Source organism: Miscanthus floridulus, chromosome 2 (genome assembly GCF_019320115.1).
Source record: "Miscanthus floridulus cultivar M001 chromosome 2, ASM1932011v1, whole genome shotgun sequence".
Classification (NCBI taxonomy): Eukaryota; Viridiplantae; Streptophyta; class Magnoliopsida; order Poales; family Poaceae; genus Miscanthus; species Miscanthus floridulus.
Genome location: NC_089581.1, coordinates 165,312,434 through 165,384,522, shown reverse-complemented (window position 1 = coordinate 165,384,522; position 72,089 = coordinate 165,312,434). Strand labels below are relative to the sequence as shown.

General features: G+C 47.3%; 2 protein-coding genes across 2 annotated transcripts; both read left to right on the top strand.

Moving 5' to 3' along the window:
- Window positions 1–24,139: 24,139 nt before the first annotated feature.
- LOC136540467 (cytochrome b561 and DOMON domain-containing protein At5g47530-like) lies at window positions 24,140–24,987 on the top strand. Its single transcript, XM_066532474.1, has one exon. The coding sequence runs from the start codon at window positions 24,244–24,246 to the stop codon at window positions 24,907–24,909; it is 666 nt and encodes a 221-aa protein (XP_066388571.1). The 5' UTR covers window positions 24,140–24,243; the 3' UTR covers window positions 24,910–24,987.
- A 28,564-nt stretch (window positions 24,988–53,551) lies between these two features.
- On the top strand, window positions 53,552–55,869 carry LOC136540466 (cytochrome b561 and DOMON domain-containing protein At4g12980-like). The gene is made up of 2 exons (XM_066532473.1): window positions 53,552–54,362; window positions 55,051–55,869. The coding sequence occupies exons 1-2, from the start codon at window positions 53,757–53,759 to the stop codon at window positions 55,606–55,608; spliced, it is 1,164 nt and encodes a 387-aa protein (XP_066388570.1). The 5' UTR covers window positions 53,552–53,756; the 3' UTR covers window positions 55,609–55,869.
- Window positions 55,870–72,089: the final 16,220 nt, after the last annotated feature.

Genomic DNA, 72,089 nt, shown 5'->3' with positions numbered 1-72,089 from the left:
CGTGGGGTCTTCTATTTAAGCCCCACGACCAGCTCAAGCTCACTCTCTTGGCCATTTGCATTGACATAGCAACCTTGTGAGCTTAGCCAAAGCCCTCTCGCTTGTCTCCATTATTGATTCATCATCTTTGTGAGATTAGGAGAGAATCCAAGTGCATTGCTTGAGTGATTGCATCTAGAGGCACTTGGTATTCGTGTTTCGCTGTGGGATTCACTTGTTTCTCTTTGTGGTTGCTGCCACCTAGATGGCTTGGAGCAGCGAGGATCATCGAGCAGAGGTTGGTGATTGTCTCCGGCTCCAATCACGGTGATTGTGAGGGGTCTTGTGCCTTCCCCGACGGAGCGTCGAAAGGTAACTCTAGTCGATTGCTCGTGTCATTGAGTTACCTCACTTGTGGGTAGGTTCTTGTGGTGTCCAATTGTGTGGACGAGGTTCATGCAACACCTTTTAGCCGCCGAACCACCAAGTGTTGGTCGACACAACGGGGACTAGCATGCCGGCAAGCACGTGAACCTCGAGAGAAAAATTGGTTGTCTCTTGGTTTCTGGTATTCTCCCGGTGATTGATTTAGTGTTCATCTTGTGATTGGTTCACTCCTCTACATGGTGGTATAATCACCCTACTCACTCATTTATATTCTTACAAACTAGTTGTAGCAAGCTCTTTAGTATAGCTAGAATTGAGAGCTTGCTTTGTAGTTTAAGCTAATCTAGTGTAGCAAGTGTGAGAGCTCTTAGTGAGTAGTGAGTTTGCAAATTATGTGCCTAGTGATCATAGTAACTAGAATTGTTGGATAGGTGGCTTGCAACCTTTATAGAGCTAGAGCAAGTTTGCATTTCGCTATTTGTTATACTAATCAAATTGCTCTAGTTGATCTGTAGATTTATAAATAGGCTATTCACCCCCCCCCTCAAGCCATATTAGGACCTTTCACCTGGTCGATGCCACGCAGCGCCCTTGGCCTCGCGTTGGCCGTCCTAGCTGGTTGTGGCCTGGCCCCGCTCTCACTTGTGCGCGCGCCACCCTCTGGCCATCGAGCCGCGCGCGGGCACTCACCCCACCCCTCGTTTCACCTACTGCGTCGAGCCTCTAGGCAGGTGCCAATGCCAATGTGTTTGGGCCAATGACCTCGGTCGTAGGGGCAATGGTGATGTCTCTGTGCCGTGCTTGCCCCCGCTAGCCGATGCTGGTGTCTGCTCGGGTCTGGCCATGCCATTTTGAGTGCTTCGCGCCAAGCCTCTACGTCTCGTCGTCTGTATGCATGTGCTCATACTACTGCCATCGATCATGGTCACCTCGTCTTAATCCACTCTGGTTCACTCGCATGACCTCCCTATAGCCACACCGTGCGTAGAGCCATCATTCCTTCTCTTCTTAATCACCAGCCTAGGCTTCGCAACGCAATTCTCTGCATCAGTGGGTGGCATAGGTAGTCAGCTAGGCGCCATGTTCTCCTCGAGCCCTACCAATCACTACCAATCAGCAATTTGGTGTTTTGCTCGCCGCTGGTCAAGTGCACCGCTGAGCCAATAGGTTGGGAGGTAAAGCCTGTAGGATGGGTAGCAGTTCAACGGCTCATACCCTCAAACTCGTCTTGACTTACTCTGTCCGATGCTCGTGGTATTATACCTAGGGAACTCATCGGTGATGGGGTGACGTGTTGTGTCTAGCTCAGGGCATCGCCGCTGTGTCTAGGCACACGTGGCCAGACCTCCTTGGCCCTCCCTTGCTTCAACCATCACTATAGCGTGCACCATGGTGAGCTACTGATGCTTCCCCGCCATCTCTACCTTTCGGTGAGGACGTAGGCTCGCTGGAACGCTCGCGCCGCCATATGGATCCACCGTCTTTGAGTCTAGGGTGGGGTAGTACACCATTGGACCTTTCGTAGCCTCCCACCATTGCGCGTTGGTCTGTGGGTCGATGTCGGCCTGATGGACACATATTTTTGGCCCTCGGTAGGCCGGCATGGCCGTGCTGTGCCAGCTGGAGCCACGCCATCGTGCATAGGACATCGGGGACCGACTCAGTGAGAAGGTAGGGTTTTTGGAGGTGCTCGATGTAAAACGTATCTCTAGTGCAATAGTGCTCGGAATCGCCGTGTAGTAATCTAATAAACCGGGGACTCTTTTGCAAAATGCGCGGACGTGCTCGCATAGCGGGCTAGTTGGGCCAGCCTGCTGACGTGTGATCATGCCCCCACGCGGGCTGCAGTGGGCTACTGGGCCAAATTGTGACCGCTGGTTCTCCCTTTTTTCTAAAACATTTTTTTATTTAGTTTCTAAGGCAAACTCGTAAAATATATATAAATTTATGTAGTTGACCAAAAATTGTGAAACGAATTTTGTTAGGTTTCTAAAATCCTGATCCATCTGCCAGTATGTCTTATTCACATAGTTTCATAGTATTTTTAGAAGTTATCTAATTAAATTATGATGCGTAATATTGTTAAAATATAAATTTGTAGGAATTTTTATGATTAATCAGTGCAAGTGTTAATTCTAGAAATTTCACAGTAAATTCCTAATATTATGAGGTGCTCGCTGTAATTTGTGTAGCTCCATAATAATTAGTTTGCTAAGATAACTAAGGTGCCCTTGTTCGAATATAAATTAAATCAATCAAATGAAAATAAAGAAACACCCTAAGATTTTAGAATTAAAACGCTCGTCAGGAAACCCTGAGATTTTAGAATGACATGGACACATAGCCTAGTACGTTAGTTATTAGGGCTAGCTCGTTAGCCTGAGAGGCGTCAACGTACTTTAAGAGTTGCGGTTGTCGTTGGTTAATTACGTCTCTATGTTGCATCCATGTAAATAATAAGAATGACGATGGATCACGAAGTCATCTGGAGTAGCAGAAAAGATGGTGCCTTGATGATCATGTCACCACAACGGAATGCTAACTTCAGATTATATCTTTCCTAGGCAAGCTCCGGTGCGTAACCCCTATTATTATGCACTTTATTTTATGCTTGTGCATTAAGTTTTAAGGAGTTGAATGAAACCCACTTGCATATATATATATCCTTATCCTATGAGTCTTACTAGTATGGCAGAATCATGTAGCTGCTATGCTATAGGACTCTAGTAGATGTCGAGTGATTACCTATCACTCATGAGAGATAGAAAAGATATTACTGTTGTTATTATCATACTACTATCACATGTAATATATATATGGATGATAATTGGAGACCGGGCGGGACTGTACATTGGATTTGGACTTGGTTAGGCAACTGAGCGAGGCTTTGATTGCATTTGTCCCGCCTGAGTTGGTTGAGAACCGTCCATTGCTGTGGATGGTAGTCATGTCACAGACTTATTATCCTAAGCACATACTTGCTTATGGGAGCAGGAAGACTTATTACTCTCTTGTCATGGGTTCTGGCTCTTTTCGGACCGACTTTTAGAAGCAGGTACTAGGTGGAGGTCTAAGCACCATACTGAGACCGGGTCTCAGGTGTTGGGAGCTTGGAGTCCAAGTTTGGAGGGGGACCTGGACCCTTTGATAGGAGTGGAACGGGTTGGTCTTGTTTGTGCCTGGGGCACAAGCGAGGCGTGTGTTTCAGGGTACCCAGCTGGGGTACATTGATTCACGAATCGCCATTTCTGTGAGACGGCACCAACTTTGTTATGGTCTAGCACCGTAGTAAGAACTAAAACATGGAAGGTGACAAAATAATTCTGATTGCTATCACATGCTAGAAAGTAGCATAGGTGCTTACATAGAATGTGTAGCTAATCAACTAAAAATAACTGCTAAAACTTGAATATAAGGATGCACTATTAGTAATGCGTCCTGCAAATGCAATAAACCAGCAAGCCAAATAAGCCTTACATATCCTTAGAGTCTTTTATTTTCCTCCTGTCGGGTAAGTCTTGCTAAGTACAATCGAGTACTCAGGGTTTCATTCCCCCTGTTACAGGTGATAGGTGGATGTTAGGGCTGACTCTTGTATGTGGAAACCTTCTGGTGGGCTTAGAAAGGATTCCTTTCACGCTATGAATCATAGTGTTTATTTATAACCCTCACTAAAGGTTTTATAAGAAAAGGATGTAAAATCTGCTAGCATATCTTGTATATAAATGTCCACTATGTTAATGCTTCACCATGTCATTAAATTAATGTTTGTTTATGCTGAAACTCTGATTATATGTTTATTTTCCGATGCAAGATAAAACTTGTGAACCTGAAGGGTGTAAACTCATTTACATGTAAACAATTTTAATTCTGATGTTGCATTCAATTTGTTTAAGAACTCTGATGTTGTAATAAAGTGATGTAAGAAATGGTTAAGAATGTTGTAAGCTTTATTCTCTCATTTATGATCCTGACAAAAAATGTGGATTTTTGAGCTCTCCCTGTGGGTGGGTTCGACGGAATGACATGATTTAGTGCACTCTCTTGGGTACTTAGTGTCTAATGAAGGACAAGTACCCTTGGGAGGGCATTAGATTAGGCCGTTCTACCACAGTATTGATTCTTGCTTCTCTGAGGAGGAGATATGGGTGACAATCAAGGAGCTGCCCCCTAACCGCGCTCTCAGACAGGATGGGTTCATTGGCCTTTTCTACAAGGTTGCATGGGACACTATCAAGGCTGATGTTGTCAACACCTTCAATGCCCTATGGTCACTGGATGCCAGAAGCTTCCACCTTCTCAATGACGCCCTGATGATTTTGCTACGCAAAAAGCAATCACCAACGACGCTGAAGGATTATAGGTTGATTAGCCTGATGCACAGTTTTAGTAAGCTATTCACCAAGTGTTTGGCAAGGAGACTGGCTCCCAAGCTCAAGCTGATCATGGCACCTAACCAGAGTGCTTTCATCAAAGATCAATCCATCCATGACAACTTTCGATCAGTATAGTTGGCCTATCGATGGCTACATTATAAGAAGTTTGCTGTCGTTCTCCTAAAGATTGATATTGCAAAGGCCTTCGATTCGGTCGCCTGGCCTCCTAGAGGTATTGCAGTTCATTTGTTTCCCAAGATGGTGGACCGACTCAATCTCGATCTTGCTCTCTACCACGAGCAAGAAGGTGCTGCTCAATGGGTGACTGGGGAGAAGGATCATCCATGCTCGAGGGCTAAGGCAAGGCAATCCTATCTTGCCTATGTTATTTGTAATAGCCATGGAAGCACTGAACTCCCTCATTAGGGAGGCTAACTGCCATAATGATCTAACACCTCTTCCTGGTCGTGCAATTGCACACTGCGCCTCTCTCTATGCTGATGATCGGGTTGTCCTCCTTGTCCCCCACAGAGAGGATCTCGACTGCCTCCTCTAGATCCTATAACTTTTCATGGGTGTGTCCGGTCTAGTAACCAATGTCGAGAAGTGTGTCGCCACTCCAATTTGATGCTCTGATGAGATGGTCATGACTGTGCAACATGTGTTCCCATGTGTGGTCACCACATTCCCGTGCAAGTACCTTGGAATTCTAATGTCGCTTTCGAGGCTCGGAAGGTCAGATGAGTAGCTGCTCATTAACGCGATCGCGGCTAGGATCCCTACATAGAAATCGGGACTGCTGACAAACGTTGGCCATGTCCTACTCACTAAGGTCACGCTATCGGCCATACCGGTCCATCTAAGCATTGCCTGCTGCCTCTCCCAATGGGCGATTGGGCAGATTGATAAGCGTCATCGGGCATTCATCTAGGCTGGTGCCAAAACAACTAATGGAGGTAAATGCAAGGTCGCCTAAAGAATGGTGTGTAGGCCCATGTGTCTTGGTGGCCTTGGCATTCTGGACCTGCGCTACTTTGGATTCACCTTGAGGTTGCGATGGGAATGGCTTGGTAGGACTCACCCTGCGCGCTGTTAGGGCTCCTTGCCATGCAGAGTTGAGAAACCGGTCATGGCCATGATCACTGTTAGTATGTTTATTAAGGAGGGTGATGGCTCCTCCACCAAGTTATGGATGGATACATGGGCTTTGGTTGGTCCACTTTGTCGTTACGCCCCGGAGTTGTTTGCAGCGCTATCGAGAGCTGGGGAATCCATAACCCTCAAGGTCGGTCTCAACCAAAACCATTAGGGGAGGGAGAGTTATGGACCGTGCCACCTAAGAGGGAGGTGAATTAGGTAACCTAAAAGTCTAACTCTAAACTATGGCCACTTTTTCTATCCTTAGCAAAAACCTATGCAAAAGATAAACTATCTAAATGTGCAACTACGGTTTTGCTAGTGTGTTGCTATCTCTACCGCAAAAGGACTTATGCAACCTAAATTCCAAACCTATCAACTAGCCTATCACTAAGCCAGGACAGTAAAGCATAAACCAAGATTGCAATGTAAATGCGGAAGCTAAAGAGTAAGGTAGAGATATACAAACTTCCGTCGATGACTCCGGTATTTTTACCGAGGTATCGAGAAGCATGCAAGCTTTCCCCTAGTCCTTGTTGGAGCCCCTCATAAGGAATCCCTTGCAAGGGCTAAGCTCTCGGTCGAGTAACTCCGTGGATAGCCCTAGGCCTTCCCCATGCGCAAGTGGATCTCTAGTGTGCCTTCCGGCAAGCCTCTCCTATACCGCTCCCTGCCGTCTTCGCTATCAAGCTTCTGGTCAAACCACCATAGGCCTTGTTCACTTCCGTACATGGTGGTAGCCACACCACAAATGTGGTAGGTGTGATCTCGCAAGACTACAAGCCCCTCCAATGTACAACAATGGTGTGTGCAAGCACCGAGTGGTAAGAGGTATGCAAACCTCACTAAACACTAGGCCTAAACCTAGAGCAAGCGCATAAGCGGTGGTCTAACTAACCTAAGCACTTCACAAAGCATCTACACTAATCACCGAATGTATCACTAAGCACTATGCAAGTGGAGATCACTAAAGTGGTGTATCAACACCCTTGGTATATTTTCCTCCACTCTCCACTCCTCAAATGGCTGATTGGGGGGGTCTATTTATAAGTCCTATGGAGAAAGTAGCCATTGGGGATGAAACCTAGCTTTCTGCCATTGACCAGACGGGCAGGTCATCCTAATCGGACGCATCCGGTCATCCCAACAAGCCAACCATTAGCACTCACTGTTGATCGAACTCTCTGGCGAGTCCGGTCACTTACCATCTGATGCATCTGGTCAACGTTTCACCATTCTAGAACCTCTATGGACTCGATCAGATGCCACTGCCTGGCACATCCAGTCGTCCATAGCTGCTGCGTTTGGTCCTTACTGAGTTGTTGCCGCAATGATGAACAATAAAGTCTGTGTGTCTGATCACTATCTTGCTCAGAGTCCGGTCGCTACTGCTGATGCCTGCTATTACCGAGCAACTAATTGGACATGTCCAGTCCTCATAGGGCCACGTCCGGTCACCTCTGCCGAGCTCGTTTCTTCGTGATCTTACGTCTGACTTGGTTCCCATCTTCATGCTTGGACTTTGCTTGATATCTTGGGTCTTCTCTTGTGCTTCTAGGATCTTGCTAATGGTGTTGATCGTGGGATCATCATGTCGCCTTCGTCCAAGTCACGTCTTGCACCATATTGAACTACAAAACAATTACTTGCAAATTCATTAGTCCAATTTGGTTGTGTTGGTCATCAAACACCAAAATCCAAAGTAAATGGGCCTAGGGTCCATTTTCCTTACAATCTCCCCCTTTTGGTGATTGATGACAACACAACCAAAGCAAGCAAATAATAAAAATTTTGGAATTTAAAAACTATTTACTTGCTAGGATATAATGCAAAGGGCAAGGTTATATGATGCTAAAAGATACCACATGCAAACATCTTTGAAAACTTATCTTGGCCTTGCAAATGTCCCCCATGTGGCATTATGGATTTAAGCCTCCCCCTAACCCCAGAATCCACTATCCTCCTTTTCTTAGACCATTACCACTTGTAAATTATTATGATCAGGCTTGCTTTTGATCCTACAAATTCTCTCCCTTTTGAATCAAACACCAAAAAGGAAGACATTAGTAGCACAAGGGAGGGTCAAACTTTATGATCCTTTGTATGTGGAGTGGAATAGGTCACAAAATTTGACTCTCACATTACATAGACTAAGCTCCCCCTAAATATATGCATACATATGATGGAGAATGTAGTTTATGCATAATTGACAAATTAATGCTTAAGGGAGTTTAATCTATATAATGCATGGACCAAGCATATAAATACCAAAGTGAAATCAACATGATGATATCAGTTTAGAAATACCACATGTGGAAACCAATTTGATTTATACCACTTGCAATAGGTGGTGGATATTTGAAGTATGATGCTTAACTCCGGGGACTCCATTTTCCTTGCAATGAGACTACTACACACATGATAAGCTTAAAAAGGTGTTAGTCTCAAAGCATCCAACTTGTAGAGTAACCTCCCCTAAATTTGTGCACATAAGTATGGAATACTTATAGGAGACATGCACATTGATTTTAGAATCAAAAATACCACTTGAAAGATGACATCACATGAATGTGACAATCATTTTCGAAAGTGATATTTAGGAGAAATTATCTACAATTTGTACTTTGGCACATATTAGATGAACAATTGTAAAACAAGCTATGTGCCATGCTCCTAAACAATTTAAACCATGTAGGTTTGCTCCAAGGGTTAAGAGTGAAACCAAGCAAGCCTACCATAAGATATACCTAGTGTATGCAAGACAAAACATGCAAATGCAAACCTAGGCATGAAAAGGAACTAGATGCTAATTGAAATTGCAATAAATTAAATCTAGTTACATAACATGGGAAGAGGAATTTGGGTCCATAGTATTCACTAACCCACTTGGCAATTACCTTATCCATAATGATGCACCCCATGAAATGCACCCATACTTTGCCAAGTCTCCAAATTCCCTGAAGTCTATCGGACTTCTCACTTCCCTTTCGGGATCCAAACCTTCTTGGTGCTCTTCATGTTGGAAATGATCTCCTTTGGCACCCAAATGCGTTGGGCCCCATTGTTGGCTTACTTGTTCACCTTGATGGCCACCACCTTATCATTTTTCTTCTTCTTCAAGAGATAAGGTGTGGAGGCCTTTTTGTCCACCTTGTTGGTGTAGGTGTTGGAGAGCTTGCTTGTTTCCTTTTTGTTTTTCTCTTTCTTCTTAGCTTCTCCCCCATTCTTCATCTTGCACTCATAGGACTTGTGGCCTTTCTTATGGCACACATAGCAAACCATGGTTTATCCTTCATCAAGCTTCTTCACTCCCTTAACGGTGTTATCTTGATGATGTTGGGCTTGCTCCATTTTGCCTTTTACTTGAGTCAAGTCCTTGGTAAGGCAAGCCACTTCTTTCTTGAGTTGCTCATTCTCCATTGTGACATCTTGTGTGCATGTATCTACAACAACTTTCTCAATACAAACTTGGTTGCACAAGGGTGAGTCCAAACATAAATCATTGTAAGAAGTAGAAGCATCCTTTTTAGGCATGTCAAAGATAGAGCTTTTCTTTTTGGGTGCCTTGGTGAGGGTTGTACTGACGGCTTCATGATTAGCAACTTTATTAGTTAGCTCATCACAATGTTTGCACATGGTTTCCATTTTAGCAAGCAAACTTTTATATGCATCTTGTGAACTAGCTAACTTTTCTTTTAATTTTTCATTTTTCTTTATAAGTTGCTCATCATTGATTGTGCATGCATTTGTTGTTGCACTAGCCTCAAGTTACTCAATTTTAGTAGATAGTTCAATATTGAGATTAGCAAAAGTCTCATATTGTTTAAGCAAGGTTTTATATGCTTCTTGTGAACTATCTAGCTTTTCTTGCAATATTTTTAGCTTCTTTTGTTGGCTAGTGCAAGCCTTAGCATATTTAAGATTTTCTTGCACAAGTTCATTAAGAGAAGGCATTTCGTGATCACTATCACTCTCACTAGAGGATGAGCTTTCGTCACCTCATGCCATAAGGCACACACTAGAAGAGCTTGATGATAAGTGCTTGTGGCCTCACCTCTTGTGATGGTCTTCTTATTCACTTGAAGAATCATTCCATGACCTTATTGATGTGAGGGCTTTGTCCTTGCATGCCTTCTTCTTTGTCTTGGGTGTGGGCTTATTTGGACAAACTTCCACAAAGTGCCCCAACTCGCCGCATCCATAGCATCATTTCTTTCTTTGCTCATTTCTTTAATTGGTGAAGATGAAATCTTAAATTTAGATGGGTACACTTTGATATTGAGCCTTTGGATTATCTTCTCCACCTTGTTGATAAGTTTGATTGATTCTTCATCAAGGTCAGAGGTGGAAGAGGAAGATTGATCATCATCACTTGAATCATCATCATCATTCTTCTTCTTCTTCTTCATCTTCACTTGAGAAGCTTGAGCTTGAGCTTGTCTCGACTTGCTTGCCCTTCATCTTCTTTTTCTCACTACATGCAAGAGTTTTGCCTTTGCTTGATGACAAGGCTTCTTCTTGAACCATCTTCTAGGATATTTGAAATGCCACTATCTTGCCAATGACTGCTGCTAGGGTCATGGTGCTCAAGTCCTCCATGTTGTGAAGGATGGTGATGATGCTTGCATATTTCTTTTGTGGTAGCACAGGAGATGATCTTCCTCATGATGTCTACATCATCTAGCTTTGTTAATCCTATTGAATGGAGCTAATTGATAATTAGATTCAAATGAGAATACATATCATGAACAAGCTCATCATCATTCATTTTAAAGGAATCATAATTTTGTTTAGCTAGACAATGTTTTTGCTCTCGGACATTAGTTGTGCCGTCATGGAGCTCTTGGAGTTTTAACCAAATTTCATGTGTTGTATTTAAAGTGAACACTTGGTTAAACACATCCATGCTAAAAGATTCAAACAAGTAATTTTTAGCTCTAGCATTGGAATGAATTTCTTTTTCTTCACTCTTTGTGGGTTTATCGGGATTCTTAATGGGTTTCATCCCATCACGAGTGACTCTCCAAACACCCAAATCTACCGCCTCAAGGTGACAAGTCATTCTAGCTTTATAGTAGGGGAAGTTAATGCCATCAAGGTGCGGAGGCCTAGAGGTATCCATCCCAACCACTTTAAATAACATCGGCTCAACGACGGTGAAGCCAAAGGTCCAAATTGAGCCAACCGGCTCTGATACCACTTGTTATGGACCGTGACACCTAAGAGGGGGGGGGGTTGAATTAGGCAACTTAAAATTCTAACTCTAAACTATAGCCTCTTTTTCTATCCTTAGCAAAAACCTATGCAAAAGATAAACTATCTAAATGTGCAACTACGGTTTTGCTAGTGTGTTGCTGTCTCTACCGTAAAAGGAGTTATACAACCTAGGTTTCAAACCTATCAACTAGCTTATCACTAAGCTAGGACAGTAAAGCACAAAGCAAGATTGCAATGTAAATATGGAAGCTAAAGAGTAAGGTAGAGATATACAAACTCCCATCGATGACTCTGGTATTTTTACCGAGGTATCGAAAAGCGCGCAAGCTTTCTCCTAGTCCTCGTTGGATCCCCTCGCAAGAAATCCCTCGTAAGGGCCAAGCTCTCAGTCGGGTAACTTCATGGGTAGCCCCGAGCCTTCCCCATGTGCAAGTGGGTCTCTGGTGTGCCTTCTGGCAAGCCTCTCCCGGACCGCTCCCCGTCGTCTTCACTATCAAGCTTCCAGCCGAAACACCACAGGCCTTGTTCCCTTCGGTACACGGTGGCAGTCACACCACTAACGCAGGTAGGTGTGATCTCGCAAAACTACAATCCCCTCCGATGTACAAAAATGGTGTACGCAAGTACTGAGTTGTAAGAGGTGTGCAAACCTCGCTAAACACTAGGCCTAAACCTAGAGCAAGCGCATAAGCGGTGGTTTAACTAACCTAAGCACTTTACAAAGCACCTACGCTAATCACCTGAATGTATCACTAAGCACTATGCAAGTGGAGATCACTAAAGTGGTATATCAACACCCTTGGTATGTTTCCTCAGCTCTCCACTCCTTAAATGGCCGTTTGGGGGTCTATTTATAAGTCCCATGGAGAAAGTGGCCATTGGGGACGAAACCCAGCTTTCTACCATTGACCGGGCGTGCAGGTCCTCCTGATCGGACGTGTCCGATCGTTCCGACCGTTGAAGCCTACTGTTGGTGCTCACTATTGATCAGACTCTCTGGCGAGTCCGATCGCTTACCATCTGACGCGTTCGGTCGGCGTTTCACCGTTCTAGAACCTCTCTGGACTCGATCAGACGCCACTACCTAGCGCGTCCGGTCGTCCACAGTTGCTGCGTCCGATCCTCACAAAGTTGTTGCCGCGATGATGAATAGTAAATTCCTTGCAGTCCGGTCAGTACCTCGCTCAGAGTTCGGTCGCTGCTTCTGACGCCTGCTGTTGCCGAGCAACTGATCGGGCGCGTCCGGTCCTCATAGGGCCGCATCCGGTCACCTCTGTCGAGCTCATTTCTTTGCTATCTTGATTTTGGTTTGGTTCCCATCTTCGTGATTAGACTTTGCTTAATATCTTGGGTCTTCTCCTGTGCTTCTAGGATCTTGCTTATGTTGTTGATCGTGGGATCATCATGTCGCCTTCGTCCAAGTCACGTCTTGCACCCTATTGAACTACAAAATAATTACTTACAAATTCATTAGTCTAATTTAGTTGTGTTGGTCATCAAACACCAAAATCCAATGTAAATGGACCTAGGGTCCATTTTCCTTACAGGGAGATTGTCGGGGCGCTAACGGCGCCGGTTCTTTGCCAATACCCACAACTGGATTTAGGTTGTCCGAGTGCGGCACTCGGCAAAGAACACACGGCAAAAATTTGATCGGCAAAGCCCTCTTTACCGAGTGTCTTTTATCGGGCACTCGGCAAAGGCTTTGCCGAGTACCCCGGGGACACTCGGCAAAGAAAAGCGACCGTCACGGCGCCGGTCTCGTTGACGATCACTTTGTCGAGTGCCAACCCTGCAGGCACTCGGCAAAGATTTTTTAATTTTTTTTAAATTTCTTTGCCGAGTGCCAGCCCGTGAGGCACTCGACAAAGATTTTTTATTTTTTTAAAAAAAATTTCTTTGCCGAGTGCCAACCCAGAAGGCACTCGGGAAAGAGGCTTTTATTTTTTTTGAAAAATTTCTTTGCCGAGTGCCAACCCGTCAGGCACTCGGCAAATATTTTTTATTTTTTTAAAAAAAATTCTTTGCCGAGTGCGAACCCTACAGGCACTCGGCAAAGTAGTTTTTATTTTTTTTAAAAAAAAAATTCTTTGCCGAGTGCCAGCCATCGGGCACTCGGCAAACGTTTTTCTTTTTTTTAAATTTCTTTGCCGAGTGTCAACCCGGAAGGCACTCGGCAATTTTTTTAAAAAAAATTCTTTGCCGAGGGCCCTATGGATGGCACTTGGCAAAGTTTTAAATTTTTTTTAAAAAAAATTCTTTACCGAGTGCCCTATGGCCGGCACTCGGCAAAGTTTAATTTTTTTTTTAATTTCTTTGCCGAGTGTTATGGTCACAGCACTCGTCAAAGCTGAAAAATCTGTTTTCTGGTCAGCCCATTTTTCCAGCTTTGCCGAGTGCTGTGACCATTGCACTCGGCAAAGGGGTCCTTTGCCGAGTGCAACACTCGGCAAAGTGACCCAAAACGACAAATTTTTTTTACATTCCATCATGACAAATACATTCATACAAACATATATCACATATATCTCATCCATCACATATATATCTCATCCATCACATATATATCTCATCCATCCACACATCCAACCGCCCATATCACATCCATCACAATATATAATAATAAGTGCTCAAGTCCATCCAAATAAGTCAACAAGTCCATCAAAGTCCACAAGTGCATCACAAGTATATCACAAGTCCATCACCAAGTGAACAACAAATGTAAAAAATACAACATGCACTCATCTCGGCCACTACGACTGTGGTGAAGGCCCAGATGCATCATTCGGAGGTGCATGAGTGGATTATTCGAACCACCGTCAGATGGAGACTGCACAAAGGAGAAAAGATTGCATGTGAGACAAGATTATTTTGATAGCTAATCTAGGACGATAGAGGCCATATAAGCAAAGCACAAGCGAAAAGTAAAAAACTTTGATACTCATAGGAGTAGCTGCAGCTGCAGGACGCGGAGGTGGAGGTGGAACCAATAGCCCAGGTGGCAGAGACAAGCCCATATGTTGCCCAAGCCCTTGTAGGATATCCGTAATGTCCATCAGCCTCTGTGCCTGGGCCTACCGCTCGGCCCACTCAGCCTCTAGCTGGGCCCCCAGCTCTTGACGTTCCTTCATTTCTAGCCGGGCCTGCAATATTTTACTCCAATATTTTAGTAATGCAAAGCTAATTAAGGTGTGTACAGATCAATGTATGATAAGTAAAACAGGAATAACCTTGAGTGCGTCGACCCGGTGCTATGCAGCGGTCGGCCGTGTGCGAATGGCTGGGCTCTTGCTCATGCTCCGTGCTCGGATCTAGGGAGAGAGAGGGAGTAGAGGTCGTGTCGATGATGCCGTCGCCAAGCCAGAACCGCCCATGCTTCTTGCTTTGCTCTGCCCTCATGACGGCCTCTCCATCGAAGTCCTGGGTGCTCGGATCGTGGTTGACCCATGGAGCAACCTCACCACCTCAGTGTACTCACTGATGCAGGAGTGGACGCTCAGGTTCATGTATGCCTTGGGCAGGTCCTCCAGGTTAAAGGAGACGTCGGACGTCGCCTTGCCCTTGTGGGCCATACACCATGCCTGGAAGTCCGAGCAAGCCTAGCCACTATATGACAGCCGACTGCGAGAAAGACAGCACGATGATTAGAAATCAGGCAGAACTGAGCGTGGCAATAGATAAATCAATTCGCGTACCCTTGCTTGTTTGTATCCAGCGAGGTTACAGCTGCCTTGATGGTGTGCTGGACCTTGCATCAGCAAACAATGGTCCCAGGGCATCCCTGTGCATCTTGAGGTACTCCTCCGCGAACCACCTCTCCACCATCATCGCCCAGCACTCGGGATACGCTTAGCACCACCAGGGAATCATCTACACGTCATCAAGTATTGGACATATAAGAAGATCAAATTAAACCAACTTAATCTCAAAATGAATCAATATTGATGTTCTTCATTTACCTCAAGGTACTGCTCCCGGGTCAGCTGCATCTCCCTTGCGTCTTTCTTGGTTTTCCTCTCTCCAAGCTTCGACCCGTAGTAGGCTACGATGGCCTAGATGTGCACCTCATGATGCATGTCGGTGATGAGTTTTTTACAGGCTTTGGTAGTCGCCTGCTCTGCCCTGGCCTCAAATCCCTCCTCGCATCTGTAATAAGTCTGCATACAAAAGTGATGTATCCATTCATTATTTCAAGAAAAGTCCAATGAATGCGACGTATTGAGCAATGTTGTGTGAGGGAGACTTACCCACAACTTTGCCTTCACCCGCGCCGCCTTGTTGGGGTACTCCGCATCGGAGGCAACGACGTAGTGGTCAAACGAGTAGGCTGGCTCCATCTTCGATGCGTACGTGACAATGCCGGGGAAGTGTTGCCTGCACAGAAGACCCAGGATGTCGTTGACTAGCCGTGCGCTACCACCCTGACACAACCACCCAGTTCCTACACAAGTGATTAAGAAAAATTATTAGTTTTTTTCATCATATCATATAAAGTAGTGGTGATAACATATACAGTTACTTATTTTTGTCCTTCGGGGCAAATCACTGGGCGTTGGTGAGGAAGCGGAACCTATGGGAGGCTCACGGGACCTCGCAAGTAGACACTCGAAGAGGAGTTGGAGGAAGCGGAACCCATGCCTGTCGCCTCCCCCCCCCCTCCTCCTCCTCCTCCTCCTCCATCCTGCTGAACCAGCTCCTCGTCTAACTCGTCCACGGGCACCACCTCCTCCTACAGCTGGCTATCCTCCTCACAGTGGCGTGGGAGGAGACGGCCCCTCCTGCAGCTAGCGGTCCTCCTCCTCCTGTTTGATCCCTCTGCCGCCCCCTCTGCCCCCTCCTACGGCCGGCGTGGTCTTTGGTAAATCGAGTTCACGGACCTATGACGGTCGCCCGCTATTTTTGTTCAATCGCCTGCAATAAAAAAGAAAAACAAGACATAATTAGAAATAGGTGCAAAAATGAACAAAACATAATTACAAAAAACATAGTAATACATGTATTAGAAATATATGCAAAAATGAACAAAACATAATTACAAAAAACATAGTATTACATGTATTAGAAATAATCTTCATGATTGAGATTAGCTGGATCATAGGTCTCGTCATCACTATTAACATTGTCCAACTCATCAACACTATCCGAAGGAGGAATGTTGTCTTCATTGTCATTGCCCAAATGTAATCACTCAAGCATTTGTATGTCCTTCAGATTTCGCACCTCATCTCCAGTGTCCTCGTCATCATCCCTTTCATTGTCTACTTCCATTCATATCTCTTCGGTTAAGTCTATGTCAAACCTCCCTTGTAGCCCCTCTTCTTGATAGAACTCTCCATCATATGTGTTTGGATTGAAGTTGTAATCTTCATCGTTTGGGATAGGTAGTTTACCGTGTGGTGATACCTTGTGCACAATAGACCAACCCTTAAGATGCTTGGCGTCTTTGCACGCGTATGACGTATAATAAACCTGGACGGCCTATTGAGCCACAATGTAGACATCTTTTCCTAGATAGATGGAATCCTATCGAATCTTGACTAACCCAAGCTTAGGGGTCCGTCTCGTTACACCAGGATGAAACCAGTGGCATTTGAATATGATAGGAGTAACAGGTTTAGAACCATAAAATGATAGTTCGTAGATTTCTTCAATTCTTCCATAATAGTCGAGTCCATCAGTGCTGGGCGTAACAACTCCGCTGTTTGTGGTTTGTCGATTGGGCCGACTCTGCTCGTAGCTTGCTGTGTGAAAACAATATCCATTCATGTCATAACCGGTAAATGACTTGACCCTAATGGCACAGCCGTTTGAAACCTGTCTCAACTCATCACTTATAGGCGCATCAGTTTGGGCTTTCTGTTTGAACCAACAAATGAAATCAGGGCTCCCTGGTCCTGCACCCTGTGAAAGAAGGGTATCATTTTCTTGCAGGGTAGGTTGCCTTGATCCATGCCAGGATTGACGAAGAAATTCCCTATACCAATGAGAAATAAGGGGTTGGACGAAGAAACAAGGACATATGGTGAAATGAAACAAGTTCGTTCAGAACTTACCCAATGAACGGTTGCACCTCGACAAGGTTGGTCAACACATATAGCATGATACTAGTGCCACTCTTCATTTTTCAATTGCTTAGTGGTTGATGCACTTGTGCTTCCGAGTTGCCCTTGCAAAAGGCTGAGGTTCGATTCATTTTCGCCAGCATTGTAACAAGGGGGTGGATTATAAACGTTAGGAAGTTTCTCAGTGTAGTATTTCTCTGTAAAGTTCGACACCTCCTCTAGAATGTATGCCTCTGTAATGGAAGCCTCAATTCTGGCTTTATTTCTACATTTTTTGCGAAGAGTCTTCAGATATCTCTCGATTGGATAGCACCAACAATTCTGCATGGCCCTCCCCCATCTGTGCCTCATACGAGAGGTGCATAATCAAATGCTGCATCGACAAGAAGTAGGCAGGATGGAAAGATCTTCTCCAACTTACAGAACAATATGGGTGCCACTTTTTCCAAGTCATCAATGATGGTCTGAGAGAGCTCCTTGGCACAAAGCTAGGCGGAATAAGTAGCTCAACTCTGCTAGCACTTGCCAGACATGCTCCGAGACATAGCCTCGAACCATCGCTGGAAGAAGCCGCTCAATCCATATGTGGTAGTCATGACTCTTCATCCCATTGACTTGCGAGTGCCTAAGTTAACTCCCCTCTTTAGATTCGCTGCATACCCATCAGGGAACATTAGCTTCTTGATCCATTCAAGTACTTCCCTCCTTTGGTCCTTTTTAAGATGAAATCAGCCTTAGGCCTTCTCCTAGGTCTTGCCATGACTAGGAGGTTGCATATCTTGATTTGGTCTATCGCACAATGTTGCTAGGTCTACTCTAGCCTTTGGGTTGTCCTTAGACTTTTCAGTGTCCATGAGTGTTGCCCAAAGTGCCTCGGCTGACATTCTTTTCAGTATGCATTACATCAATGTTATGTGGTAGAAGGTCATCAAAATAGGGGAGCCTCGTCATGCCCGAGATATGAGTCCACATATGCTGCTCACCATATCCCACAAAACCACCTTCTTCATTGGGCACGAGAGCACCTATCTGAGCATGAACCTCGACACCAGTCATCATCCGTGGTGCAGGGTTTGTCACTTTGACACCTTTCGTAAAGTTCTTGATGTCTTATCTGAATGGATGGTCAAGAGGTAGGAATTGATGATGCCTATTGAACGACGAATACTTGCCACCCTTCTACAACCAAATAAACCTCACACCTTCCTTGCATATTGGGCATGGGAACTTCCCGTGAACACACCAGGCGCAGAATATCCCATACACCAGGAAGTCATGAAGGGAGTAGTGATACCAAACATGCATTTTGAAGGTTGTCTTTGTAGCTCGATCGTATGTCCATACCCCTTCGTCCCAAGCATGAACCAATTCATCAAACACGGGCTCCATGAATATTACTCCCTGGGTGTCCAGGAATTATCAACGACAAGAATACATTATGTCATTGAAAGGAGACACCGGGGGGGGGGGAGATTAAGGGGGATAACAAAGATGGGCCAACATGTGTATGAGGCATCCATCATTCCATAAGGATTGAACCCATCTGTTGCCAACATGACACGTACATTACGAGCCTCATCTACTTTGTCATGATGTTTGTCATTAAAGCGGATCCAAGCTTCACCATCGGATGGATGTACCATCTTGTCAGGATTGTACTATTTGCCATTTTTGTGCCATGTCATCTGTTTCGTAGATTCCTCGGTCATGTATAGCCATTGGATCCTCGGTAGGAATGGAAGGTACCATAAGATTTTCATGGGGATCGTAAGTTGCCTCTTTTAGCCATCATCAGAGTCTACCTCCAGGTACCTGGAGGATTTACACTTTGGACAGAACTTTGCATGCTCGTGTTCTTTCCTAAATAGGAGCACCCTTTCAGACAAGCATGTATCTGCTCATACGACATCTTAAGTGCTCAAAGGAGTTTCTGTGACTCGTACATGCTCTTTGGTAGAATATGGCCCTCCAAAAGCAGGGTGACAATCATGGCCAACATCTTATCGAAGCCAGGTCGACTCAAGTTTAACTCAGACTTCAACCCCATTAAGCATCCAATGGCATCCAGTTGAGATACCGTTGACTTGGTCATGAAGGGGTTTCTATGCTGAGTCCATCATGTCGTAGAACGCCTGTGCGGCTGCCTCCATCTCCTCCTTCTCACGTCCCTCATCGAACTATCCTTGGTGAAAGTCATCTAACATGTCTGCTACCCCGGCATCAGCATCAAAAGCCTCCACCCGTGGTCTCATCACCTCCTCTCTCATACGATGGGCTTCAGCATGGTGGACCCACCGAGTGTAGTTTGGCGTAAATCCATTCTTCACAAGATGTTTACCTATTTCCACCTTGTTTACCCTTCTCCTGTTTCCATATTTGCTATAGGGACACAAAACTAGGCAATGTCCTTTAGCAGTGTTGCCAAATGCACTGTTCAAGAAAGCATCGGTCTTGTTCATCCATTCTGTGGTGTAATCACTCTGACTTCTCCAGCCCGTGTACATCCACTGACGGTCATCCATCCTCTAACATATGTATCAACGAGTAATGTAACCATCAATTGCATCTACATGGTGTTCCTACTGTCTAATAGGTGAGGATAGGTCCTAATCCCACCTACAGATGCGGAGATGAAGTTAGTTTCCATGCTCTACTCCTATCCGAGACAGAATTTTGGTAGCACCTCCCCGCTGTTCTCTAGATACACGTCCTGCCAAAGAAGAGTACGTATCCGAAGAACAACAGGGAGGTGATACCGAAACTCTGTCTCGGACCAGAGCAGAACATGGGAACTAACCCATCTACGCATCCACGGGCTGTCCAAAAAGCGTGGACAATCCGAAATAGATACGGTCATAGATATATAAAGATCTGCATACCTCCAATCGTATCTCTTTCGAACGGGAGACGCCTAACTGGGTTACGCGATCTACGACCATGATACGAAAAGAGGGGTTATACCTAGGGTGGCGACGGAGTTAGGCTAGTGGGGCCGTGGTGGGTCAATGCAGTGGCGAGACGACGCGATGCAGGTAGACCGGCACGGTGGCGAGAACTCCGACTCAACTCCAATGGGCTCTTCTCTACAAAAATGGAACAAAATACTGTCATTTACAAAAAAATTTGGCAGAACCTCCTCTGCACGGTGAGGTTTCCAAAACCTGCAAAAAACAATGGCACGATGGCCGACAAGCATATATGGCTCAAGAGAAGCCATGTAGTTTGGATATCAATCCATATAGAAGAATATATCCAAGTAGTACCACTACTTGTACTACTACTTCCACTATTGCTCCTACCACTACCATTGGTTCTACTACTACTATCACTATTGCTACAACTACTACCACTAGTTGTACTACTACTACTACCACTACTTCTACTACTACTACCACTAATTCTACTACTAATACTACCACTAGTTGTACTACTACTACCACTAGTACAACTAATACTACTACAACTACCACTACCTCGACAATAATAAGTGAGAAGGCATACCTGACGGGCGCCGGGGTAGGGGCGGGCGGCGTCGGGATCGGGCGGAGTCGGGGTCATCGGAGTCGGGGACAGGGTCGGGCACGGACGGCGTCGGGGCTGGCGGTCCACGGGGCGCGGCCGGGGGCAGGGAGCGGCTGGGAAAAGGGCACGGCCGGGGCGCAGGGCTGGCCGCGGTCAGGGTGGCGCGGCCGAGGGAAGGGCCGACCAGAGGCACGATGCGGCTGGCGGCAGGGCAGCGCGGGCAGTGCGGGCGGCCAGGCGCGTGGGCAGCGGGCGGCGCGACCGGGGGAAGGGCCGGCCGGGGGCACGACGCGGCCGGCAGTAGGGCGCGCGGGCGCGTGGGCGAGCAGGCTGGTGTAGGTGCGGCGCACGGCGCGGAGGCGGGGGCGGGCAGGCGTGGGCGCGGGGCTGGCTGGCTCTGACTGCCCGGCCGGCCCAAAATGCCTAAGTCCTCGCGGCTTTGTCGAGTGCCGGATCAGGGAGGCACTCGGCAAAGATTTGATTTTTTTTAAATTTCTTTGCCGAGTGCCCCAGATCTGGCACTCGGCAAAGATTTAATTTTTTTAAAAAAAAATTCTTTGCCGAGTGTCTCAGATCTGACGCTCGGCAAAGAAAAAAAAATTAAATACTTTGCCGAGTGCCCCTGGCACGACACTCGGCAAAGATTTATTTTTTTATAATTTCTTTGCCGAGTGCTCCTATGGATGCACTCAGCAAAGAGGATTTTTTTTTAAAAAAATTAAAACACTCTTTGCCGAGTGCCTTATGCCTGGCACTCGGCAAAGACACCCTTTGTCGAGTGCCATGCCCCAGCACTCGACAAAGTTTTTTTTGTTTTTTTGTTTTTGGCCTTCAATTTTTTTGTGTAGCCCTTTTAAAGCACCAAGAACCCCTAGTTACAATTTTGGGATTTTTTTGGCTTTTTGATATATTTAGTTACTTTATTTCGTTTACTTGAATTTTTCAAACAATAGAAATTTGAACTACACGTGGTACGAATAATGGAGTTTAATGATTCAAAAATTGATAGTCATGTTAGTGAGTGTTGTGAGAGGCCGTATCCAGGAACAGACCCGAAATTTCGGACATCTTGTTCACGAAACATGTCCGTGAAATTGCGTGTGAAGTGTTTTTAAATTCTATAAAAAGCAAACGAAATCCGAAAATCATGAAACTTGTTGAGATGTCGTGATATCATATGTGGAGGCTATGATAAAAATTTTAGAAGATTTCATGCACGTTGTCACATACGATGCTTATAAACCAGGACATCTCTACATGTGATATCAGATCTCACATGTAGACGAAATTTCTATTTTTCGGAAAAATTCAAGTAAATGAAATAAAGTAACTAAATATATCAAAAAGCCACAAAAAATCCCTAAATTATAACTAGGAGTTCCTAGTGCTTTAAAAGGGCTGTACAAAAGAATTGGAGGCCAAAAACAAAAACAAAAAAACTTTGTCGAGTGCCGGGGCATGGCACTCGACAAAGGGTGTCTTTGTCGAGTGCCAGGCATAAGGCACTCGGCAAAGAGTGTTTTAATTTTTTTTTAAATCCTCTTTACCGAGTGCATCCACAAGAGTACTCGGCAAAGAAATTATATAAAAAAATCTTTGTCGAGTGCCGTGCCAGGGACACTCGGCAAAGTATTTTTTTAAAAAAAACTATTTGCCGAGCGCCAGATCTGAGACACTCGGCAAAGAATTTAAAAAAAAAATTAAATCTTTGCCGAGTGCCAGATCTGAAGCACTCGGCAAAGAATTTTTTTAAAAAAAAAATCAAATCTTTGCCGAGTGCCTAAAAACAGGCGCTCGGCAAAGAAGGCCGTGACCGAACGCCGTTTCGCGGGCAGTCTATGCCGAGTGTAGATATTTTGCCGAGAGTCTGGCACTCGGCAAAGAAGTCCTTTGCCGAGTGTCCGTGTCGGCACTCGGCAAGGCAAAGAAGTCTTTGCCGAGTGTAATTCTTTGTCGAGTGCAGCACTTGGCAAAGAAGGTCTTTGCCGATTGTTCGATTTTTGACACTCAGCGAAGAATTTTGCACTTGGCAAAGTCTCTGTTTCCAGTAGTGACCTGTTGGTTTGGAAACTACTGTGGAATGTGGTCTTGAGCCCCATGCAGCCGGATGGGAAGTACTCGGCATCTTCGGCGTACGGGGCGTTCTTCCACGGCTCGACGAAGCTACTGGGCGCCATGGAGCTCTGGCAGAGCAAAGCTCCGCCGTGGGTCAAGTTTTTCTTTTGGTTGGCCCTACATCAACGTCTGTGGACTGCGGAGAGGCGTAAGAGGCATGGACTCCAAGATGATGACGACTGTGCCCAGCGGCGGATCCAGGAAATATTTTAGGTGGGACTGAACAACACTGCTGCTCGATCTTAAGTCTCAGCCCCCCTATACTATAGAACTTTACCTAAAAATTCATAGGGGCTCTACAGTAATTTGCACTGATTCGGTTTGGGTAGGGGGGGCTTGAGCCCCCCCCCCCCCCCCCCCACCCACCCCACCGCTAGATCCGCCCCTGACTGTGCCCTGTGCGGCCAGGAGTCGGAGACCATCGATCACCTTCTGCTGGGATGTGTGGTCGCCAGGCAGCTATGGCTCGCCCTTCTCTCCCCCATCGGCCTGGAGTCCATTGTTCCACGCCACGACGATGCGCTGGACGATTGGTGGCTACGGTGCCGGCTGTTGCTACACGCTGATGCGCGGCTGACGTTCGACACAGCCGTTCTACCCACTGCTTGGTGCATGTGGAAGGAGAGGAACAACAGGACCTTAGCTAGGTCATCCGCGGGGCTGCACACCATGTTCCTTGCCGTGCTTCGAGAAGCTGAGGACTAGATCACCGCGGGGTTTTCGTCGCTTAACGCCGTGGTGCCTTCTTGGTCGCAAAACTCCTCTGTAATGTAATAACTTAGTAGAGAATCCAGTAGATAGGTTGGCGACCTGGGGGGTGGTGGCCAGTCGCCACTGGTGCCTAGTCCTACTGTTTGTTTTTACAAACTCTATTCCTTCTTGATGAAATACGGGCCCAATGCCTGATCGAGAAAAAAAAAACGTGACACTGTACCGTAACACCTGGGCCAAAGAAACGGGAAACGAAAACCAGTGCACAAATTCCTGTCCCTGTAATAGGATAGCAAGGCAGCAGACATCGTCAGGAGCAAGTCACACACGGATCCGAGGAGAGCTATTCAACTATTCATCACCATATGGCGGTTTGAAATACGATACGTGTACGGCGATTGGGATAAATAAAACACTCGACGTATATACAAGAGCATGAGGAGTTTACAGGCCGGCGCATGGTCTGACTTAGTATATTTTTGCAACTGGGAAAGATTGACAGTGTCGACGTAGTTAGCCGACTGCCCAAACAACAACGTCGCCCCATTCCATCACGAACTTATTATATATATAGCACGCCTCCCTTTCCCATCCGCTCTCACACAGCCTCCGACCACACCTCGCTACTGCAAATCTGCAATCATTCGCGCCTCGCCCGTGAGCTAGCGACCAACGCAGCACAAGAGGCAAGAAAGAGCACATCAAGAACGTACGTGTTCAGCGTTCTACTACTTCCGATGGCAGCACGGGACCAGTCGGCGCTGCTCCTCCTCGCGGCCGTGCTGCTGCTCCTCGCGTCGTCCACCGCCACGGCGCAGCAGCAGCAGCAGAACTGCTCGTCCGCCAAGTTCTCCGCGGGACGTTCGTTCCAGCGGTGCACCTCCCTCCCCGTGCTCGGTGCCAGCCTGTACTGGACGTACCACGCGGCGAACGGCACCGCCGACGTGGCGTTCCGCGCGCCGTCGGACCCCAGCGGCTGGGTCGCGTGGGGCCTCAACACCCAGAGCGCGGGCAGCATGGCCGGCAGCAGCGTGTTCATCGCCTCCCAGGACGGTAACGGCGCGGTGTCCGTCTTGATGACCTACCTGGAGAGCACGAATCCCAGCTTGACCAACAACACCCTTAAGATCGCCGTGCCCGTCGGGCCGGCCGCCGAGTACTCCGGCGGCGTGTACACCATCTACGTGACTGTGGCGCTGCCGGGGAACCGCACGGTGCAGAACACGGTGTGGCAGGCTGGGCCGCTCAGCGGCGGGGCAATCATGCCGCACCCGGCGGCCGGGCCGAACCTGCAGAGCGCCCAGAAGTTGGACTTCCTGTCCGGCAGCCGTATCACCGGGACAGGGGCACCCAAGTCCAGGGGTCTGCTATCCCGTCGTAACTTGAGGGGGTTTCAGGGTTGAAACGCCAGTGGTTGCTTTGCTTTCTTCTCGCATTGTTCCAGCCTCAGATTGACTGTGCATTAGTACGTTATTATATATGTTTTCATTCATTGTCTCAGTTTCGATGTTGTATGTGCATTAAAATTTAATTGTATATGTTGTTGCTTTTTTTTTGAAATAAAGTGCTGCCACTGTATCCGTTTTTTATTTAATTGGATTGTCGATTGATTATATGATATGCTGCCATGTACTGTGTCAATTTTGTCTTTGAAAATGGAGAGAAACAGGTTTGTTGGGACTCCGGAGACATCCGATAATCCAAAAACACGGACAGAAACAGAAAACTGGCATCTGCTCGCGGGCCGCGGCCTCCCACACAAAAGCTTTGCAGGTCGGTCCGCCGATTCTTCCGCGTAAACCCAGCCCACTTAGGTAGGCTTTGCGGCCCGCGGCTTCTGGCCCAAACTCCTCGCCTCCTGACCTCCGGCGGCTTGGCCGCTTGGCACGCTCGGCCTTCTCGGCAAGTTCCTGGATCGGGCCCGCTGCCGGCGTCGCGTCCTTGGCAATTTGGGATGCAGCATGCTGCCAAGTTCATCAGCCGGCACGGCGCACGCCAGAGCCCATGGGCCAGGTCGCGGTCGCACGCGCCCTCTTGGTTGGTTTTTCACTGGAGCGTTCGGGACTCCGGGGTCCGGGTCCTTGCTAGATCCGCAGCAGCTGAAACCAACGTGGGAACAGGTCTGAAGTCTGAACCCGACATGTCGGTCAGGTGCTTGAGCTTGACTCCGTTTAGGGCGGGTGTTTGGTTTTCCTTTTTTTACTTTAGTAGTTGTCTCATCGAATATTTGGCACGTGAGGTATTAAATATAGACTAATTACGAAACTAATTACATAGCTTACGACTAATTTGTGAGACGAATCTTTTAAGCATAATTAGTCCATGATTTGACAATGTAGTGCTACAGTAAACCTGTGCTAATGACGGATTAATTAGGCTTAATAAATTCATCTCGTAGAGTACTGACGGATTCTGTAATTTATTTTTTTATTAGTATTCGAACACCCCATACGACACCCTCACGTGACACTTTCTAAATTTTAATCATCGGATCCAAACACCCCTAACGCTGCCACGCTTCGCTTAACCGCGTGCCCAAGCATCATCATTCCATCCGACATCACACGCCGCCGGCCCAAGGCTCCATTCGGAACCATTCCATCATCTCTGGACGCACACGCACGAAAGCATCCAGCATCTACTATAATTAATTAGAAACCACAGCAAGGGCGACGTGCTTACAAGTACGCTTTGAACATTGCCGAACGCGGGTGTGCGAACCAGAGCAGACCATACCGTCCCGTTCCAATGTTCTTGTCGTTAAACTGAAGGCAGTGACGAACCCATTCTGAATTTTCCTTTTCCTTCGCGCCACGTGTGGTGGCGTTCGGTTCCCACTGCAACATTGATCCGTTCGCTTAATCGTTTCTGTAGCTTATAAGTCAGTTGATGCTGTTTTATTGTGAGAGAAAAACACTATATCATAGCTGATAAGCATGACTGATACGGTTAAGCGAACATGCCCATGGTAGGCCATGATTCCCCTGACGGCCTGCATGGGATAGGGAAATACGGAGGAGTATGCAGGCTCAGATAGTCAGCTCAGCTAACGGCTAAACGCTGTAACGCAGCACCTGGACTTTGCTACGGCATGTGTACGGAAGCTTGTACCGGACACACTAGTAGAGAACAGACCTTTGATCCTCGGCTAAAATGGGCTCTAGTCCCGGAATTTTTTGCCCCCGGGACTAGAAATACCTTTTGTCCCGGTTGGTGGCTCCAACCGGGACTAAAGGTCCCTGCCCAACGGCTACTGCGCCAGACAGAGGTGGCAGGGACCTTTAGTCCCGGTTGGAGCCACCAACCGGGACTAAAGGTATACTTTTACTCCCGGTTTGTGGCTCCAACCAGGAGTAAAGGTCTACTCCCGGGTCGTGGCTGCGCCCGGGGTTGGAAAGTTACCTTTAGTCCCGATTGGATCTATCAACCGGGACTAAATGTTCTCCCTTTATAAATCGGCCGTCTCCTCCTTCCTCCCCGAGCCCGAGCTCAGCACATTTTGAAGCTCACTGCAGTAGTGTTCTTGCTTCCTCCCTCCCTCCATTGTTCCTCCATCCATTCTTCGATTCCTCCGTCGATTCTTCAGTTGTAAAGGTTACCAATCTCATACTCTAATTTTTTACCATTTTCTTATGCCATTTTATTCACTATATATATTTATGGTTCTTTATTGTGGTTTTTTTTCATTTGTAAGCAATTTGAGCTCAAAATCACTTTAAGCTTGCATATTTACATGAAAGAAGGTTAAAGTATATATAAATATAAAGTTAGAAAATTATAGCAAATCCTTACTAGTTGAACTTGCGGACCGTGTTCAGGTCGGCGAGGATGTTCTCTGCCGAGCGGTAACGGACGTCAAGGAGGAGCTTTGATTCTACGAGGGAGAGCGATAACGGTCGTGGAAGACCGTGTTCCCTTCCTCGTAGAATCGGAGCTCTTCCTTGACCAAGTACGGTGCCGTCCGGTAGAGAAATCCTCGCCGAGCTGATCACGTAAGCAAGGTCAACTAGTACGGATGGTTATTTATTCACATGTCCCGATATCGTCGTAGTAGTCTGTCAATCACCGTACCTAAACGTAGTATATATAAATAAAAACTTAGAAAATAGTTAGAAAATTATAGAAAATCCGTACTAGTTGAACTTGCGGACCGTGTTCAGCTCGGCAAGCATGTTCTCTGTCGAGCGGTAACGGACATCAAGGAGAAGCTTTGATTCTACGAGGGAGAGCGACAACGGTCGTGGGAGACCGTGTTCCCTTCCTCATAGAATCGGAGCTCTTCCTTGACCAAGTACGGTGCTGTCCGGTGGAGAAATGCTCGCCGAGATGATCACGTAAGCAAGGTCAACTAGTACGGATGGTTATTTATTCACACGTCCCGATATCGTCGTAGTAGTCTGTTATGTGTGTACATTCCCATTCTTCTGTTAATTTGCAGAAATATCATATGAATTACTTACCTGCCGCAGTAAAAGACAAGAACACAATGACCATTAAAAATATCATTGTTTAGAGATCTAGATAATTTTATAGTTTGTTAATTTTATTTGTTTATAAAAGAAGAAATTTATAGTGTATTAAAAAATGAGTATAGAGAGTAGATGGCAACTGCTTCCGGGTCCTCGGCCTCTCATGGGTTTCCAAAGCGACTTAGGCCGGGCCTTCCTCTCATTCCATGCGGCAAGTGTCGTGATGAGATGAAGATTGTGATGGAGTACCGAGTGAAGAAGGAGGGTCCCAACAAGGATCGTATCTTCTACAAGTGTCCGGATCGCAATGTGAGTTATTTTATCGTATTTAATGATTATGGTTAGTTTATACCTATTTTCATGATGGTTGTGATTAAAGTTCTAGTTTTTTGTTTTAATTTCAGTGGGATGGCAGTGGACGATGTTCAGGCTTCTACTGGGAGGAAGAGTATGTTGAACTCGTGCAAAAATATCTTGCACAACAGGCAGATACGGCGGCTAATGAGGCAGTGATCCAGCCGAAGAAGCCCAAAGATGTTGCACAATCGGGGGATCTGTCTGTTTTAGTTGAGATTGGTCGCGAAATCCTTGTGCTCCTGAAATGTATTTTAGCTTTAGTTCTTTTAATGGTAGTTGGGATTGTCTACATTGTAGCGATGCTTTCATAAATTTGTATCTTTTGTGGTGGCACGCATGTTGTATAAATAATTAATTATGATCTAGGTTTTAATATGATATTTATGTCATGTAATGCAGATGAGCCGTCATTGGATGTATAATGCTGATCGCCGCTCACAAGAGTTCATTGACGGCGTGCATTCTTTATTACGTGCGGCCGAGACAAACAAACGCGACGGTTTCATGTGCTGCCCATGTGCCATATGTAAGAATACGGTGGAATATCCTTGCTCAAGGACTCTTCATTCACACTTGTTCAAGTCGGGTTTCATGCCAAACTATATTTGTTGGACAAAGCACGGAGAAACCGGTGTTGTAATGGAAGAAGATGAAGAAGAACAATGGGACGACAATGATATTATTCCTGATGGTGCGTGCTTCAATGATACTGCAATGGGAGAAGCTGAAGAAGAGGTAGCCGCAGAAGATGAGCCGGCTGATGATCTTTGTCAGGTCATTCGTGATGCACAAAGAGAATGTGAAAGTGAAAAGGAGAAGATCAAGTTCGAGCGGATGCTAGAAGATCACAAGAAATTGTTGTACCCAACTTGTGATGCAGGGCAGAAAAAGTTGGGAACCACACTAGAATTGCTGCAATGGAAGGCAAAGAATGGTGTATCTGACAAGGGATTTGGAGAGTTACTAAAAATCCAAAAGAAGATGCTTCCGAAGTACAATGAATTGCCCGCCACTACCTACGAAGCAAAACAAGTTGTCTGTCCTATGGGGCTAGAAATAGAGAAGATACATGCATGTCCTAATGACTGCATCCTATACCGTGGCAAAGAGTACGAGAAATTGGATGCATGCCCGGTATGCCATGCGTCGCGGTATAAGATCAGGCGAGATGACCCTGGTGATGTTGAGGGCGAACGTCCACGTAAGAAAATCCCTGCCAAGGTTATGTGGTATGCTCCTATAATACCACGCTTGAAACGTCTGTTCAGAAACAAAGAACATGCAAAATTGTTACGATGGCACAAAGAAGACCGTAAGGTAGACAATATGTTGAGACACCCTGCTGATGGGTCCCAGTAGAGAGCAATCGATAGAGAATTCCCGGAGTTTGCAAATGACGCAAGAAACTTAAGGTTTGCTTTAAGTACAGATGGTATCAATCCTTTTGGAGAGCAGAACAGTAGTCATAGCACTTGGCCTGTTACTCTAAGTATCTACAACATTCCTCCTTGGTTATGCATGAAGCGGAAGTTCATTATGATGCCTGTGCTCATCCAAGGCCCGAAGCAACCTGGCAATGACATCGATGTGTACCTGAGACCACTTATTGATGAACTTCTCATTTTGTGGAATAAAGAAGGTGTACGTGTGTGGGATGAGTACAAACAGGAACACTTTGATCTGCGAGCATTGTTGTTCGTAACAATCAATGATTGGCCTGCTCTAAGTAATCTTTCAGGACAGTCAAACAAGGGATATAATGCATGCACACACTGCTTCGGTGATATTAGAGGTGTATTCTTGAAAAAATGTCGAAAGGTCGTGTACCTTGGCCATCGTCGATTTCTTCCTACAAATCACCCCGTAAGAAAGAAAGGTAAGCATTTTAAAGGGAAAGCAGACCACCTGACCAAGCCTCGCAACCGAACCGGTGAGGATGTACTCGATATGGTCAATGATGTGAAAGTCGTCTTTGGAAAAGGACATGGAAGCCAACCTATTCCGAAAGACGCTAACGGTCACGCACCCATGTGGAAGAAAAAGTCCATATTTTGGGACCTACCCTATTGGCAAGTCCTGGAGGTCCGTAGCTCGATCGACGTGATGCACCTGACGAAGAATCTTTGTGTGAATCTGCTAGGCTTTATGGGTGTGTATGGAAAGCCTAAGGACACATTTGAAGCACGACAGGACCTGCGTTGTTTGAGAGAAAGAGACAACCTGCATCCAGAGAAGACAGATGATGGACGCCATTACTTACGTCCTGCTAGCTACACTCTAAGCAAAGAGGAGAAGGAAATCATGTTTGAATGCTTAAACAACATCAAGGTACCATCTGGATTCTCCTCGAATATAAAGGGTATTATAAATGTGACAGAGAAGAAATTCTGTAACTTAAAGTCCCATGACTGTCACGTTCTCATGACGCAATTACTTCCAGTTGCATTAAGAGGAATTCTACCTCCAAATGTACGTCTAGCCACCGTAAAGCTATGTGCATTCCTCAATGCAATTTCTCAGAAGGCAATTGATCCAACTGATCTAGCTAAACTATAGAATGATGTGGTTCAATGTCTCGTCAGCTTTGAGTTAGTGTTCCCTCCTTCCTTCTTTGATATTATGACACACCTCCTAGTTCACCTAGTCAAGGAGATTTTCACTCTCGGTCCTGTGTTCCTACACAACATGTTCCCCTTAGAGAGATTCATGGGAGTCCTAAAGAAATATGTTCACAACCGTGCTCGCCCAGAAGGAAGCATCGCCAAGGGCTATGGAACAGAAGAGGTCATTGAGTTCTGTGTTGACTTTATTCCCGACCTTGACTCGATTGGTGTTCCTGAATCGAGACATGAGGGGAGACTAAGCAGAAAGGGGACACTAGGGAGGAAAACATATATTGGTACGGATGATGATTATTTCAATAAAGCGCACTACACAGTTCTACAGAACTCCTCTTTGGTAGATCCGTATATTGAGACACACAAGGATCTCTTACGATCCGAGTTTCCAGGGAAGACTGAAGCTTGGATTACGCATAAGCACATGGAAACTTTCGGCGGTTGGTTGCGAAAAAAATGTCAAGGTGATGAGAGCATCCATGAGCAACTGTATTTATTGGCTATGCAACCATCATGGCATATCGTCACATACAAAGGGTACGAGATAAATGGGAACATATTCTACACAGTAGCCCAAGATAAAAGGAGTACCAACCAAAACAGTGGTGTCCGCATAGATGCCACAGACCCGAATGGGAATAAGCAGACATATTATGGACGCATAGATGAAATATGGGAACTAGAATATGCACCTACTTTGAAGATCCCATTGTTCAAGTGCCAATGGGTCAAGGTGACCGGAGGCGGAGTAACAGTAGACAATGAGTATGGAATGACAACAGTAGACCTTAGTAATATTGGGTACAAAGACGAACCATTCGTCCTTGCCAAGGATGTGAATCAGGTGTTCTATGTCAATGATATGTCTACCAAACCAAAAAGAGGGAAAAACGATAATGACTCAACCAAAGAGCCAAAGCGCCACATAGTTCTTTCAGGGAAAAGAGTCATCGTGGGAATTGAGGACAAGTCGGACATGTCAGAAGAATATGAAAAGGATGACCGAATTCCGCCCTTCAAAGTGAACAAAGACCCTAGCATCTTGGTAAATGATGAGGACACTCTATGGTTACGAAGCGATCATAACCAAGGGACATACGTAAAGAAGAAGTTCACTGCTGTGCCCACTTGATGATATAGTGATTTAATATAGTGTGTGTTTGAGATATTATGTAATAATTGTGAATTCAGATGTTTATTATGTCATATTTCAAATTAAATCAATGTTTGATTTGGTGGGATTTCTCTCTCAAAAAGGTAAATTAGGATACTGAGTGATGAAAAATTAAAATATTAACGTTAAAATGATGTGAAAACAAATTTCCTGTCCAAAACCAATAATTTTAATAATTTTAATTAAACACTACATTTTTGCATTAACGAAATAATAAATATTAGTTACATTATGTTTTATAATTCTAACAAAAAATAAAAAAAGTTAGGTTATCGATTTTTCCTATGTGCAATAAACAAAAATAAAATTCATATTTTTAACAAAATAATTTTATGCCTTTTATTTAATTTACTATGTATTTAATAAAAACTATTGTATTTCTATTGTATTTAACAAGACTATTGCTTAAAACAGGCGGGAAACGAAACTGCAGGCCACCTTTACTCCCGGGTGGGAAGCCCACCCGGGAGTAAAGGTGGGCTGCAGTTTCGTGGCCCGCCAAAAAAAAGCCTTTACTCCCGGTGCGTGTTACCAACCGGGAGTAAAGGTATACCTTTACTCCCGGTTGGTAACACGCACCGGGAGTAAAGGCACCTTTACTCCCGGTTGGTAATACGCACCGGGAGTAAAGGGTTTTTACTCCCGGTTGGTGGCTGGCACCGGGAGTAATTCTCCTCTGCTATATAACCTCCAGCGCCTGGCAGATCGATCTGCTCGTCTTCTTCCTCGTCGAACACCGCCGCCCTCTTCTTCGACCTCGCGCCGCGTCCGTTCGCCTTCCGTGACACCGGCGCCGCCGTCTTCTTCCTCGTGCGGCCTCCACCGCGCGCGCCCGTGCCCCTCCTCCGCGCTTGCCCGTGGCCCTCCACCGCGCCCTCCTCCGCGCCCGAGGCCCTCCACCGCGCGTTGCCCCACCGCGCCGGCCCGAGGCCCTCCAGTACGTACACTGCCGAGCTTCGAGGTGATATATTCGTCGATCTCTTTGTACATTCGTCCGAGCCCTCCACTGTCGAGTTATAGATCACGTCGAAAACTACAACTTTGGTGTAAGCCATGTGTCAACGGTCGAGGTCGATTGAAAATTCCAAATTTTGAATCACAAAATCTATAGAAACTAAAAATGAATATTTGGAACTCTAAATGATTTTAAATAAAAACATATCTTAAGACAAGTTTTGAATATTTGGAACTCTAAATGACAAGTATAATTAAGGATCACCAATGAAATTACTTTAGAAATTAATTAGATCGATGTAAATCCATGGCTTGTATAATAAACACGCTATATATTATTTGGAAACAACGCTACGAACCATCCGCTAATGATCCAGCCCATCAACCGCCATATATTCATCACTATATGATATGCCATTATTTCAAGATGCAGTTTCAATAGAAGAATTTTTTCTATCTTCATAGATCAATGTTTGTTAACGAAATTTTATCCAAATATATTCATGTAGGGTCTTTTTTTTGAAGGATTTGTTGTAGGATATATAATGGTCAAATAGGAACTCAATTTTGATACCCAGTTTATAAACTAAGCGTTTTTTAGTTTATCAAAAATATCACATGTTTCTTCATTTGTGAACTTTGAATATACAGATATAATATATTAATGTTGCTAAAGTAATATGAGCATTACATATTTTTTTCCGGGAAGACTATCTTCAAACTTTATATCATAGCATCAGAGATCGCCTGTAGAAGAAGAAAATAAATTCTTATCATTTCGGAAATAGTAATGGTTATATGAGCAATAAGACACATATACTTACATTTCATAATGGCTTATACTTATATTATTAACATAGAATTTTCTCATATGATGAATGACTACATGGTTGATCACATGGTACATAGGATCACAACATCACGCACCGACACCGCCCCGGCCCGCCTCACGTCGTCGTCGTCGTCAGCACGCCGGCCCGCCTCACGTCATCGTCGTCAGCACACCGGCCACCGCGCCGACACGTATATATACGTCATTTGTATTCATATGCATTTCGTCCATGCGTTTCTATGTATACGGCGGAGCACCGCCGCCCTCGTTCACCCATGTGTACAGACATATATACGGCGGAGTGGAGCACCGCCACTCTTGTCACACCGCCCTTTCTCGTGCCCTAATTCGCCCTAGTACCGACGTAGTTCGTCCTAGTGTGGCGAATTGCGTCCGTGATCGAGGGGCAAGATTTAATAATGCATATTGTTTGTAGATTTTACGCATGTAATAAGCAAAGATTTGATGTACTATATATTGGTTTTGTTTTTTGAAGCTAGATGGCCGACCCGAGAAATATGGATGAGGAGGAGTTGATGATGAATTTGATCAACACTGGCACTCAAGTTGCCGGCGATGATGGTGCTAAAAATAACGTGCAAGAGGATGTAGATGACGGGAGTCAGTACTTAGCTCTTGAACAAAATGAGCAACAACATATTGGCCAAGTATATATTTTTTATTATTAGCTATATATATATATTATCATATGTCTTATGTGTGCTCATGACATTAAAAATAATGTTTATGTTTTGTAGCCCTCTGGATCGACATCAACAACTACAACGAAGAGTAAAAATGTTCGAGGTCCCAAAAAGCCATTGGAGGGTCGCTTCATCATCTCGGAGTTCAATGTGGATACAGGAGAACCGGGGGGGCCGAATAAAATGAAATTTGTGCACCACTGTGGTTACCTTGTACGGGACCGGCTCCCGATTAGTACCCATGAATGGAAGAAGAAGACCAATGCTCCTCATATCAGTTTTGTCTCCGATCGTGACAAGGCGTTAATTTGGAATGATGTCTTGGTACATTTCACGCTCCAAACAGATGATTATGATGATATAATAGATGGTGATGAATTGAAGGAGCAAGTTAGGGATTGGGCAATGAAGAAGATGGCCACCCAGTTTCAGACTTGGAAGAAACACCTATACACGACGTATGTCAAGAAGAACATAGCACCAGATTTTACTGTCCCAGGCCCGATCTCAAAGCAGAGGCCCTATTGGGATGAGTTTGTACAGTACAAGACTTCAGAAGAGGGTGTGAGTCGGGTGATAAGAACCAACGTAATGCCCAACAGAAGACATACCACCATACCTTGGGATCAGGTGGCTACCCGACTGCCATTAAGAAGTGGAACAAAATGGAAGCAGACCTTCTTGCCAAGGGTATCAGACCAGAATCACTCGAGTGGGGAGAACGTGCAAAGAATTGGTTTTTTCGCTCATGGGGAACACTAGACCAGGAGACAGGGAAGTGCGTTTATGGCGCAAGACTGCAAGAAGCAGCAGAAAGATTGTTTTATGCTCAGAGAGCTGCTGCTAGTGGTGCGTTCAGGCCCAACAGAGAGAAGGATGAGCTGACATACGCCATCGGGACTATTGAACATGGTGGCCGAACTAGAGGCAAAGGAAGTGTCTCGTGGGAGCATGGATTCCCTCAGGACAGACCTTCCTACAGAAGTCGCCAGAGAAAGAAGGAAGAAGAGGCACACCGGCTCCAGAGGTTGGAGGAAGCGGTGCGTGAAGCACAGGAGCGGGAAAAAAACCTTGAAGCGAGAATGCAGGAGGAAATCAAAAGGCAAGTGTAAATAGCAGTGAGTGCAAGCAAGCAGGCATCAGAGCCAGGAATCAACATTAGCCAATCTGTTCAGTTGAAAAGCAGCTGCGCTTCCACGGAGATACCAAATCAAGGGGACACAGGACTGCGCTTCCCTGTGGATGACGTCACTGAACCTTGTACAACGTGTGAGCTACACATTCCGAAGGAGAATTCCACAATCAAGGTGGCTATCGGTCTTGTTAATCCTATCGACTGAACCAAGACACCAAGGATTCATGGGAATATAATCCAAGAAGGATATGCCACCATCTCGGTAGATAAAGCTGAAAAAGGTTTTAGTGATTTGCCTCTTGACATTCCTGGAGGTGATGGCGAGAAGACTCTAGGAGAAGCGGAGAAGACATTCATTCTATGGCGCAAGCGCTACATCATCATTCCAGGGATGTCGGCTCCACCTCCTTCTGAACTACCTCACCATAGGTACGTGCGGATGAAAACACTACATCATTAATTTGTATTGGCTTAAATAATTAACAATCTGCTCATAATAATATGTCATTCATTTTTTTGTAGCAGATCCTCCCCCAACCTAAATCCAATTGTTCAATCGCCAGATCATCATAGTGCTCTGTACGATGACATTGTGTTGGAAGACGAGGCTGCATCCACACCCTCTCCAAGGAGGTCTCCAACGCCACAGCCGCCACCTCTAAGGAGGTCTCCAACGCCGCTGCCAACACCTCCAAGGAGGTCTCCAACGCCGCTGCCAACACCTCCAAGGAGGTCTCCAACGCCTCCCCCGCCCCCGCCTACCAAGAAGCCTAGCAAGAGGCCAGCCCCTCAAACGAAGAATCAGTCCCCGCCTGCAAAGAAAGCCACCGTGAAACCAAGGGCTATTCCCAAAATAATATCTGAAGAGAAGGAAGAAGGAACTGATGCATATAAAAAAGACATGTCTAGATTCTATGACAAACTTAAAATGAATCAAGAAGCAAGGAGAAACCCAGAGAAACCATACTTCTTCGTAGCTCCGGATATTTTAAGAAAAAAGGTGACTTCTTACCAGCATCAACAGCGGGAATCTCGTAAGCCGTCCAAATCAACGTTATCAGACTATGACCGCACTCTCACCAAGTCAATTGAGGCGGCACAGAAAAAGAAGCGGGCAGGGAAAGGAGTTGCCCAACTCGGACAACAAGCGCACCAATCAATCCCCCCGCTAGTTGTTGGTAATGAATATGGTTCGAATTTAGGATTAATGCATCAGGCAAACATACCTCCGGATGTCGATTTGGATCACCTTGGTGAATTTCTTGATGAGACTGGTCTCGACCTTTACCAGATGTTTGGTGATGGAAACATTGAGAGTGCGGCGGAGGTTGATATTTGGAAGAAAAAATTTGTACTAGGCCAGAGTCTATACAACCCTCAAGCCTTATCTGATCTGGGGACGCAAATGTACCTGCTAAACAAGTGGTACATGCAGGCGTCTACCAGTGGAGACTTCTGCGTTGGTGTCAGAATTAGAGACGAACATTGGTTCCGTGGCGATGATGTTATGTATGTTGACTTTGCAGAATTTCATCAACTATGCCACCTTACCTCTCTAGACAAAGTTATCATTAGCTGCTATTGCCTGTAAGTAATAATTCTTTCGATCTATTATTAAACTCATCATATGTGTGTATATGCATATAAATTATCCTAACAAGTACTATATATATGCAGATTTACAATGACAGAGCTCAGAAAGGAAGGCTGCAATGAAATTGGTTTTGTTGATCCCCATATAGTATTCAAAGACCCAATTACTCCAATGACTAATTGGAAGTCTGAGTCAGAGAGTAACCTCATGAACTTCTTAGTGAACCAACGCCACAAGAAGGATATACTCTTTCCCTATAACTTCAAGTGAGTGTTAATCATGTCGATCATAGCCTTAATGGCTCATATGTTGATTCTAGTTAATTAATGAGTGTTATGCGTTATATCCTATAAACACATGCAGCAATCACTGGATATTGATGGACATCGATCTGGTGAAAAGTCACTTGATAATCTATGACTCGATGAGAAAACCACAACAAGACTACCAAGATATGATAGATATTATCCAGAGGTAATTTCGGGATCTCTAGCAACTATATATACACACAAACATGATGATTAACTATATCTGATGACGTGGCAAATTTTTTATTGGGCAGTGTTTGGAAAACCTTTATTGAGAAGCAACACATGGAAAAATGCAAAGCGCCACTGAATGTAATCCCATTGAAAGTAAGTCCCCTGAATCGCATCATCTTTATTAATTAAACATATAGCTTTCACCGGATCACCAGATTGGATGACAAATCTTTTTCTCGTAAAGTGGTGTCTGAGGCAGGAACAGGAGAACAACTACTGTGGTTACTATGTTTGCAAGTTTATCAAGGTGCTCTCCCAAAGAACTCCTACAGAGAGACTCAAAGTACGTTAAAAATACACTATATATTCATTTAATTATTATTATTGATTGTGTTACTATGTCTTTATATATATATATGTACATATATTAATTTATTTTCCTTTAATTCAAACCTGTAGACTCGATGGTCGGAGGAAAAGGTCATACGGCAAGACCAAATCAAAGCAATTCAAGAGTCTATAGCCGGATTTTTTAATGAGCAGGTCATCGATTCCAAGGGCGAGTTCTACTTCGACCCAACACTGCCATTGAAGCCAAGCTAGAGGATGAGAAGAAACTTGTTATGTCACAACAACTATAATGCAATCTTTTGTAATATATGCACATGAAATAATATAATGTAAAATACACATATGCATGCATGCATGTAAATATATATATGATGCATGCATATATATATATATATATATATATATATATATTTCTATGCTTGAATTGTGTGATTTAATACATTCATTGTGCTTGAACCGAAACATACTATATGCGCATATAAATGTATAATTAGCAGCGTACAATACGACTTCGAAAACCTATTTTGAAAAGAAAACAAAAAAATGAAAAGAAAAGAAAAAAGAAAAAAACCTTTAGTCCCGGTTCGTATTACCAACCGGGACTAAAGGTGCCGGCCATCGTGGCATGTCAGGAGGCACCTTTAGTCCCGGTTGGTGTTACCCACCGGGACTAAAGGTCCTCCTTTAGTCCCGGTTCCTGACCCGGGACTAAAGGACCCCCCCTTTAGTCCCGGATGCTTGCTCCCGGGTGGGGAACCGGGACTAGAGGAGGTTCCCCACCGGGAGTAAAGCTCGGTTCTCTACCAGTGACAGCATCCTGGCCGGCTGGAGAGATTTCCTTGGGTTCACTGCGTGCACGACAGTACTACGACACTGCTGCCGGCTACGACTTTAATCACGCGTTGTATGTCTACCATCATGACACATGCCACGAATAATCATCTGGGGGCAAGTAATGTCAAATGCTGACAGCAAGCTCTGAACAAATGCGCGGCCAGGAAGAGGTCGTCATGTGTATTAGTAGGTTTGCATGTATCTATCGAGACAAAATCCTCATGATAGTCACCTGTCTTCCTTCCAGATGAAAAGCACCATACGACAGCGGAAAACGTACTCCTCCTAGCTGTCCCATGTTTCTACCTTCTAGAGCCTGATGATTCATGAACATTGCAGAATAAGGATGGGTAGATGAACCATAGCAACGGTACTTCACTGGCACCAACTGCCAATGAATAAGGATGAAGCGAAAGGAAGAGAAAATCAAGCAGCTCTACTCTAAGCAAACCTCACAGCACTCCATGTACGAATCGGGCAGTAGATGTGAAATGGTTTACGGTTGAGCAAATTCACAATTGGTAACCTAGCTAGAGCTAGGCTACCTGCAGAAGCGAAGAAAGAGCGTTTTGCTCTTCATAAAAAAACTCTTAGTACAAGGTATGAACTGAAAAGAAACTCTGAGCTGGTCAGAACATCAACGAGAAATAGTAACCATATACAATGAAATGAACTACTTGTTCGGAGACCTAGGGGTGCCAGTCTACCATGCAGTGACATACGCAAGCAACAATACTTTTAACCAACAAACATGACTACACGTTTCTCTTATATACACTAAGAAACTAAAATATGTATACCCTGTCCCTGTTCTGATTTCTGAATATGCTGTGTTCTTATCCAAACTACTGCATCACATGTCTCTTTGACCACCTAGTACAAAAGTGAAATCCCAACGAGCAGTTCGTAGCACGAGTCATAAGGCTCGCTAACATACACATGATCCTGCCTGCAAGCTTCGTTCATTTCTCCGTATGTTGTTGCTTGGTCAGATTGGTCAAAGGTTCTATTATTGTACTGTTTGTACTCGTACTACATGGAAATTCTACACTAAAGAATACTTTCGACAATATATAGTCAGATATTAAAATCTTATAAGTTCTTAACTGGAGATCAACTAATCCCACTAGTATTATCTTTTGTTGCGCCCACCTGATGTCAGTAATGATGCTTTCAGAATTAGTCCGAGTACTTGGTCAGTTTGGTCTCTGCATCTCTGCCGCTGCTGCCGTTTAGTTCGTTGGTACCCTCTCCATCCCAAAATAAATGATGTTTTTTACCATCTTGTTTTACCGTTCGTCGTATTCAAAATTTTTATGTAAATTATAACATAAATAAATCACTATTAAAGTACCTCTAATGATAAAATAAGTGATAACAAAATAGATAATATTTATACAAAAATTTTGAATAGGACGAATGGTCAAATAAGATGTCTCTCAAAGTAAAAAAAAAACACTTATTTCGAAACGGAGGGAGTATGTTCAAACGGAGACACGCTTTCTTGTGTTTGTTTATAGAAGAAATAATTGTTACAGCCTTGTCGCAAATATTGTATTCTTTTCCAAAGCCCTGAAAAGTAGTTGTACCAATCAAATAGAACTAGCATCTTAGACAAGGTAAACAAGTTAAGATATTTGTGCACAAGTTAATGACAGATGAAGTAAGTCGATGATGGAAGTCTTATTTGCACGCCGGGGCCCTATGTGTCTCACCTACGGTTAGCGCGTGAATCGAAAAGAAACGAACGCACGAATGGTAGAACTTTTCAGCCACAGATAACCGAAAGAGAAGTTTGATAGGTAGTTTAGAAATTTATGATACATGGCTCTATATTTCGGCGGGTTCAGATTCTCTAACTTGCTGAAGGCAAGTCACCCGTGACTTACTCCATGCCCGATGCCATCCATTCCGCATCCAACGGCTCATAGAAAAACGCAACCTTTCCACCAAATAACAAAGCCCATCACCAGTGATTCTGGCCCAATACAGCCGCGTGCACCATCCCGGCGTCCCGTTCGCATGTCGGTCGACCACACCGTCCGGCGTTCAACGTCGCAATCCGCATGTTGACTTGCCGTCTTGTTCTTTCTCTTCCATAGTATCGATTTTTTCATTTGCAATCCTTCTCGTCTTTAAAATCATGCATGATTTCCTAATGCCGAAGCGGTCATGCCTGAAGCAAACAAGGCTGCAGAGATTTACGACACCAGGAATTCACTAGGCAGTCCAAAGGACCACAAATCACGGTTAGTATTTTTTTTGTTTAATTGTTTGTTTAATCGCAAGTGATATCACCGTTAGTAGTATTTTTGCCCTTCTGTGTGTCTGTATTCTTCATTTATTTCTTTATAATAAAAGATATTATATCATCTATCATCTATGAATTATGATTGCATCATAAGAGTTTTGTTACATTGTGTCGTACTTATCTTGCTACTTCTATGCATATTTTGAACTGTTAGTATGGCGTTTAAACTAGTAATATTATAATTTAGATAATTTAGGCAAGTTTTCTTCTTAACCTTTGAATATAATAAGACTTTAATTTTATTTAGGGTATGAGCGAACTACAGTACATTTTAAAAATTAGTTATCAAATTGATAATTCGATTTTATCGAATTGTATATAAAAATTTTAGACCGGAATAACCTTTGATAAAATTCTAGATCCACCACTGGTCGCAGCTGGCTTGCGGATTTTTTTTTGGCAGGACCGGACACCGCCGCGGCCAAGCGTCCACGCCGCGCCGCCCATCTTCGCACGCGTCCATGCGCGCTTGCTTGCCCGATGTGTTCTACCGCTCGAGATGTATTTGCATACTGCAACACATGTGCCGCTAACAAATGGCATTTGGTGGAAATACTTGGTAAAACTCTATGTTATTTCTCTTATATATATATATATATATATATATATATATATATATATATATATCATCCTGAGTTGGGCTGTATTTGGGCAAGAACCACAGCTGGGCTTTGCTATTTGGGGGTGAAAAAGTTGCTTCTTCTATCCGCCGTTGGATACGGAATGGAGGGCATCGGGCATGGCATAAGTCACCGGTGACTTACCTTAGGTAAGTCAGAGAATCTGAACCCTATTTCGGCATCTTGTATTTTTTTACCTCACAAATTGTGCGCTGAATTTTCAGTAAGACGACAGAGCTGGAAAACCTGCATTTCATCGTTGTACTGTTTTCCGGCGTTGTCAGTTTGCCACCCACCGTATATTTGCTTGTTTTCTGTCTAGGCATCCAAATCAGGGTACCTATTTTGAATTTGGGTGCTCTCCCTATAATTTGTTGGCTGGGGTCAGAGGGAGGCGCGGCTTGGGCAGCGCGCCCGCATGGCAGTTGGGGGCCGGCGGAGGCGGACGACCGAGGAAGGAGGTGGAAGGAGGCGCAGCTGGGTCACCGGCGCTGGGCGAGGGCGAGCGGGCACCGTGGTTCCTTCCGAACGCGGGAAAAAACAACGCAACAACTGTATGGGGGCTCAAGCTAAGCCCCCCAGGAATGGGCGCCGGAGGGGGGATTTGGGTGCCCACTGAAATTTGGGCCCGTAGTAGGGGCCTGCTGGAGCACGATTTTCGTCCTGAGCACCCATATTTAACTATGGAGGTTTAAGTATGTGTCTTGCTAGAGTTGCTCTTATACAATTATACTGAAGATTTAGTCCACTCTTGAAAATGTCATTCGATGTTTACTTCATCGAGTTTTCACAACGATATCTAGAATTGGAATCTAGTGTTTGCATCATCCATTTCTGCTTTTAGTTATTCATCTTATTATTAGTAGAGGCTCCGCTTTAATCTTTGTAAGATGTGCTAGGAAAAAACGGTAATGCTTAGGAGCGGACGTATTGTGGCAGAACCGTCTGGAATAACACATTTTCGGAGGCATTCGTCTTCCACTAGACGCTAAGCACCTCAAAAGTGAGCTAAAACGAACAGTTTCGTCGAGCACACCCCCAAGTGAGAACTCAAAACAATCCACATTTTACGTCTAGAATCCAATAATGAGTACGAGCTTACAATACTTAATCCATTTCATACAACATAGAGTCTTGAAAATTATTTATTACAATACCAGAGTTCAGAGTGCAATAATTAAACAACGGAATCGCAATAACATCTAGCGGAAACGATACACGGATCCATCTGTGCCCACCAGAAGAATCCTCCACACAAGATCTAACTCTTCAAACTACACCTGCAACAGGGTAAAATAAACCCTGAGTACACAATGTACTCGCAAGATTTACCCGACTAGTGGGAATAATGTTTTTCGACTCTCAAGGATATGATAGGTAATATGGTTTGCTGTGTTCTTTTTTTATTTGTGAAAAGCATTATTAATAGTGCGTCCTTAAGGTCAAGTTTTATTAGCAGTCATGATTACTTTATTAGCTAACCATTCTAGGTAAGTACCAATTCTACCTTGAAGCAAGGGTTGAGCAAACAGAACTATTTTACCACCTTCCATATTCCAGTTCTTACTACGGTGCTAGATCATAGTCAAGTCATACCGTCTCACGAAAACGGCGATTCGTGAACCAATGTATCCCAGCTGGGTACCCCGAAACACACGTCTTGCTCGTACCCCAGGCACAAACGAGATCAACCTATTTTACTCCTATCGAGGGGTCCAGGTCCCCGTCCAAACTTGGACTCCAAGCCCTCACACTTGAGACCTAGTCTCAGTGTGGTGCTTAGACCTCCACCTTTCCCCGCCTCCAATCAGTCGGTCCGAAAAGAGCTGGAACCCACGACAAGAGCGCAACGAGCCTTCTCACTCCCATAAGCAAGTATGTGCTTAGGATAATAAGTCTGTGACCTGACTACCATCCACAGCAACAGACGGTCCTCAATTGACACGAACAGGGAAAATAGTGTAACCAAGCTAAGCCCCGTGGCCACGGGACACTTGTTACACCCATAAATAACTCATGTCATATCCCTGTCCGGTCTCCATTTTCTTTTCATTATTTTATTATGAGAGTAATAATAATAATCTATTGTGGGTAACGACGGGTTACTCACGCTACCGACAACATAAGCATAGCAGCTACTCCAACCTGCACTAGTAGGACTCATAGTATATATATATATATATATATATATATATATAGTTTCCATAAAATTTCTACAAAGTAAATGCGCGCGCGCACACACACATATATATATATATACACACGCGCGCGCGGTGGAGATGGAAAATAGAGGTCTCTATATGCACAAGAATCTCCTCCTCGTACTCTCCGATGATCTTCTCGAACTCGTGCTCGCCGGTGGTCACAATCTCTACCAACTCGTTCTCTATATGCATGTGATGATAATGATGTAACAACTTAGTATTTAGGCAACAACAACTCTTAAAATAAGAATACACATGTTAAGCTACTAAGCTAGCTCTAATGAGTAAGATACTAAGCTAACTATCGTCTTCGTCAAGCAAAGTGTTGTGTTCAACTAACAAGTACCTAGTTTTACAAATCAATGGTATGCATTTATTTCTATTAAAGATTTAATGCCTATTTAAACAAAGAACATTTAACTACCCTAATGTTTAGTCTAGTCTAAGGCCACAAAATTACAGTGAGCACATAATAATACAATAAAGGTACTATAAAACTTTTAGGATCAAAGCTATCACCAATTTACCATGAAATTTTCCACAATAATTATCCTAATAATATTAAGCACTTTAAAATGATTTAATAGCCCTTAGTACCAACACAGATATATATGAACTAACTATACTAACAGGTAGACAATAATCTTAGGAACCTATTAAAATTAGTTTCATAATTTTTAGACAGCTATACAAATTTATATTAATTATACAAATTTAGCTCTGAAATTAAAATAGAAAGCTATTACCTATTTCTATGAAAAAGAAAAAGAAAATCGACCTTGCGGCCCACGCGAGACGGCCCACGACGGGGAGCCCGCGCGCGCTGGCGCTTTTGCAAAAACGCCCCCATGCTATTCGATATTAACGCGACCACTTTGCGCACTATTCTTACTGACGGCACTTATGCAAGGAAGCCCTCGCATTAACATGTCTTCACATCGGAGAGGTCCCACGGACTCCCTGCGCTCGCCGGCGCTGCATTGGCCGGCACCGGACAGTTACGCCGGTTATCTGGGACCCCTACGACGTGTCTATAGGGCTGATGCTCACATGCGGGCCCATGCGCAATGATGGGTAGCGATTAGGAGACCAGAGATGAACTAGAGCGGCTCCTCCACCTCGGTGGGCAACCTACGACGACGACGACGGTGTTCTGGTGAGCATCAGGGACTCACCGCGGACCTGGCCGAGGTGATGGTTCGGCCAGGGACAACCCGAGCAGGGTTGGCCACGCGCGACCGAGCGGTGTGGCGGCGCACCACGACAGACACGGCCGCGTCAGCAGTGCCGGAGTAGCGGTAGAGGTATGGCTAAGGACTGCATGGCGAAGATGGGGTTGATGCAAAGCTAATGGTGCATTTGGATTTGCTCGGGGTGGTCAGATGGAGGGTTGCCCTCGGCAATGGCTAAACTTGGCCTTATTGACACGGCGGTGGGGAAAACTCTAAATTGGAGCTTGGTCGAACTCGATTCAAGGCGGGGTGGGGTCGGGGGGGGGGGGTCCGGTGGCTTAATAAAAAAGCCCGAGACACGACGAATCGAGCCGAGGTGACCTATCTATGCCGAATTGAGGTGAGTGGGGCCAGTCGGTCGAAGTAACAGAGAAAGGGGGGGGGGTAAGTCAGAGCTCGGCTCGTCCTCGTCTTGGCGAGACGCGGGCGGAGCGATCAGGACGTCACACACGCAGGCGCTACGGACAAAACACGCGCCTTTAATGGCGATACGACAGCGGCACAACCATGTGCCAATGCAGCGGATAAGCCAAGTGCGCGCCAGCAGCAGTAGTGCCCTCGGCTGGGGCAGACAGCAGTGTACAGCCGCAGGGGGGTGCGGATGCAACGACAATGTGATAGCAGCACAGCGTGGCCATGGCGGCAGCAGTAGTGGCAGCGCGAGGCAGGGTGGCAGGGGCGCAGAGGCCAGTGGCTCGCTGTGGCCGGCCTCGGCCAAGCGAAGGCAGGCTCGGCCGACCCAGCACGACGACGTGGTGCGCAGGACACGACCACGTGCGCTGCGCTGGGTGGCTGCGCGCACAGCACCAGGCAGCCCGAGGCTGTGTCGTGCATGAATTTTAAAGCGTCGATAAAAACTAAACTATTGAAGTTGAAACTAAACCGCCTTTACTATGCTAAAGAGGGCCTATTAGGCTACCAACCAGAGCTAAAACATGACACCATCTCTTAACTTAATTTCACAGGATTAATTTCCAAACATGGTGCTGTCAAACTGTCTTTAAACTTGAGGATTTTTTTAAGTCTTGAGCTGGATTCAATTTCAAGTTCCATTTCTAAGCTATTAGAAATACTAGCTAGTAATGTTTTTTTTCTACAGCAAGAGTTGCATTGTCATCTATAAAGTTTGTACTTCAAACTTTATTTAGGTGTCACGCACATGTTCTATAATATTTTTGCTCAATAAAAATTAGTTTTCAACCCTAGTTGACATAACATAAGCTATTGAATCAATTTTTATTTAACATTTTTATTATTCATTTTAGGTTATAAGAAATTTATCTACACACTCTATCACATGCATTATCACATAAACATGATGCTCAGGACATGATTTAGTAGTTTGTTTAGGGCGTAACACCGAGGGTGTTACATGTACGTCCGTCCGAACGCCGCTTTTCTGAGCCTGCCCTACCGGCAACAGGCCTGCTTACTCTTTACATCTCTCATCTCTTCTCTCAAAAATATCTCCCGATCGCTCTCGCCCATCGCGTGCTGCTTTGCGTCGTGCGCTCTCTACGGCCGTCTTTCCCACCGCCCACTCTATCTCACGCCACGTGTCTCCCCCATCCTGCGCTGCGCCCCCTCCATCGCCGTGTCGCGCTCCATCCCCCGCCACGCTTGCTCTAGCTCGTTGCGCGCTGCGTTCCCGTTGTTGCGCACCGTGCCACGTCCCCTGCGCGTGCCGAGGTGCTGTCGACGCCGTCGTTCCCCACCAGAGGGTCGTGGCCGCTATCGACACCATGGCCGCTGCGATGAGCGACCTCAGCAATTAGATGTTACGATGAAAGCGCGTATTACAAGCCTATGTTTCAAGTGTTTTAGATATTTTGGAGGTATGTTGCAATTGTTTCATATGGATGTTGCAATAGTAGATCGAGAAATGTTGCACATGTTGCAAGTGTTTTAGAGCATGTTGCAAGTGTTTCAAATGTTTCTTTAAAATGTTTCATCTGTTCTAGACGTATATTGCAAGTGTTCTAATCTGAATATTGCATATGTTTCACTCATATGTTGCAACAATATGTTTCAAATGTTTCAGTTGTTATAGTTTTATGTTGCAGTAAGTGCTTTCATGTTGCAAGTTGCAAATGTTTTATCTAGATGTTGCATATGTTTCACACATATGTTGCAAGTGTATGTTCCAGATGTTTCATTTGTTGCATACGTATGTTGCATTCAAATGTTTTATGTTGCACATCTTTCATGTTGTTCAGAGAGTCAGGGGGCGTGGGGAGTGATGGTGGCATGACGCGGGCACCAGGGAATGGGGCGCGGCGAGTTGGAGGCCAGCATACGGGGCACGCGGCGCACCGGTGCCCTGCGGACGGGGCACGATGGGGGCAGGGTGCGAGTGCGGGGTGGGGCGAACGACCTCAAATCGAGGCGGATAGGGCGGGCTGCGAGTGCGAGGTGAGTTCTACAGACACGCGAGCGTTGTGACGGGGCGGGAAAAATTAGCGGACGGAGGCAGTCTACGCGGACGTCCGGGCGCTAGCACCTCTGACAAAAAAATAATTTTTAGAAATTTTATAAAATAAAAAATATGACCACCAATTCGGTAGACTTTAATCACTATTGATAGTAATAGTGGTGGACATAGGGCTAGCTGAATAACTAAATAATTTAGTAATAACTAATTAAAATGCTGCTTTGGGATTCATGCAACTTTTAGAGAGAGGTCTACCAGATCACTTCTCTGTACTTATTATTTTAGGGAGAAACGATGTTGTTCATTTAGAAGTAGGGATGTGTTTATAGGAGTAATGAGTGTGAATGCGTTGATGTGAATGATGTGTACTATTTTGTAAATTAAAACTTGATATATGAAATTTACAAGAGCACCGATAAGGTCGTTTCTTGAGGTGCATGTAAATGGATTGTCTCGTGAAATCGTTCTCGCAAGCTAAAGCGAAACGACGCAGACATTTGCTCAATGGTTTCATCATTGCATGAACCGGTGGCAAAAATATCGCCGAAAAGGCATCAGAGAAAGATATGTCACACAAAGCGAAAGGTGGGTCATCTTGCGTACGCACGTGTGTGGATAATGACTTAACTCTAATGATCTTGATACTTGTTCCTCGGCGCCCTGATTGGATTGAACCATAACATATTATACAAAAGGATTGATCTGAGACAAATGCACAGTGGAAAGAAGCTGATCAATTATGCCGAAGATGACCTCCAATATATCCAATCCAACTGGTGACTGAGAACACCCGAAGCCATGCAATTTTAGCAAGCTATGGTGTTTTTATTTTTTGCCTTGTTATAATATGCATCAGCTGAAGAACAAATTCATTCCCTGTCAGCAGTTACTGTGTCTGAGTTCAGTACCGTTTGTGCAAGCCTGCCAAACTGCAAAGTTGATCGCATGAAAGCGACTTTCACCCCTCAAAGGTCTACAGGTTTTGTTGTCACAGTGATTAACTCTTTGGCTTCTCACGACATCTCTGAACGTTTTCAGCCTGTTCAATACAGTCAAACTCGGCAATATACGGGGAGGACGGGAGGTCCATGCAGCCACTAAGACGAGACGTAAAATAATCCCCAGAGAACTGAATTGCATAGGGCCGTCAACATGTACGACCAGGTCACTGTACTTCGTCGAAGAGTCTGAAGTACTAAGCTACATACGGCCGGTGCAACTGCACATACTGTCGTCTCTCTATTATTTCCCCTCTTAATTCTTTATTAAGTACCTACTCTACCAGTACGTATATACAGTCTGGTAATACAAACAGTACATGCTGTAGTAGTCAAAGTTGACCATGGATCGGGAAGCCAACAAAGAAAATACACACGCGGAAGATCAAACAAGGAAGATCTATAGGTAGATCGCATGAAGGCGAATCCATGAACCAGAAGCGCGACGTTGGAAGAGTAAGACTAGTCAATGTGATGAACAAGTCATCCAGTAGTGTTTTAATAATAACTATAAGTGGCATGCAAAGCCTGGGGGCCTGGTCTTGATGATCATAAGAACGCGTGCCCGGCCTCCGTATGGCACGCGCCTGAGATAGACGACGAGGGAGATTGATGGAGAAGCCCTGCTGCGCCCCTGCCATCCCTCCAACAACTGTCAACCGTGCGCTCTGCGTAGATTCGGGGGACGAACCCGTCCACGCCCTTTTGCCGCCGGTATGCCGCGTGCTTTCATGCACGCAGCAAAAAGCATCGCTACGGCAGCCAATCCAATTACGTACACTTGTTGGAAAGATTGCAACTTGGAGAATGTTAAGATTTCCGAGGGCTTATTAGATCATGGCATCATGCGTGAGGCTACAGCCTACAGGTTAGTTTTTTTCCTAGGGAACTTGGTAGTGTGAGAAACAGAGGAGGTCTCGTGGCTTTCTTTTTTCCAAAGGGTCGACAATAGCTTTGCGGTAATTTTTATTAGATGGAGAAAATAAAAAGGCAAGCATAGTTCTTTTAGTGTAAAACCAATCCAGAGCCAACTTAGTCGAAACGACCCAACTAGCAAACACAACTACACTTACATCAAGCTAACAACTAAAACAACTCAGGACACCTTAACCCAAAAGAACCAACTAACGAAACAACTTTCTCAGTAAACCAACACTAGGCACAGCTAACAAACTCGACGCGTTGTCGAGCACCACCAATGCAACAACATAGCTTGGAGCATCGTCATGGCTAGACGACAAGAGTGCAGTAATGGACCTGGAAAAGCCTAGCGATGCTTTTAGGAAGGAACCGACGCCAAAAAAGTCGACAACCTAGCCCACTGTGGGAATATATTCACCCACAATTCTAGTGTATGGTAGGAGAAGTGGCAAGAAGAGGACGCCTCTGGCGTCCCCGTCGACACAAATGCCACCACGTGCACCGTGGGCGTCCTATATCGCACGTGTAGCCACAGATAGACGGCCCTAACCACACCAAGGAGATGGGGTGCGGAGAGGCGAGGGGGTCGGCTACAATGCCAATGCATGTAATGATCCACAAGCCCGACAATACTGGCACCCCAATCCAGCAAGACGGAGCTCCACTGACGACATGCCTAGAACTGGATTCGCAACAGCTACACCATCACCAAGAGGCAAACCATATCAAGCACCACACCTGTTGTCACTCACCGTCGAACTCGTAGGAATCCAGCATGGTAGAGTGGAGATTCGGGCGTCCCCCACATGGATCTAGCTGTCCCCACGCGAATTCGGCCACTGGCCGCTTGGATCCAACCACCACCCATGCCGAAGTTGCCGACGAAAGAGATAGGAAGGAGATGAATGAGGATCCTGGGAGTGGGGGAAGGGGCGAGATGGCCCCGCCACCGCCTTCTTCGCTGCCTGCAAAGCATCTGGCAGCAAAGGCTAGGAGAAGCTGGTGGCGACGGTGGCTAGGAGACTTGAGGGAGCGGCCCGAGTCACCCTATTCGGATGACGCGGGGGCAACATCTCACAACACATTAAGTCCTAAGGAGGTCTTAACTCTTAAGGCCAAAATGTTTAGGAGTAGACCTCAAGCTTGAGGCCTACTCTTTATGATAAAAAGTTGAGGATTTGTGGTAAAAGGAGCCCGTATTCCTAGCTGCAAGCCATCATTCTATTCTTGTGACCAATGGCCCCTCGGTGAGAGCTCTAGGAAGGCCAATGCTAGCTGCCTTGCGCATCACTTCTAGGCAGATGCTTGATTGTGACGCCGTCAACCACTAGCCAAGCAGCAGGGAGCAAAACAGAGTCGGATCGGTGGAGAGCGGAGCATAGCAGAACCGATGAGGATGGCGGCTAGGCCCTCGGACTTGCATGGGCGGATGATAGTTGAGATTACGGTGATGGTGCTGCTGCGAGCACAAGATTTGTGGGTGGATGGCGCTATGGGGACGATGACGGGGTCATGGCCTTGCACATGTGAATGGTGCTATGAGGACGGTAGCCACGGTTGCAGGACACCCGAGTCAGTGGCCAAGGCGATGGCCCTACACTTTTGAATGTGGTAGGCACAACCCTGCAGTAGGGATGAGGCCTGCAGGGTGGACAATGGCAGGAGGCAGGTGGAGAAGCCATAAATAAGTTAAAGAGAAGAATGGGGATATATTTTTTTTCTTTTTTCTAGTTAGGAAGGTTGGTCGTGTGAATAAGAACTTAACACATACCACTAATGTAACCCACTTTAAGGTTTGGGTCACCCATAAACACTCTAGATGCCCTTAGATGGAGGAGAGAGAAAAGAATGTTGCTAGTTTTTAATGAGCGCCACTAGCACTACTTTTAACGCGAGTGGGCGTACCATGTGCTCGGATGCCTCAATCGCCACAGAGGATACAGACAATGCTTGTCCGCCGGCACGGAGGGTGGCCTGGTGCAATCATGAGCACAAGGGCGAGGGGCATGGCTCCACAGCCGCCAACGTGTGGAGGAGGGTCGCAGCTTGGGTGGCGATGCGGAGATGAAGGAAACGACACGCTATGCACTAGGGCCATGGACCCTGTTGCAAGCCTGCAATGGGGGAGCTTTGGCACTAGACCTAGAAGGAAAAGAGAGGATTTATCGAAGGAGATGGGCCTGCAAGGGCATGGTCAGTGGTGTTAAATCAAGTGAGAACATCGGGGCAGTGTTAGAGGGACGTGCCAAAGCTCGCCTGTTGGCATTGGAGGAGGCTTGGTATTGGAGGAGGATGCTATTAGCATGTGTATAGATGATGTGAACTTTCCTTATAGATAGTTGCTTAGGGTGTCTTCAATGGTCCTGACAGTGTCACCAACTGCATTGGAAGCAAGAGAGAGAGAGAGAGAGAGAGAGAGAGAGAGAGAGAGAGCTAGCTTGCTTCCTCTTTCCTCCCACTCCCAGCATGCATAGCACTGGTTGCATCTCTGCTATCACACAATCTTTAAGCAAGAGAAATTATCTACCAATTTGTTTGTCGCTACCGAGTCTTCACTCTCATCTTTTTCTGTCGTGCACATCAGACCGCGTATGAGTCAGCTAGCGATTTCACCAGCCATTGAGGATGCTTTCACTATGTTGTTGAGGGTGTCTTGAGAATCAAATTGAGCTTGTGCAAAAGCCCGAGATATTCATGGGAGCTTCAGATTTTGTATAATCAATACAGTGGTAGCTTTTTAAATTAACAATGGAACTTAGCTGTCCCAAGTCCCAACTCCCAAACATACTCGGCTGCTGCCCGTCAAACAATCGTGGCAAAAGAACACACATGCTCAATCTCCAGATAATAATAATGCGATTGCCGGAAGCGCACGACAAGGATAGCGGGGTGAGAACGAAAGGAAGCTACACAAGCACAAGAGCTGAGTTGACCGAGCGGGACACGGTCTACAGTCTGAACTTGCTCCAGCTTTCGCACTTGTTTAGTTCTCCAAAAGTGCACTATGCAAAAAGAAGATTTCCCGTCACATCAAACTTGCGGTATATGCATGGAGTACTAAATGTAGACGAAATCAAAAACTAATTGCACAGTTTGCTTTAACTTTGCGAGACGAATCTTTTGAGCCTAATTAGTCAATGTTTGAACAATAATTCATAAATACAAACGAAATACTACCGTGGAGAATCGTGCACTCTGCAACGCGCCGTTCACCTAATCCTCTTCCTCTTGTCCGAATTTCCTATTGCTGCCTTGTGGCCTTGTTGGCCAGCCTCAACAACTCTCGGCAGGAAGACCGGGCCACGAGTCCACGACTCCCACTAAAACGTGGAAAAGGGCATGCTCCTGCACTACGGGGCAGGTACAGGACTATGCGCACAACAATTGTTCCAACTCACCATGGTGTGATTAAAACAATTACAGAGGTTTGTGGTAATTTACTTGGTCTCTTTCATTTGGACCTATGTGGAGTCACACACCCTGGCAAGCCTGCAACCTTCACCACATCGATCTGTCTCTCGATAATTCTACCTCATGTAAGCAATCTTTTGCTGAAATGGTAGCTGATGTCATCTGTTGGTATTTTTTTCTTATAAACAAGAACCTATAGTATATGCCTGCTACCATGCCATGTTTACAGCATGTATGTCCAGTTGAGTACAGTTTACAATCTGAGCCGTATTATCTGCTCCGATCCCTTGAACGTTCAACACGTCAACCTCAGATGAGACTCCAACAACCTCTAACCACGTCAACCTCGAACCTTCCACGCACACGCTAGCGGCCACCGGCTCTCCGGCCCACAACAACCGCGCGCGCGACGACCTCCTCCTCTCCCCGTGCTGCCATTACATATAGCGCAGCTGCACTTCCCCTCCCTCACCAGCTGCAGCTCCGACCAAGCTAGCCTGCCTTCATCTATCGAGGCACCAGTCACCACCACAGCTGAGCTCATCAAAATTCGATATCGAGGCGACGCGCCGGCCGGCCAGGTGCTCCGTCCAGCTCCCACAGAAAAAAACACTATCCATGGGGCGCCGGCTCCTCCTCCTCCTCGGAGCCGCCGTGCTGCTGCTCTCGTCCGCCGCCACGGCGCAGGACTGCCTGTCCGCGACGTTCAGCGGCGGGCGGACCTTCGGGAAGTGCAACAGCCTTCCCACGCTCAGCGCCAGCCTGCACTGGACGTACCACCCGGAGAACGGCACCGCGGACGTGGCGTTCCGCGCGCCATCGGACTCCAGCGGCTGGGTCGGCTGGGGCATCAACCCCAGCGGCGGCAGCATGGGCGGCAGCAGCGTCTTCGTCGCCTCGCAGGACGGCAGCGGCGCGGTGTCCATCCTCATGACCTACCTGGAGAACTCCAGCAACCCCAGCCTAACCAACAACACCCTCAAGTTCAACGTGTCCGTCGGCCCCGCCGCCGAGTACTCCAACGGCGCCTACACCATCTACGCCACCGTGCAGCTTCCCGGGAACTCCACGCAGCAGTTCACGGTGTGGCAGGCCGGCCCCACCAGCAACGGTGCCATCGCCGCTCACCCGACGGCGCCAGCCAACTTGGCCAGCATCCAGAGGCTGGACTTCCTCTCGGGGTCAAGCACCGCCGCGTCCAACTCCAAGCTTCACCGCCGTAACGTGAGTTCCTCCTCCTTGGCTCCTTCTTCCCATCCCCTCCTGCTTTAGCTTGTTTTCGTTTTCAATTGTCATTTTCTTAGGCTTCAAAGATTGCCTTCCCTTCCCAATTGTTCAGACGGTAGGTAAGTTTAATTTGGATTGGTGTAGTGATCAAGTAGAGGACGGCGACGTTGTGTGCATTAAGAGTCATCAGCTAGCTGGGTTGGAGACTTGGAGATGAGTGGAATTATGAGGTCGAGTTACTTTGACTGGTCATTTTAATTTAGACGTGACGTGACATATATATAAAAAATAAAAAATCTGCCAAAGGGTTTATTAAAACTCGGTTTGCTTGCTTCACCAACCGGATAGACCATGTCATATATATTACCCTGAAAAAAGATGTTCAGACTCCCAGTCCCAGAAGCAACATCTTTCTGGGGGAGCTGCACTGCATTTCAGCTTTAACAAAGGAATGCTTAAATTGCTAGTACTATATATATTTGTATCAGTTTCAGATTGCCGCCGAGAGTTGTTGAACGAATACTACTAGTAGCCACCTCAAAAGTAGTTAAGTAATCTTTCAAAAAAAAAAGTAGAGTACTAAATTTCCTGCTTTTTTTTCTGATGCATGCAAGTGCAACACAGAGAATTTATTTAAGTTTTGGCAACATCTTTCTAACCTTGACGCGTCTGCTACAACAAACAGATCCACGGACTGCTGAACGCGATTGCCTGGGGCGTCCTGATCCCTATCGGCGCTATCATCGCCCGCTACCTGCGCGTGTTCGAGTCCGCGGACCCGGCGTGGTTCTACCTCCACATCGCGTGCCAGTGCTCCGGCTACATCCTCGGCGTGGCCGGCTGGGGCCTGGGGCTGAAGCTGGGCAGCGAGTCCGCGGGCATCACCTACCAGCCCCACCGCAACCTCGGCATCGCCATCTTCAGCCTGGCCACCCTGCAGGTGTTCGCGCTGCTGCTCAGGCCCGACAAGAAGAACAAGTACAGGCTCTACTGGAACATCTACCACCACTCCGTCGGCTACTCCGTCATCGTCCTCAGCGCCATCAACATCTTCAAGGGGCTCGACATCCTCCAGCCGGCCAGCGGATACAAGACCGCCTACATTGTCATCCTGGCCACGCTCGGCGGCATCGCGCTCTGCCTCGAGGCCATCACCTGGCCCATCGCCATCCGGAAGCGCAGGCGGAACGCCGCCGACAAGGCGGCCAACGGCAACGGCCACGGCTGGCAGCAGGGTGCGTAGGGAGTACCAGCTGATCGCCGGGCGTGTGTGGGTGTGCTTAGTTTTGATGCGAGCGAGATTGTGACATCGATGTTCAGAGCAGGGTCCTGGTTCAGAGAGACTGTTGCTGATGTGTTTCTTTCCTGTTATTACTCTGTAGTCTGTACTTCTAGAAGAGTAGCTCCTTTTTCTTCTATTTTATTTTATTTTATTTGGGGGTTCTATAATGGCTTTTGTACACATTTTTTCCTTCTTATTATTGATGTACGATTACTTTGATTAGTGTATGGTTTCGATCAGATGACGGCTTCCTTAAATCGACATATTATTGTTGAGTCTTGTGGATGCATTTCTGTCCCCTCGGCAAAAATGACACCAAACAGTCGCTTTCCGCCAACTTCTCCAGTCAGCTTGCAGCCGTTGAATATGTGAAAACAACAGCAACAGCTGGGGGCAGTTTTCTAGACGGATACCATCACGCAACGAAAAATTATGCCATGCCTTGTTTGTCCTTTGGATTTGACGGCATCGTAGCATACACAGAGCCGAGAAAACAATGCGTAACGATGTAACTGATGCAATTAGACAAATTTTTCCTAAGATCACTTGACGAATTTAATTTGAAGATGAGCTTTTATCAAATTATGTGTCTCTGTACATGCATATCAAAATCATAACTAGGATTTCATTCAGAGATATATATCAACCAGAAAATCCGGAGCAAGAAAACGGAAATGCTCCCCGTAGGACGCCCGGCCGTCCAGACGACGGTTTCCAGGCCTGTGCAACGGACCAGCCCAACGAGCCCACGCGTATTAAAAAATAATTGTTGGACGCCGATTCCCCAATCATCGTCGCTCGCCCGTCGCGCCATTCTCACCGCCGCACCACGCCATTGACCGCCACGGTAGATTCCACCGCATCGCCCGCCACTCGCCTTCTCCAGCGCGGGGCAACTCGTCGCGACCTTCTCCAGCAGCGGGGAGCGCCTTGCCGCGGGAAGCCGCACCTGCCTGACCGTTGTTGTAGCCTCCACCGCAGGGGCTGGTCGCCGGGGGTGCCACCACTCGCCGTCAAGCCTGCGCCGCGAATTCTGGCGTGGTCCACGACGACCGCTGCGGCGCGCACGGGCGCCTACCTAGCGCCATCCTTCCTCTTTCCACCGTGCCGAGCCGCTTGCCTGGCACCATCTTCGCTCTCCACTGCACTCGAGCGCCGCTTGCTGGCTAACGTAGTTCCCCCACAAGGTAGGCCGTGGCCGCCGGTGATGTCGTGTTTCAGATGTATGTGTTGAAGTGTTTCATCTGGATATTGAGTATATTGCAATGGCTATGTACGCATGTTGCAAGCATATGCTTCAGGTGTTTCAAACGTATGTTTCAAGTGTTTCATCTAGATGTTGCAAAATTATATCTAGATATTGCATAACATGCATGTTGCAAGTGTACGTTTCAAGTGTTTCATACGTATGTTGCAAGTGTTTGGATATTGCAAAAGTAGACATAGATATTGCATATGTTTTTGCAATGGCCTTCAAGTGTTTTCAGGTATTTTAGATATATGTTGTAAGTGTTTCAGCTGTTTCAGATGTATGTTGCAAGTTTTTTCATCTAGATGTTGTAAAAGTAGATCGGGATGTTGCACATGTTGCAATGGGACCCACCTGCTGCAGACGCATGCCGTTGCTGCTGGGGCGCTGCTATGGGTCACCGTGTAGGGGCTTGAGGCCGATGATGCCTCCGCGACGTGCATCCGCAGGAAGGGCAGGTGATTGGGACCCACGTGGGTTTCCTGTGTGCGGGCGCGACAGTCATCGGGTGAAATAGAGCGAGCGCGATGGTAGGGGCGGGAAGCAGCGCGGGGTCCATGTGGTGGGGTGTGTGAAAACAGGCGGGCGCCGGCTCTCTTACGTGCGCGGAGAGATATACTGTATGATTTTGTTCCATGACTACTGACCATTCCTTATTTCCTTATGGTCTTGGGACAGTTGCAGTGGACGAGATGCAATGGCTGCTGACACGCCAACGAAGGATCAATCTGCCCATGCATTTGGTCCAACCGTCCAAGGTCAAGAAGGCACGCAAGCATGATGGTGTGACGACGTTCGACGGGCAATCCAGTTGTGCTACCCAAGTCCAGTCCAGCCTGTCCCACAAGGCCACAATACCTGAGTGCGAGACTGGGCCTCCAGGGGACGGAGCACGGACTGGACCAGGCCCAGTTGTGTTACCCAAATTGGGCCAAAGTGTGCGCACAACCCGCGCAGCGCTTAGACGGGCCTAAGACCTAAAGCCTAACGTGGGCCTGTCGGCCGAGCGCCATGGAGCGGCACCACGGGGTAACCGTTAGTTCTGGACATGTACATGGTCCACTGTCTTTTGCTGCAGAGACTCTATAAGTCCGACCCACTATTTTTCGGTGAAATTAGGTAACCCATCAAAGCATCTTCGAGAGTCTTTCAAGTTCACTCTCTAAATTCTTGATTAGACAGTTATTTGATAAAATCGAGCTCTATGGCCCTGTTCGTTTGAACTTATCAATCATACCGTTTCAGCGAAATAACAGTGTTTTTCTCTCACAACAAATCAGCATCAACATCAGCATCAGCCGTTTTCCAGCCAGCCGAGCAAAGTATCTTTGTGCATACTCTAGAAAGAAGCTTCTAGTAGAAAAAACCAGAATAGATGATGACAATATTCAAAGACCTAATTAAAAAAACCGTTGAAGGACTCTCTATTTCTATCGATACGGTTAGACACGGGCTGACCCAAAAAAAACTATTTTTTTTGTGTCAAATTGTGTTTGACAGCATGGGCCACGGCCCACAAGGTTGACCATCCAGCCTTTGCACCGCCGCCGTTGCACATGGAGGCACGAGTCACGAGTGCGTGTCGAAGGTCGCGACAAGGATGTGCCGTGTGCGACATTCGGGTGGCGAGGACGATGACCCCGCGGTGAACACACCTTGCAAGCAGCACGGATGAGCTGCCCAGGACCCCTGCCGTACCCGTTGAGATGTAGTGCCTCGTGCGCATGCATCCTCCTCCTTGATCGCCACTGCAGTCACACCCCACAGCCATGCTCGCCGGCGGCGGCAATGCCACTCCGACTCTCGAGTCACCAGAACGAGGATCAGCACAGCAAGCCACGGCCACCCGGACGAGGATCAGCACATCAAGCCATGGTCACCGCTTGTGAAGGGGGAGCCCGAGCTCGCGTGGCGTCCATGGCATGCTACCTCCTCGACTGCCACCACCGGAGCAGTGAACAAAACCACCAACAGGACACAGGAGGGGGCTTGCTGCTGCTACACAGCGGAACAACAAGAGATAAACGATGGCTATGTTTTAGGTAACTATCAGAGCATCTACAAGAGTCTTTAGTTCACTCTCTAAATCCTCGATTAGATAATTATTTGAATAAAATCGATCTCTATATCTTATGCACACTCTAGAAAGCAAGCTTCACTCTCTAGCAAAAAGAACTAAAATAGAGGATGACAATATTCAAAGATCTAATTAAAAAAAACTGTTGAAGGACGTTTTTTTTACCATAATCTCTATTCATATCGATAGGGTTAGACACGGGCTGACCCAAAGGTACAACCCATTAGGCTAATCTACGGGCTGTGCGACAAGACACTCGTTGGTCCGTCTCCAGGAGCAAAGTGTCCATTCGTGTTGTTGCCTATCCTCTTGTTGGGCTGCACGATCATCGGGTGTGCTCCTTGCCTTCGATCCGCTTTCTTTTTGAGACTTTTCCCTGTGTGCCCTTATAAAAGATCGTAATCCCCTGTGTGCCCCTGAAAAAATTCAGCGGTCTTCAGCGCCACTACTCCAACTTTTTCGTGTCATCTATGCCACTTCCGTCAGTTTGGGCTCTAACGCCGTTAAACTGCAGATGTGAAAAGACGAAAATGCCCTTAAGTTCAAATATGTTATTAATTTTTTTTGAGCATCTTAACGACTTCAAATGAAAAAACTCAAAACTAGAAAGTTGTAGATCTCGTCGAGATCTATAATTTTCATATAAATTTTTTTTTTCATTTAATTTCGCAAAAAAATTAATATGATTTTTCTAAGATATATTAATCATATCAAATCATATTTTTTTTGCGAAATTAAATGAAAAAAAAATTTATATGAAAATTATAGATCTCGACGAGATCTACAACTTTCTAGTTTTGAGTTTTTTCATTTGAAGTCGTTAAGATGCTCAAAAAAATTAATAACATATTTGAACTTAAGGGCATTTTCGTCTTTTCACACCTGCAGTTTAACGGCGTTAGAGCCCAAACTGACGGAAGTGGCATGGATGACACGAAAAAGTTGGAGTAGTGGCGCTGAAGACCGCTGAATTTTTTCAGGGGCACACAGGGGATTACGATCTTTTATAAGGGCACACAGGGAAAAGTCTCTTTCTTTTTCCCCCTCCCAAGCTCCGCGGCCGCCGCGGCCTCCCCTCCTGTGTCCATGTTGTTTCCTGTACCAGATTTTGCTTGGTTAATGAGATCAAAACTCTTACAGGAGGGAACAATTCCTCTTTGCTTGAATTGCAAAAAGGCTTCTCAAAAACCTATATGAATGGCGAACAACGGAACATGCTAAAGCAAAACAGACTCCCAGCCTACCATAAGTATAAATTCATCTCCGAAGGGCCTGTTCGGCAGGACTGAAAAATAAATCAAAATACTGTTCTGGCTGATTGTTGTGAGAAAAAAATATTGTTCTATCTGAAAACACTGTTCGCATGAACAGTGCCATTGCGAGAGCGCTGGCCAGCCCAGCCGCAGCTGGCTAGCCAGCCGAACACGGCCTCTTTGGCTTGGCTCATTCTGGCTCACATGAACTCTCACAAAATTCATCATATGAAGTGAAGAACTCCCCAGCATCTTTTCTGTATCACATGAACATATAGAGGTAAGGCTGGATAACGAGTTGGCTCGGCTTGGCTCATTCTGGCTCGTTAAGATAACGAGCTAGCTTGGCTCGGCTCGTTATCCTAACGAGCCAGAAAGCTAGCTCGGCTCGTCTGGTTAAAAGCTCGAGCCGGCTCGTTAAGCTCGCGAGCCAGGTATAAAAAATACACAAAATATAATAGCATTTATCTAAAGTTTAAGAATAATAATAATATAAAACAAAATGCATCTAGACCAGTTACCAGTCAATTTATAGGGTCTAGACCAGTTAACAGTCAATTGTAAAGTGCAAGACATGAAGTAATAAAAAACTAATATAAGTTTTGATATTTTTTTCCTGGAAGCTTAGCTCGTTTAGCTCGTGAGCTAGCTCGAGTTGGCTCGTTATAGCTAACGAGCTAAAATCTTGGCTCGGCTCGTTATGATAACAAGCCGAGCCGAGCCGAATCGAGGCAGCCACGAGCTGAGCAAGCTAATGAGCTTCGAGTTTTTCGTCCAGCCTTATATAGAGGGAAGCTATATATCACATAGCTCTCAAGTCAAACATGATAAAACAAGTGGTGGCTAAGTTTTTTTTTTAAAGAACAATTTATATTACTTACAGAAACTCCTGCATTTTAGAATCATAGTCCTTAGCATCAAATTGAGAACTCTCATGTGCCATTTTTGCCATGACTGAAGCGAACAAAATAACAGGTTAAGACACAAAAGTGAATAATATGATAAGCAAATACAAAAAAGGGTTTAATCATTAGATCAAAGGGATGTATACAAATAATGAACAATGGCACAATTTAAAGCTTATAACAAACTTGCCTACGTACAGACTACAAAAAGAAAGATATTTGTATACCAAAGAAATTTTTTAGGTACAAGACAACAAACGACAAGGTAGACGACAAATGATAACGAAGTACCCAGTAAGTCACAACAGAACCAATAGGAAAACAGATGTACTATAGAAATGATTATCCAAGCTCTAGAATTATACAAAAAATGCATGTTCAACGAGTCCTTCACTCACGTTATAAATAAGGATCTGTCTAGGTAATTGTGGCAGAACCGCCTAATGTAATGCCTCACAGGAGTGCTCGTCTTCCATTAGACACTAAGCACTCGAGGGAGAACACGAAATTACTCGGTTACGTCGGACACACCCCAGGGGAGAACCCGAAAATCCACATTTTTACCATCAGGATCACAAATGAGAGAATAAAGCTTACATCATTCATAACCATTTCTTACATCACTTTTAATACAACAGCAGAGTATAATATTTATTAATATAACAGCGGAATGAAATCATATTATCAGAGTTATAAACAATTTAATTGAACAGCGGAATAGAAACATGTGAACAGAGTTACAGCGAAAATAAACCTCTATTAATAGCATGATGAAGTATCAATATATAAACTACGACAACAGATTATTAAACTTCTATTTATAAAAGCATTTGGCGAGAGTTATAAATAGCAACTACGATCGCAGCGTAAAGAAAATCCTCGCTGAGCCCACCAGGAGAAATCCACACACAAAGGTCAGCTCTAGCGTCCACCTGTTACCTGCAATAGGGGGAATAAAACCCTGAGTACTCAATTGTACTCAGCAAGACTTACCCGATAGGAGAAAAGAAAAGACTCCAAGGATATGCAAGGCTATCTGGTTTGTGGGTTGCATTTGCAGAAAACATTATTAAGCTTGCGTCCTTATATTCGATTTTTATTAATAGCCGCATTGGTTTATTAACTAACCATTCTAGGTAAGCACCTGTGCTACTTTCAAGCAAATGATAAGCAATCAGATTTTCTATGTCCATCTTCCATCTTTTATCTTTCAGTTCTTACTACGATGCTAAACCGTAGACAAGCCGTACCGGATAGCCCGGCAATTCGCGAATCAATGCCCCCAGCTGGGTACCTCAAAAACACACGCCCCGCTTGTACCCCAGGCACAAGCAGGACCGACCCATCACTCTCCTGTCCTGGGTGTCTAGGTCCCCGTCCAAACTAGGACTCCAAGCCCCCGCCCTTGAGTCCCGGACTCAGTGCGGTGCAAGGACCTCCTCCACCAAAATAAAACCCTAACAGTCGGTCCGGAAAGAGCCGGATCCGCGACAAGAGAGCAACAAGTCTTCCAAGCGCCCATACACAAGTATGTGCTCGGGATAATAAGTCTGTGACCTGCCTAGAGTCATATGCAACGATCGGTCCTTAACCGACCAGACAGGGAAAAACGGTGTAACCAAGCTATGACCCACCTCTGGGGCGACATAACTTCTTACACCCACCAATACCCAAACCATATCCCTGCCCGGTCACCATTTTTCTTTCCATAATTTTCATATTTTCCAAGTGATAGTAATCCAATAATAATATATTTCCTATCTCTCGCGAGTGACAATCAATCACTCGACTTCTACCGGAATCCTGTAGCATAGCAATCTACCCGATCCTGTCATACTAGTAAGACTCATAGGATAAAGATATATATGCAAGTGGTGTCATTCAACTCCTTGAAACTTAATGCACAAATATAATTTAAACTGCAGAAAGTAGGGGTTATGCATCGGGGCTTGCCTAGGAAAAATATAATCAGAAGTTAGCTTTCCATCATGGCGACATGATCTCTAAAAGCACCATTCCTCCAGCAACTCCCGACGACTCCGTGATCCACCGACGTCCCTATTATGATATGCAATGTAATGCCATGCAAAGATATAATTAATTGACTGCAATCGTGACTCGTATAAATACGATTTACGCCTCTCAAGTTAACGAGCTAGTTCTAACGACGACCGCACTTGGCTACATATTCCCGTTGTCGGATAAGACGTTATTTCCCAAGTAGTATTTCAGCTATACAAACCCAAATGATTTCTTTATTTTATCCTATCGTTAATGTTTACTCGCAGTAGGACATCATTACCTATTTAGCAACTAATTATTTTGGGAGCTACAAAAATTACATTGAGCAGCTAATATTGCTATGAACCTACTGTAAAGATTTCAGACCCAATACTATTACCAATTTATCACAACACTTCCTATAAGTTTATATTTTACAACATTAAGTATCTTAAATTAATTATATAGCTTCCAAGAATATTATTCAACTATATGAACAAATTATACTAGCAGGTAGATCATGATTTTAGGAGCCTAACAACACTGGTTTCATAATTTTTGGACTCCTATATCATTTTGTATTGATTTTACAAACTTGCCTTATACGCGAATTTAGAAATTGCTTAAGAAAAATAAAGAGGCCAGCAATCACCCACTCGGCCCAACGGCCAGATCAGCCCAGGCGAGCACAGGACCGGCCCAAATGGGGCAGGACGCGCGCGGCCCAAACGCGCAGGCTTCCGGCCGACCCAGCAATCCAGAAGCGGCCGGGCCCAGCAGTGCGGCACGCGATCGGCCAACGGGCGCGCGGCAGCGGCCCAGCGAGCAGACCATGGCCCAGGCGTGGGGATAGGGCGCACGGCCCAGCAGAGCGGCGCGGCCCAGCAAACCAGAAGCGGCCGGCCAAGCAGCACGCATTTTTGCAGAAATGACCCCGCAGTTCTATGAAACCACTCCGCAGTCCAGTAAACCCTATTCATCAGAGTCTAGCGTTTCGCGTTTGGATCCAAAGAAAACTTATATTCCCGTTCCTCACCTTCTCTCCTTCCTCCAAAACAGAGCACGGCGCAGGGAACCAAATCGCCGGCCCAATCGGCGGCGGCAACGGCACGACGTGGCCGGGGAACAGCATGTTGGCAGTGGACCACCCGCCGGCGAGCCGCACCAGGACCTGCACGGCCTTAGGCGGGCTGCGGCAAGAGCCAAACCAGCCCTCGGTAGCCCGCCCGCGTGAGCCGTGGCGGCGGTCTACCGGCTGCGACGGCGTCGGCTAAGCGAGCGGCTGTGGGCGCCCGGGGGAAACAACGGGGTGCCGACGCGTAGGACGCCGCGACGGCGAGGCATGGGCGCGCCTCTGTGGCAGTGGTTGGTGACGGTGGATTGGCGTGACGGAAATGGAGCAGAGAGGGCAGTACTGCGGTATGGAGCTATGGTGGTCGCGTGCGCTCGCACGTGATGGCCAGCAATGGCGCTCCTGGACTCCAGACGCGGCGAGGAGGGTGCAGCACGGAGGTGAAGCGGAAGGAAGAGGAGGGCACCGGCGCTGGAGCGGCTGGCGGCATCCGAGGACTGCGGCACGGTGGCTCCGGCTCAGAGCGAGGTGAAGGGGCGCGCTCGCACAACGCAAGCAGAGGGGAGAGGCGCCGATGAAGGGGCTGCTGTACGGCGGCGTGGAGCTCGCGCGGAGGTGGGGGCGAGTCGCCTGACCGGACAGCCAGGGCGGCCACGAGCACGGTACAGATGTGCACGAGGCGCTGCGGTGGTCGAGCGACGGGAGCGCGGCCACGGAGACTCGGTGAGGAGAAACAACGCTCGCAAAGGGGGAAAGAAAAGCAACGGCGGGCGCCGCGATGCTTCGGAGCTGAGCTCTGGAAGGGAGAAAAAAGGGAAGCAGAGACACGCAGGGCAGACGGCGACATCTCGACAAGATCATAATTTTGATGGACAAGGGGGCAGCGGCTACAGGGCGTAGCGTGGGCAGCTGCGTGACTGCGCGCGCATAGAAGGTGAAAGGACATGACAAGGCAGCAGGCAGCAAGGACGCGGGCAGGGCAAGGGCTACCAGGGCGTCCCTGTGCGCTGTGTGCCACAGTGAGCAGCGTCATGTCACACCAGTACAATAAGTTCCTGTGCAGTGCAGGGAGAGGTCAGATAGAGAGAGGAGAGAGTTGATAGAGAGAGGAGAGAGTGCACAGGTAGGCGCACTACCCGGTACGAATAATGCTGCTCAAGTTAGTAGGGATGGGGGAAAGACGACAATTCACAACGCAAAGTTGATGCTCAGAGCCGGATCCCAATTTCTCATTGATGACGTTGCCACATCGCTCACTGAAGCCATTAAAATCGGCATGTGCTTCCGTCGGTAGCAGCGTGTGTATATATACATATATATATATATATATATGTATATATACATATATATATATACGGTTTATTTGCAACGTGAAAATTTCCAGCAAACCGCATATTTAAATGTGATTCAAAAGCTATATATATATGTATATCGTGCTGTTTATTAATGGAGTTTTATTTTATTTATAAATATTGCTTTTCATGCTTAATCTAATAGAATGAACCGTTCGTCATTTACTTGCTAGAATCATTATCGGACAGTCCCAACTATCTTTACACACTACGTAATTTAACTTGGCGTTGATCTAAGTCCACGAAACAAAATCTCACTGGATTCGCGTATCGCGTCGAATACGTTTTAAATCAACAATCCGAGAAGCTCGTTTCAAAAACTTTACTGAGGCCTAAATCGCGGCGCTAAAAAGGATCGTAACACCGGGGTGTTACAGTAATATTTAGTTGTTTTAGCTCCTCCCAACAACTGAATTTTTGCCCATCACTTACACTATCTTATAACTATATTTACACCGTCTTATTACTATATTTATAATGATTTCTTCAGTGTAATTTATTGGACAGAGTGATGTAATCTGAGGATAACACAACTGTCAGTATTTCGGACCGGGGGGTCCTCAACCGACTAGTGAATTTGTTCTGCGTGCTCCCGATTCCGGATGGTGATACAAAGAGACACAAGATTTATACTGGTTCAGGCAATCGGCGCCCTACGTCCAGTCAGAGGGATAGAACTTGTATTCCTTGCACCGAAGTGCTCGTAGTAGGGGGTTACAAGCTAAGGGAGAGAGGGAACTTGTCCTAGGTCTCGGCAGGGTGTCGTGGAGCCGTCTGAGACGTTGCTCTCAAGCGGCTGGAAGGTGTGCGTGTGTGTGCGTTCTCCGGGCCTCTCCCTAAGTGGCCCAAGTCCTCTCCTTTTATAGTTGAAGGGGGGACAAGGGCAGTACATGTATTACTATGCGGCGGCGTGCCGACAGGGATGGCATGTCCAAGCCCTATGGCCTGTTCCTGTGGCGGCGTGGTCGTCGGAGCGGCCCATCCTTGGAGTACTGGGGCAGCGTGGTCGTCCCATCAGGTCCTGTGCGTCGTGGAAGCCCCAGGAATGCCTCGGAGTGGACGTGGCGGCGACCATAAGCCGCTGTGGACGGACTATGCACGAGGCCGAAACTTGGTCGGGGCCGAGGCTGGTACTACGGTGGGGGGGGTCTCGACGGGCGCGGACCCCAACATTGCCGAGGCCCTGATGTACAGTGCCGAGGCCTTGGTGTACAACGCCGAGGCCTTGAGCGGGCGGCTGATCCTGGACACAGTGGTAGGACACAGTGGCCAGTAACCCCCGCCACATCCTGTCCCAGGCGCTGACGGCGGCTGATCATGGTCACAGTGTTTGGACACAGTGGCCGGTAATCCCTGCCGTGCCCTGTCCTGGCCGGTATGGTGCTGATGCGACCTCGGGTCGCGTCGGTCCTTCTCCTGTCCTGTGCGTTGTGGAAGCCCCAGGAATGCCTCGGAGTGGACGTGGCGGCGACCATAAGCCGCTGTGGACGGACTATGCACGAGGCCGAAACTTGGTCAGGGCCGAGGCTGGTACTGCGGTGGGGGGGTCTCGGTAGGCGCGGACCCCAACATTGCCGAGGCCCTGATGTACAGTGCCGAGGCCTTGGTGTACAGCGCCGAGGCCTTGAGCGGGCGGCTGATCGTGGACACAGTGGTAGGACATAGTGGCTAGTAACCCCCGCCACATCCTGTCCCAGGCGCTGACGGCGGCTGATCGTGGTCACAGTGTTTGGACACAGTGGCCGGTAATCCCCGCCGTGCCCTGTCCTGGCCAGTATGGTGCTGATGCGACTTCGGGTCGCGTCGGTCTTTCTGTGACGTTGAGCCGCTGTCCGGCTGAGATCACGGGGGTGGTTGAAAGCATTAATGGGACGTGACCGGCTGTCGGGAGGGTCGGCCGAGGCGGGGGGCGATGGACCGCGGGCGAGCCGGCCTCGAGCGACATGGAGAATGGGACCTCGCACGAGACGGAGATCAGGCTCCTTGCCGAGGCTCCGCGCGAGAGGCCTCGCGCGGTACGAAGAACGCGCCTCCTGCTGAGGCCTTCTGTGGAGAGCCTCGGGCGAGGCGGAGACGGCGTTTCCTGCCGAGGCCTCCCTGGGGAGCCTCGCCAGGCCATCGAGACCTCCTTCTCGAGGCTCGAGGCGAGGAGGAGGAGGACCCAGTGGGCCTGGTCGCGACGAGGAGGGGCCCACGACTTATCCTTTTGCTTTTATCATCATTATTATTTTTTAGATGGGACTTGGGCAACCCATTTGACGTTTTACTTAGGGTACCCCATTCTAAGGTACCCAACAGTAGCCCCCAAGCCTCGGGGGAGTGCGTGCGCTCCCCCTGAGGGTTTGCCGAGGCTTGTACTCCCCCAGAGGGTTTGCCAAGGCTTGGTACATACCTGCCCCGTAGGAATTGGGGTTTGTTTTTTGAGGTTCTGGTGGGTGCACACGAGCGCACCCACCGGGTGTAGCCCCCGAGCCCCTGGGGGAGTGGAGTTACTCCTCCAGGGGCTTTCTTCATTTCCGTGTCTGAACGAGTAGTTCTTATTGCATTTGCCAAGCCCCCAAGCGCAAGTTCGGGTTGCGGGGGTGTCGGCGAGGCTGCAGGGAAAAAAGGCCTCTAGCCTCTACGCAGAGCAAGAGGTTCGCCAGGGGCCCCCTGACTTTGGGTATGATCCTCACGCTTCCTTTCACTCGGAAGGAGGGGTGAAACGTGCCATGCTACCCTCGATGGGCACGAGCATGGACACTTTCGGTGAGCTGTTAGCGGGTAGTCCGAGTGGAGGCCCGAGCCCCGTTCGCTGGGGGATGGCTAGTGGTCCAGGGACGCACTCCAAGAGTACTAGGGGGTTTCTCTAGTGGGTGCCAAGGCCGTTCGCGGGCCTCGGTGGCTCGGTGCCTCCCTACGGTGGGATTCCATTCGGATACTTCCCCGCCGGTCTCGGACACGACTTAGGACGCCCTGAGCGACCGTTCGCTCGGGTCTGGGGCATTCGTAGGCTCGCCCCAATATCGTCCCTGACTCTGTTGCCCTGGGGCGGCTGTCGAAACCTTTTGGAGGCCCAGCCTTCGAACCCCTGGACCATAACGGGCTCGGCGCCCTTTTATCGTGTTTGTAGCGAAACCTCTAGCGCGGTTTTGGACCGTTTGTCTTTGTCTTGGGTGTTCTGGCCCTTTCATCTGGTCTTCACGTGTCCTTTTCATTCGGACGGAGGGTTAGTTTGCCGAGCCCATTCTGGTCTCAGCAAGGTTGCAGGAAGAGCCCCTAGCCTCTACGTGAGAGGGCCGTCAGGAGTTCTCCTAACTTTTTATACGCCCCTCGTGCATGAGGGTTTGTTTGCCGAGGCCACTTTGGGCGCGAGCCTGGGTCGTGAGGTCTCGGCATACTTGCAGGAGGAGCCCCTTAGCTTCTGCATAGGGCGAGAAGGCCGTCAGGGGTTCCCCTGACTTTTTATGCGACCCTCGCGCTTCCTTTTCGCTCGGAAGGAGGGGTGGAACGTGCCTCGCTACCCTCGATGGGCACGAGTGGTGGCACTTCCGGTGAGCTGTTATCGGGTAGTCCGAGTGGAGGTCCGAACCCCGTTCGTTAGGGGACGGCTAGCGGTCCAGAGACACACTCCAAGAGTACCAGAGGATTTCTCTAGTGGGTGCCGAGGCCGTTCGTTGGGCCTCGGTGGCTCGGTGCCTCCCTACGGTGGAATCCCATTCGGATACTTTCCTGCTGGTCTCGGACACAACTTTGGGCGTCCCAGGCATTTCACTCGCTTGGGTCTCGGCCCCGTATAGGCTCGCCCACAGTTGCCCCTGACTCTGTTATCCTGGGGCGGCTGTCGAAACCCTTTGGGGTCCAACCTTCGAACCCCTAGATCATAACGGGCTCAGAGCCTCATTCCTTCCTATGAAAGGAACAGGCCGCGGGAAATGTCCTCCCTATCGGCTCGGCCGCGGGTGGTGCGCCTTTTGAGGCGGTTTCACGGGGAGGCGAAACGACGCCTGCTGCCGTAGTGGGCGAGCGCGACGTGATGGACAGGACGTAACTATTCACGCATTTAATGCGGGAGACGTGGGCGCATGGGCCGCCGAAATCGGCTCATGGTTAACCGCGCCGGACGGGGAAAACCTCCCTGATTTCATCGCCCGTTCGTTTCACCTCCTCCTTGCATAAATACCTAAAGAGTCTCACCCCTCCTTATCTTACCTTGCCTGCCTCCTCCGTCGAGCCGTCGCCAGAGCAGCGGGTGCCGGGAAGAAGAGAGAAGAGCGAGTCTAGGGAGAAAGCGAGAAAAAAGCGAGAGCGTGGAGGGAGGGAGGAAAACTCACCGCCGCGCCTGATTCCTCCATCACATTCATGGCCGGCGACGTCGTTGTTGTCGAGGCGGACCCCTGGGATCCGTCGGATGTCACTGAGGAGATGCTCCAGTCGCTTGTCGATGGTGGACTCCTCCGCCCGGTGATAGACCCTAGTAGGCCAGAGTGGATTGCTCCGTACGGCGAGCTGGAGCCGAGGCCCCGCGGCGGCTACGTCATGAGCTTCGTCTCCTTCCACGAGCACAGCCTCGGCGTTCCGGCGGACTAGTTCATGCAGGCGCTCCCGCATTACTACGGAGTGGAGCTCCACAATTTTAACCCCAACTCCATCGCTCAGGCGGCTATCTTTGTTGCCATCTGCGAGGGGTATTTGGGGATCGCTCCCCATTGGGATTTGTGGCTCCACCTGTTCTGGGCGGGGCATACTACCAAGCCGACGGGCACGTCGGGCAAGAAGAAGGCGTCGAGGGCCGGAGGCTGCTCTCTCCAAGTGCGTCAGGACCGCCTGCACCTCTACATCCCAGCCCAACTCGCATCCTCCAACCGCCGGTGGTACACGAGTTGGTTCTACCTCCGCAACGACGACGGGGGACTTCCCCCTTATACTGGGCGGATTGTGGGGAGTTGCCCAGAGAAATGGAAATGGGGCATCCCGAAGGTCGACCAGCCCAAGCTAGAGCCGCTCCTGGAGGGGCTGGCGAGGCTACGGAACCATGGCCTCACCATCGCTGTGGTCGTGGCCGCCTTCCACCACCGGAGGGTGCTGCCGCTGATGGCTCGACGGCGGCGGCTGTTCGAGAAGAGGCCGGGTGAGCCCATCGAAGGCACCCGAATGTCTTCCTCCGCCCTCTCCGATGAGGAGATTCACCGTCGGGTGGGGGAGACGGTAGATGTGAAGTTGAGGGGCGGCAACCTGACCCCCTTCGCGATGCGACCGTCGCGGGGGTTTCTTTCGCTGGTAAGTCGAGTGCCGCTGTAGCCTCTGAGCCTCCTCAATCTCTCTTTATCCCTTGTTTCCTTATGCGCGTTTGTGGTTTGTTCAGGGGATGAGGGACATGCGCTCCTCCCCGCCGCCCGTTCCCGAGGACGCGGGGTAGCGGGCGATTAACCGCGCTCACGCCGACGCGCAGAAGAAGCGGAAGGATGCTAAGGCGGCGAAGCGCACGAAGCACATCCTTGCGCGCGAGGCGTTGGATAAGTGCCGCCGTCAGCAACGAAAGGAAGGTCTCCCATTGGAGGAGTCCCCGTCGACGTTGTTGTCGATGGAGGCCTCAGACGGGAATAACAAGGGCGTGGTGGGGCGAGGCCCCCTAGACCACCTTCCGGACGTCGAGGAGGTGGCGCTCGGGGCGTCGGTAAGCAGCCCGGCACCCCCGGGAAGGGGAGAGGAAGCGGACCCGGGGCCGGCGGTGGCCCCCTCTAGGGCCGTGGCCGACACGCCCGAGGCGTGGGCGTTAGGCAAATGCGCCGTCAGCCCGGTAAGCTCGGTGGTCGTGGCGGAGCCGGCGGCGGTGGAGGCGACGCCACCGGCCCCGCAGAGGGTCGAAGGGGCGCCGGGGTCCGCCGAGGACCGACCGGCGCCAGCGGATACGGATGCGATGCCCCTGCTGCCACCTCCGCCGTTGCGGAGGAGGTTTGCTGTGGCAAAGCTGGGGCTGCCCCGTTCAAAGTAAGTGTGTTTTTGGTGGGGTTATGGTGTCTTCCATTCGCTTTTTTGGTCTCGTGCTGACCCTGTAGGTTGATTTTCTTTAGTCGGAAGCGGCCTATGGATGACCTCCCCTTGGCGCCCCTTAAAGCGCTTAAGGTGAGCCCTAGCTCCTCTGCCCACTGGGTGGCGGAGGCATAAGCCGCCATCCAGCGCGGAGCAGCGTCGGCGAGGGTGGACCCACAGGAACCGACTGCCCAAGGAAGGGTTGCCGAGGCGGCCCCTACACGGTCGGATGGGGCCGTCGTGCCCTTTATTGCCAAGGCTCCCGGGGCCTCCGGGGTTGAGGCGATGGGGGCCCCGACGCCCATGACCGCCGAGACCGCAGTGTCCACGGCCGACGCTTCTGCGTCTGCCGAGGCCATAATGACGGAGGCCGGAGCCCCCGAGACCGTCGAGGCCGTGACTGCAGAGGCCGGAGCCCCCGAGGTCACCACGGCCGTCGTGATGGCAGCGAGGCCATCTGTGCAGGAGGCGGAGATGTCGGCGGCGAAGGCCTCGGCCGTGCCCTTGGCTTAGGGCCCACC

Excerpts from the sequence above, each read along its gene's own strand:
- LOC136540467 (XM_066532474.1), top strand. The coding sequence starts at position 24,244 with ATGGCAGCACGGGACCAGTCGGCGCTGCTCCTCCTCGCGGCCGTGCTG.
- LOC136540466 (XM_066532473.1), top strand. The coding sequence starts at position 53,757 with ATGGGGCGCCGGCTCCTCCTCCTCCTCGGAGCCGCCGTGCTGCTGCTC. Across the intron at positions 54,363-55,050 it reads CCAAGCTTCACCGCCGTAAC|ATCCACGGACTGCTGAACGC; the intron begins GTGAGTTCCTCC and ends TACAACAAACAG.